The following is a 72,089-nucleotide window of genomic DNA, read 5'->3' as shown; positions in this document are numbered from 1 at the left end:
TGCTTTTTAAATTTCTTTTAAGATTTTATAAGCTTCTGTTCTAGTTCTTCATCTGTTTATCTAGGAATAAGCCCTAATTACAATGGGCATGTCTAAGATTCTAAAGAAATATGGTGGGCATCCAAGAGCAAAGAATCTCATAGCACTGAGAAGTTATATTGACATAGGTTTAGTAAGTCCATGAATGTTTATATCAAGTAAAATATGTTGGTCTTTAAAGTGCCACAAGATTCTTGATTGTTGTTGCTGCAGCAGATTAACAGAACTGCCTTTTGTCAGAAAGTTATTTGATGAATACCTGCCTGTCTATCCGAGTATTCATGCAACCTTCTACATTACAAGGAAACAACAGCGTGCTGTTCCCCATAGAGGTGTTGTGCTGTTTCAAGAAGACATGTCTATTTTTTTTATCATACAGTATTCTGAACACACTGTTCCTCAAAGGATCTCAGGAAAGTGTACAACAGGAAAGTGTACAACTTCACCATTCACGTTCATTTCACCCTCACAACAATCCAGTGGGCACGTTAGGCCAACAGTCACTTTTTCAGCTAAATGGAAAAATGAAGCTGGATTTTTGCCAGTTGTACAATACCACCAAAACCTACAGATGGGGAACATATTTGGTTCATCTCCTGTCCTGCTGCTTCTGTAAATTGTTTTGGAACCATTATGAATGTTTTAAATGTTTGTTCTTGTATTGATTTTAACCTGTTCTTAACCACCCAAAATAGTTCTTAACCACCCAGCGTTTGCACTAATGAAGTGGTATACAAATGTAAGAAATAAAATAAAATAAATAAAACATGTATTGAGATCTGCTGGTGGATGTCTGTATAACCTGCACTAGATTTCCACATGTTCTTTAGTCCCAGTTCTCTAATACGAGGCACAATTAAAGCATTCCCCTGCTGCCATCCCAAATTGAAGTTATAGGAAAACTCAGGTGACAATCAGGAGTGGATTTTTGTGACAGAATTTATAATCTACGTTTTGACACAGATCACAAATTCTTGGACTAAATATATACTTAGAAGCAGAAGATGGTGTAACTCTGAAATCTGTCTGTCCTGCTGTTAGTATTACATCACACTGCCTCTTAAAAAGTAAATAATATATATGTCCCTCATCAGCACATCTTATTTTTTCACGGTTGTGGACAGGTCCCCCAATTCAGTTTGAAAACCAATTCAGGATGTATTGCAGAGGCCATTCATCCAACTTGATCCATGTCAGCTATGATTTTTAAATTTTTACACCGATGACATTTAGAGACATGAGAAAGCGCAAAAGGGGGAGTAAATCTGCCAAATTTAAGACTAGCTTAAAGGGTTTGCATACTAGCTTGCTTTTTAAAGTAAACTCTAATAGTGTGAAGCAACATGTGCGCTATCAAATTCTATTTGTGCCCCAAAACTTCAGTTTGGAAATTTGCTTTGCCCAGTTTTGCTTTAATCCATATGTGTTGTTGTTGTTTAGTCGTTAAGTCGTGTCCGACTCTTCGTGACCCCATGGACCAGAGCACGCCAGGCCCTCCTGTCTTCCACTGCCTCCTGGAGTTTGGTCATTGTATTCATGGCAAATTCATGTATACTTCATACAAATCAGTCTGAATCAGTTCAGAATTTGGGATTTGTCTGAATCTCATGCATATCCCTTAAAGAGAAAAAACTGCTGAAACAAAAACACATTAGACTATAGATTGTTTACAGTTCTAAATGCCTTTTGCTGCCATTACAGATGTTACCAATGGGTTTGGTAGTTATCATTTTCCATGTTACTGTGTGACATGGATATGTAACTATGGGAATAGCTTTGCCTCTTATACTTGGAGCAGCAGAGTAATATGAGATGGGAAGCTGGGACTTTCCATGAGCCTTATGGAAAGATTACTTCTTGTTGCTCAGTCTCTTTTTTTCTGCCTGTTCCTTTCTCCTTTCCTGTCATGTCTTTTTGGCTGGTGGACCTGTGAGCAAGAATTATCTTTTGTATTGGCTCTGTGTGAAATATTCTGAGATTAGTCCTGGCCATAATGTAGGATAAAAACTGTTTTAATAACCTCTGCATCTCAAGAAGCTTGTTAAAGATACGAGAACTCTTTGAGAGAAGAAGCAGGCAATACTAATCACTGGTGAGCAAACATTTATACAAATAATAATCACTGCTGTTAGGTGAGTTGGTGCAGGACATCTGCTATGGTATTTGGGTTCACTCTCTGTGTAGGAGATAACTGTGGATGTAGTAGCAAGTGCCTAGCTTTCTGCACCAAGTTGAAATGATGTTCTAAAGAGGAAAAAAAACACTGATGTTTTAACTCACATCAGGAGGCTTTAAAGAGTCTTAGGGCTTACACAACAATGACCACCGATTGAGTAATTAAGGAACTGAAGCAATACAAATTCCCAGCAAATTAGCCAGAAAAAAATGTGGGTCCTTAATATGATGTTTACAGCTATTATTTTGGCATCAAAGGGACGTGGGTATTTTTGTTTTTCTTCCCAGGTGAATTTTCATACATGGTGCAGGCTCTCTCTTCCAGCATTAATGGCAAAACCTAAGTGAGACAATTAAATTCTTCATATTTCCCCCCATTACTTCCATATGTTGGAAATACTCCCCTCACCGCTCTGGTCTGTTGGGAGAATGAAAATCTCACAGATCCTTGGCACATTCGGAATTTTTGTGTTTCCCACTGTGAGTGTGTGTGTGTGTGTGTGTTACACATACCTGTGAAATTAAGGATTTCCTATTCATCTAGTAAAATTTCTTGTAATGGGCCAAGACCCACTTCATAGTCAGTAATGAGGGATTGAAAGGAGACTTAGACATGACAGGAATGTTGTTAACAATAGTAAAATGTACACATGGGAAAGGGGAACTAAACTCTTTACACTTTCTCATAGTAACTTCCTGGAGTGTTTATTTCCAGGCAATTTTCATTCTTCTTGGCCTTAGTGCCTGAAATGGTGAGTAAAAAGAGAAAAGTGCCTAGAGCAATAGATTCCAGACTGAAGGAACACAATGACCAAGATAAAGTTGGTTGAGAACCTTACTCCTCTGTGCTCCTTTTAGGGTTCAACTATCATCCACTGAGCATCTTACACAGTGGTGCCTCGACTTACGAGCTGAATTGGTTCCGGAACTCCGGTCATAACTCAAAATGGTCGTAAGCTGAAGCACCATTTCCCATAGGAATGCATTGAAATGCAATTAATCTGTTCCGGCTGAAGAAAAAAATCACCAAAAAGACACACAACACTGCAAGAGCCGTTGAAAACGTGATTAATCCATTCTGGCCGAAGGGGGGAAAAAGAAAAGCAAACAAACCGTGCAAGACCCTTTGGAAGTGCAAAAAAAGCAAAGCAGAAAGCAAACAAACCATGCAAGACCCATTGGAAATGCAAAAAAAAAAGCAAAGCAAAAAGCAAACATACCCCGCAAGACCCATCGGAAATGGGGGGGAAATCCCAAAAAGCAAACAAACCCTGCAAAACTCATTGGAAATGGGGGGGGACCCAAAAAGCAAACAAATCCCACAAGACCCATCGGAAATGGGGAAAAAACACTAAAAAACAAACAAACCCTGCAAAACCCATCACTGCATAGAAACATAATCCCACCACCCAACCCAAAACCACGCTGCAAAACCCACCCAGAACAATTTTTAAAAAGCAGAAAGCAGCACCTTACCTTACCAGGCAGTCCTAAGCTTCCTCCGATCCCACTCATTCGTAAGTCGAGGCACCACTGTAAGTGAACAGAGTGTCCTTTTAATGTATCCAAAAGGGTGGAAAAGCCAGTTGGCCAGGAACATCTTCACTGACCTCTCTTTAGAAGAATGTACCCAGGCTTCCCCTTTCTTCCACCTGGCATATGGTATTACTACTTTTCCAGGTGCTTGTGTCATATGTTCCTCAGTAGGTGGGTTGATGACAGTCCTGGACACATATCTTCAGTGTTCCAGGTGCATGCTGTACAACCATTTGTGTGTCCTGATGCAACTGATTCCCGTCTCCACATACCCATGCACCAAGCACAAAGGATATTACATAACGTACACTAGCTTGCTGTGTTATTGCAACAAATAGTTTTACCCGTGGCATGTACACTGCATCTCCTCTTTGAATATGTGTTCATTTGGCTTGCTGCACATGTGTTTTACCTTGTCAATGAGGAACATAAACTTCTCTGGGGTTTCTAGCCCATGAGAGAATGTTGCATTGACAATATTACTGCCATCTAAAGGCCATCATCACTGCCCTTCTTGTCAGAACTTTGATCTCATTTTGACCTGAGTATGTAAAAATATAGTACCACTCTGTTCTGCCTAGGTCAAACATCATCTGAAATCAAATATCTATCTATCTATCTATCTATCTATCTATCTATCTATCTATCTATCTATCTATCTATCTATCTATCTATCTATCTATCTATCTATCTATCTGTCTGTCTGTCTGTCTGTCTGTCTGTCTGTCTGTCTGTCTGTTTATTTATTTATTTATTTATTTATTTATTTATTTATTTATTTATTTATTTATTTATTTATTTATTTATTTATTTATTTATTTCCCGCCTATCTGGTCAATATGACCAGATAGGAAAAAATTTATGAACCTCACCATTTAGAAAAGATGTCAAAGATCTGGAACATGACCAGTGGAGGACAACCAAGAAGGGCAAAAGATCTAAAAACCAAGCCCTAGGAGGAACAGTGGAAGGAGCTAGGTATGTTCAGCCTGGAGAAGAAAAGACTGAGAGGTGGTAAGATAGCCAAGTATTTCAAGAGGCATCATATGGAAGAGAGAGCAAACTTCTTGTCTGTAGCTCCAGACTTTAGGAAGAATTTCTTAACAACAAGAGCTGATGACCAGAAGAATGGGCTGCCTTCATTGGAGGCTTTTTAAACAGAGGTTAGATGGCCACCTGTCAAGGATGCTTTAGAGCTGCATTTCCTGCTTAGTGGGGACACAGTGACCCTCAGGATCCCTTCCAGCTCCACAGTTCTATGATTCTTTGCGAGGCCAGGGCAAACAAGAGTTGGGAAGGAAGCAAGGATGACAAAAATGCAGACATCTTTGTGCTGATCCAATTACCATTGGCACCAGCTGGGAATGAATGAAGATGAGTGCCCAGTTTTTGAAACAGCTATATGAAAGTAAATCAAACTTTATCTTCCAACAGCGCCAGTCCTCTTGACAGTTGTCTTCCTGTCTGAAGTTGAGACGCGTAGGAATTCCATGAGACTTTAGCCAGTACCTTGAGACCCAGCAATCTCTAGGCTAAAATGTTCTGTGTAGGGCATGGGGCATGATTTGAATCAATAATCTTTTGATTGTGGGCTGTTTTAGGAGGTTAAAAAATAGAGCTCCATCAGTTGGATTCACCAAAAGATCCCTTTTTGCACTAAAAGATAAATGGATACATTTTTTAAAAGTAGCGTCCAAAACAGTGCCTGCTTCATGCAAACACAATTGGAGATTTATACAAATACGTCTGTTGCCATTGCGTGTAATTTGGGGGTAAATGAAGATATGTCCTCTCCTTCTTTCTCTTAATCTCACAGCATTTGTTGGCAGTTTTCAGGCACTGCTCAGGGAAGCGATGAGCTGTAAGTGATTGATCATTATGAAATAAAGGTAAGGAAGCTGGGAAGAGGAAACAGGAAAGGGAATATCAGAGGCAGGGTCTTTAACTAGCTGGAGGGCTATAATTTGAGTAGCTGTTAAGAGATCAAAAGGAGAACAGAGTGGGAAAGGGGAAATGAGGTGATAAGGTCCGAAGCATGCAGCATGGAATTGGGATGTATAGTTGGCAAAGGGCAGTGTTTCTCAGAGTTTGGAGGCTGAGATCCCTTTCCTAAATTTACTGTTCTTTCTGGGCTCCAGATGCAATCATCTCTTCCACACACATCTCCTTGGCCTTGGTGTTGCACATGTACAACTTGCTAGTGGGTGCAGTGATTTGTGGCTTACTATAATAACCCGAGAGTGGCATTACAGAAGGGAATAGAACGAGGCCTCTATCATTCATTCTAAAGCTATACATAGGAAGCATCACTAGAAATAAGATACAGCTCTTCCCAGCTCAAGCTGGAGTGAAAGGACTGATGGAACAGTTGTCATCTTTCCCTAAATCTAATATGAATTAAGGATGGTGCTCTCTTCTTAGAGGATAATCATCTCATTGCTTTCATGGCTATGAGAGAATATGTTCAAGCAAGAAGAACTGCATAACTCCAAAACATTTAAAAAGAGAGAGATAGAGAGAGCACAGATTTGCACCAGCTTGACATATGTTACTTTACTTGTATAGATACACATGTATAAATCATTGCTATTAATTTAAAAAGAATAAATAAATTACTATACAGTATATGAAGTGGGGAAGGCTGCAAGTAAGGGGTAGGTGTGCCTGCTCAGTCTGCTGCCTAGGTGCTAAATGTTGATTTATATTTTGGAGGCTCTGATCTCCCTTTTTACAGTGTTTTATCTTTAAAGAGTTGGACAGTGCTTTAAACAGGGGCACTTTCCAGAGTTGTCCTCTGAGAACTTTTCAAGCAGAGAGTCTCCCTCTATAAAGTAGGAAATGAAGCCACCCCATTAAAGAAGGACAGCTTCACCTGGCTCAGCTTCCAGAGGCAGCCTGCCTGCTATTGTGCCCACATATATATCATCAAAAAGTTTTCAGAGATGGTTGTGTTAGTCTGTTTCAGCACAAATAACTAAATCAAAAGCAAAAGAGTTGTGATACCTTGGAGATTAATAGATTTATTTCAGTGTGGGCTTCTTCCCATGTCTGGGGAAATGGGTTGTCATCTCTTCTCTTCTTTAAATCTGTGTCCCCAAAGAAATGTGTACATGGAGCCTTATCTAACTTTACTGCTCCGGACTGGATCTCTTTATATGGCTTTGTGTTGACACACACCGATTTCTTCCAAGAAATGCTCATATCTGGCTCTGTCAGTCACAAAAGAATTTAAAGATTGGAAGGCTTAGCATGAGCTATAAACCTAATCAGACGTCTGAGAAATTCATTACAGGAAAGCATGAGGATGTAACCCTGGGAAGCTCTGGTTCTCACTGAAGAATATGAATGATTCTAGCAAGGCTAATCTGGCATGTCAAAAAAGAAAAAGAAAGAAAGAAAAAAAGAAAAAGAGAGGCAACTTTTATTTCACCAAAAAAGAAGGCATGTGTCACCAGAAGATGAGTTCAATTTGTATAAAATTGCCCATGCTAATTTATATGGATAGTCAACCCTTGACTTCCAAAAGTCCCTACATACAAACTTTTCGATTTACGAACGGCTCAATTTGCAAAAATTGGCATCAACCTGCGAACGGAGCCTCGACCTACAAACGAGGTTGAGGCTCTGTTTGCAAGTCAATGCCATTATTTGCGAACGGAGCTGTTCGTTGCCTTCAGAGCTCTCAAAGGGCTTCCTCCGATGTCCAGGGGAAAGCCCTTTGAGTGCTCCGAAGGCAAAAAGGCAGGGAGAAAGGGTGGGAAATTTGAATTTCCAGCTCTTTCTCCCTGCCTTTTTGCCTTTGGAGCTCTCAAAGGGCTTTCCACCCAACATCGGAGGAAGCCCTTTGAGAGCTCCAAAGGTGCCGATCGCAGCGGCAGGGACCCCCAGGAGGTCTCCCATGGTGGCAGGCAAGCCCTGGGAGATCCCCCTGGGGATCCCCGCTGCAGCGATCGACACCTTCGGAGGTCTCAAAGGGCTTTCCCCCCGACATTGGAGGAAGCTGGAACTGATTAATTCCATTCTCATGCATTTCAATGGAAAATGGTACTTCGATTTACAAACTTTTTGACGTACGAATGTCGTTCCAAAACGGATTAAGTTCGTAAGTTGAGGTACCACTTTAAATAGAATCATAATGCATCTCACAGAAGTGGGGAAGACAGACCAGATACATGTACCATCATGCCTGTTAATTCTATTGTCCAGGTTCAAATAGTAAATGCACAGTTTCAGGGTTCATGATTTCCTCTTTAAATCGGATTTGAAGTGGGCAACACAATCCTTCAAATACAGGATGTTTTCATAAAGGGGCATTCTTCTTTGACAGTCCTTCAGTTAGAGAACCATAAGGGCTGTTTCCAAATTAGTAACTATTAGAACTGATTTATCATATTTAAGCTACAAGGAGCATTGCAATTTATTTTTTCCACCATCATAGATATCACATTTTTCCTGCAATTTCAGTCCACTATGTGCCATTGGACCTCACACAGTTGAAGAAAGATCCAGTTCACATGATAACCCATTTGAAAGGAGTTTTGAGCAATCTTTTAAAAAATATTTAAAGTTCTTAATACTTTAAGAATTAGAATTACATCTAATTAAATATTTTTTTAAAAAAACTATCATGAAGAATTCTACATGTTGGTTGGAAATACTATAATTTAGAGAAAATAACACACCATTAAAATGGGAATAATTTAAAAGGCTAAAAAAAATCTGTGTTACAGAGTTTTAGCACTTACAACACTTCTATTTATTCAATATTTTATTAAGTTTTTTAGCCAATTTTTTATCCTTGATTATCTTTATTATTATTATTATTATTATTATAAAAATAAAATGGCGTTTAGGTTATGTGCTGAGCTATGATGTTGTTATGTGTTGGCAATTGCCTCTGACATGGCGACTATGAATGAGAATTCCAAAATGAACTATAATACATTCACCTATATGCCACTGCTCATGTCAAAACCATGGCCAGAATCTTATTATGAAATACATAGACGTAAGGAAAATTATGCAAGCAATACCTGCAATTTTCTGATCGTCTGTCACTTGTCCAGGCATGTAATGCATGGGTGATGTACAGTATGTCTGAGTGCATGACAAAGTGCTGGAATCGACATGCACATCAGCAGTTTTGGGAAGGGAATTTAGTTAAAGTTGTCTGCAGCTGGTTATTAAAAACGGTGTGAATGTCACTTTGGAGGTCAGTTCAGTACTTCGGTATGGAACAACTTACCTCCTGACATTCGCACAGCTCCCTCGCTGGGTATTTTTAAGAAACAACTGAAAACATGGATGTTCAGGCAGGCCTTCCCCCTTTCCATCTAATACCTAATTATTCTTTTTTCTTTCTGCTATAATATACCCTGTTTCTCGCCATCTTTGGGAAAAAATTTATTCTATCTTTTAATTATGCAAATTATGTTGTGTTATGTGATATGTTATATGTTTTTTAGTGTGTGTTGTAAGCTGCCTAGAGTGGTCACAATTGACTAGATAGGCGGGGTATAAATGAAATAATAAATAAATAAATAAAAATGTACCTCAACTAGAGTCTGGGGCAATTTTATGCCCTATCTGATTCAGTTTGTGACCTGGATACAAATCAATGTGTAATTCTCTAAAGTCAATACATTGGAAAACTAAAATGGCTAATAGCATTTTTTGTTTGTTTACACTCACCTATTTGAAATTTGGCAACTTCATAGACTCTAAATATCTGCTAAATTTCAGACAGGGAGCTTCAGTGTAACATACTGTTATGTATGATCAGGTGGCATCTTACCTATAGCAGCACTGAAAGGATTTTAGTGTGGCAGATTATCTCCATCTAAGAAGCTAAGCCTGGCCCCACCAATGGCCATACTTTGGGACTTTAAAAAAAGCATTTAATTTTGGAGCTATCCACAATAACTTGGTGCGCGGCCTGAAGAGGATGAATTATCAAAGAAAGTTTGCTGTTAGTTTTTGGTTTTTTGTTTTGTTTTATATTTTTAGTGGTCTAATAAAGGTAACCACCTGCTCCTACATTTGTATTGTTTTGGGGACCACACTGACTTATCTTGATTTTTTTTTCAGGATTTTCAAGGTATATGAAATATTTAAGGAGAACTGTGCCATTTTGTTAAACTTTCTAATCTCCAGAAGAATTCTGGGGCAAGGATTTCCCAGACAGAACTCTGACACACGCCTGCATTTCGCTCAGCTGAAAACAGGGCCTATCTTTCCACCTATCTCTGGCCTGCTTTCTGTAAAAGAAGGAAGGAAAGAAAGAAAGAAAGAAAGAAAGAAAGAAAGAAAGAAAGAAAGAAAGAAAGAAAGAAAGAAAGAAAGAAAGAAAGAAAGAAAGAAAGAAAGAAAGAAAGAAATCCCCAATGCTTCCTGGGAGGCCTAGGTCTTTCTAGAAGGTGTAGTTCTTTGGTGGCCTCCCTGGAGTCTAATGGGCAGCAAGACTACACCCCTCACAAAGACATAGCCCTCCCAGAAAGCACTTGGGCAGGGTTTTTTTGTATGGAAGTTAATTACGTAATTGCCCGGCAGTGGGTTTCTGCCACAAAGATATCTTTCCCCACCCATCCAAAAAGAATATTAAAAATTTAGCTAAAATTTAGGTGGAACTTCTTGATTATACAAGCAGTTCAGCAATGGAATGGACTACCTCAATAGGTAGTGATGGGCCCTTCTTTATCAGAAGTTGGGATGACAGTCTGCAGAGGATGCTTTAGTCACTAAAGTTTAGTGGGTATTTCCTGCACCGGAAGGGGCTTGGGTTAGGATATCTTTGGGCTTCCCTCCACCTCTACAATTTTGCACACAGACAAGAAGTCACTAGGAGTTTGCTCCAGTGTTTCTGAGGCTTCCCACTTCATTATTAGTGTCTAAATATTTTCCAAACATGGACCGGCTCTGTCCGGAGGGAGCAAACAGTCTCTCTGGGTACATTCCCTGCATCTCTAGCATTCAGGTTACTGCTCTGGAATGTTATGTAGACAAAGCAGATTATTCTTACCAACAAGGGAAAGAACAAGTCCTTGTTTATTGCTTGCACCCTATGCTTTTCATGTGAATCTCAGACTGCATAGCGCACTAAGCAATTTGCTCCAAATGAAAGAGGCAGGCCTTCAGAACTAGTTGCAGCAGAGAGGAACACAATGAATGCCTGATCAAAATAATAATTATATCTGCAATAGAGATTATTACTCCATTCAATTAATCTATAAAGAAAAGCTAACAGACGTCAGCGATGTTCTCTGTGCTTTTATAAGGGAGGGATGGAAACAAGTAGCCATCCAGGTGTTACTGAGATGCAATTCCAATTATCCTTTGGCACTGGCTCTGTTAATAAAGCTGATGGGAATTGCAGTCCAACAACTGGAGAGCCACACATTCTCCCCCCAATATAAATGCTTATAGACTATAATACATAGCAAAGTTCATTCCAGGTAGGAGACGTTCAACAACAACAGATGAAAACAGGAGCTGCGAACACAAGCTCCTGGATCCATTCCTGATTTGCAAGATGGCAAAGTCATCAACCTACTATGCTTTCATTACTTCTAGAAATATCATTCCTATTCTAAATGTTTTTCTCCTTTTTATTTCATGCAGTCTTGCAACTGGGATGGCAAATACATCTTTGAATAATATATACACATCATCTTTTTTGGAGGATGTGGAGGAGGTTGGTTGATCTTTTCCACCACAACCTTGTTTGGCTACCAAAGTTTTTTACTGGCAATGTCACCAGAAATTCCAAGAATGAAATAAGTGATGCATTGTCACACAAAGCTTTGATTCCTACTACGTATTATGGGATAAGATATTTTTCACTACAGAATTTTTCCAATGAAACTTTTTGCATTTAAAAATACACTGTTCTCTAAAATTAATTGTAATGGAAGAAACACCATACAAGCTATATTGTGCAACTGCTGTATATATATGTCTTAACTACTTTCAGTGGCCAAAAAACTATTCAGATATTTATACATAGTATGTAAAATTAATATGACATACTCCTTAACATTTGTTAAATAACTCAGTATTTTCCAGAAACTCCACATCTGATTATTTCAGTTATTATCTATATATTGTTATCTGTGGATAAGGTGTGCATAGGTATATTAGCTGTTTGCATTATGGAATGAATGGGTTGAGTGACAGGTTGGTGCCCGATATGTGCTAGATAATATTGTTGTCCCAATTGTGAGGGAAGGAAAATGCTTCCATTGAAGAGCATTTTTACTGGTTGTTTTCCCACCTCAAGGAGAAGGGCTCAAGTCTAACCTATGCTCTGTTGTAGCTGCTGAACCAATCATAAGGTGGACAGTGGAAGACACTATGTTCTACCACAGGTCAGCTGCATTTGACAGTTACATTTTTTTAATGGCAGTGAATATGACATACTGTGCTAGAATATTGTCTTTTTAATAGTGTAAGCCCCCTTGGGTCATTTTTATGGAGAAAAGTGAGATTGATTGATTGATTAATTAATTAACTAAGTGAGTAAGTAAGTAAGTAAATAAATAAATAAATAAATAAATAAATAAATAAATAAATAAATAAATAAAATGCCATGTAAAACATGCCAGTTTTGAACATCCGACAATAATAAAATATCAACATCATTAAATCCAATAGCAAAAACAAGAGAAGGAATCAATGGAGCAACTTGAAAGCTTTCTAAGAGGCTGTCCCTGGTTTGTGCCTTGACCTGTTAAGGGTGAAATAGGGTACAGTCTTATAGTTTTATCTGATTTATGCCTGTTGTCACCCTACAGGTCATACATGGTTATTTGTTTTCTGTGTCTTGGTTGTGTGGCATGCTGATTCTGCCTTTTGAGGTAAAAAAAGGCAGGATATGAAGCAAATAGATTGGAATGGCAGGTCGTGGAAGTGAACAGGAAATAACTCCAAAGGAGCATGTTTCTTGATAGGGCATGGCTTCCCAGACTGGGAGACACCCTCTGAGTAGATTCATTTGTCTTTGGTTCAGTGAACAAAGATTGAAAAGTGTGACACAAACACACACACACACAAGTACACACAGAGAGAGAGAGAGAGCCGCCAAATATCACAATTCATGCTGTTTCTCCTGCTTTGCCTTTACTACTATGAAAGAATGGGCAGGCATTTGAGAAAGGTTTGAGGCCTGAAAAAAATATTGTGTTTCATTGGCTATATTTAGGGACGGCCCTGTATCCATTTCTTATCTGAATGTGCAAAGAGGTGTGGATTAAACTCTAAAACTGAGCCAAACCCACAGCAAGTAAAAGTCCTGGGGTCAGCTAAGGCAACACGAGCAGTGAAGATGGGGAGAAAGCAAAAGGGTAATGCAGCCCTGTGGCCAATGCTAATTAGCTTTGATTTGGGTTTTTATTTAAAAGTTACATGTATACATTTAAGAGACAGTGCTTCACACCTAGAATCAAGGTGGAGAAGAAGTAGAAATAATTTGTTCTTGTGCTTTTCCTGTTTCCGGCTTCCTTGGAACACAGGTTTTTCATTGTGAGAGACATAAGTAAGTCTCACAGTACAGGGAAAGATGGTGAATATGATGTGGCCCTGGGTGGGTCATCTACCCTTCTCCTGCAGCCCCAGGGAAGCCATTGACTTCTGGGCCTCAGGAAGGTAAGGGGGGAGGGTGGACAGGTGCCTGCAATCAGAGGGGATGAATTTATTTATTTATTTATTTATTTATTTATTTATTTATTTATTTATTTATTTATTTATTTATTTATTTATTTATTTATTTATTTAATTATTTAATTATTTAATTATTTAATTAATTTGTATACCGCCCATCTGGCTGAGGCCACTCTAGGTGGTTTACAGCATATATATAAACCCACCAAATACAATTGAATATAACAAAGAATATAAATAATAAAACACAAACAAGCAGTAACTCAGAGCACAAAGATACATCAAAATAAAATATTCAGAACAGTTAAAACATTAAAAACATTTAAGACAGTGGACTTTATCAGATAGGCTAATTAGACTTAGCTAAATTCGTAGGTAGGTATGATTTTTCAAACACTTGCCTAAATATTTTTTAAATATTGCCAGCGAATGGGCCAAACAAATTGCAAGGGGGGGAGTTCATTCCACAGCCAAGGAGGAAATGCCAAGAAGGCCAGGTTTCTTGTCTTCGCCCTCCCAGCCTCTCTCAGGGTTAGCACCCTGAGCTTGCTTGCTTGGGTGTTCTTGTAGGACAGGCAGATCTTGTTGAAAGAAGGCATTATGCCAGGTAGTGCGGTCCCAAACTGTTTAAGGCTTTAAAACCATCACCCTGAAGCTGGCATGGGAAAGGACAGGCAATCAGTGTAAGGCGGTCAGAATAGAGATGATATGATGATATTTATTCACTCCACTCAGTAGTCTGACTGGTGTGTTCTGGACCTGGTGAAGTTTCCATGACAACCTCATAGGTAGCCCCACATAGAGAGCGTTTCAGTAGTCTAATCTTGAGATTACCAGTGTGTGGACCAACATGGTGAGGGACCCAGGGATGCAGCTGGGCAATCCGACTCAGACTGAAATAGATGGGCCAGGCCACAGACACTGTCTGAGTGTCCATAGACAGCAATGGGTCCAGCAGGACACGCAAACTTTGAACCTCATCCTTCGCAGATAGAGCAACACCCCCAAAGGAAAGGGAGACACCCAATCCGCAGACAGGTGGGGCACCGATCCAAAGGACCTTTGTCTTGTCTGGGTTCAGCCTCAATCTATTGGCCTCCATCCACTCCAGCAATGCAGCCAAGCAGCGCTCAAAGAACGGGACGGCATCCACTGCAGAAGGGTAGAAGAAGAAACAGAGCTGCGTGTCATCAGCATATTGGTGACACGCCACTCCAAATCTGTGGATGATCTCTCTCAGCCCCATATAGATATTAAACAGCAACAGGGAGATGATTAACCCCAGAGGAAATCCACAATCCAGAGTCCAAGGACTGGAGACCATCTCCCCAAGTTGCACTTTCTGAGGAGGGTCCTCTAGGAAGGACTGGAGCCAGGATAAAGCCAGGCCACTGATCCCCAGTCCAGACCAATGCCACCTCCATGCCATGGCACAGCCTAAACCCAGATTGGAAAGGATCAGGGGCATTGGTGTCATCCAAGGGTGCCTGAAGCTGGTCAGCTACCACCCTCTTTTGCTTAAAAAAGGAACAATGGCGACTGGGCAATAGTTTTTACAATTATCTAGTGCCAAGTTCAGTTTTTTCCAAATGGGTCTGATAAATGTCTCCTTGAGAGTTTGGGAAACCTGACCCTCAAGGAGGGAGGCACTGATGGTAGCAGTGGCCCATTCTATTGTTACAGTCTGGCAACTTTTAGGAGCCAGGCAGGGCAAGGATCTAGGGAGGCTGTGGTGGCCCTGCAGCAATCTAACACCTTGTCAATCTACCACCTCAGATGATGAAACAGGCTGAAACTCAGCCTGATCTACTGCCAAAGCATGGTGGTCTAGGTCCCAGCGGATGCCCTCCACTTTGGTTTTTAAAATGCCGCAAAGTGGGCACAGGTGAGACAACTGGGAGGCCCATCACCTTGACCAGCCCTAGATAAATCATGCACAATGCAGAATAATTCTACCTGATGATTTTGTGCCTCACTTGTCCAGACAGAGTAAAGTGGAATGGCAACTCTGGAGCAACCTCTTTGCCTGTTCCTTGAGAAACAAGGGAAGCACTATTCCCTCCAATCTCAGTTAGCAAAGTCCTTTTATTTCAGAAGCATGAACTGTGAAAGCAGAGTCCAGGTGAGAGGCCTGCAGGTGTCTTATCATATGCAACACTCAGCTGCGGGACAGGCTAGAGCACAGTATTTTTAGCTTTGCACTGGAACTCTGAGGAGGAAACATCCTCCTTTGTGTCTCACATTGGCAAGATGTGCCCCACAGGTCACAATTCATCCCATATCAGTCTACTGAAAAAGGAGCAAGAAAAGAAACCTACCGGATAGGAGGAAATCTAATCCCCAAAGGAGCTGCTGTATAATTTTTTGAGAGAGAGTCCTTCCGGAAACTTGACTAGAATCTATTTCAAAGATAACCTCATACACCTAGCATGGCTCTTAAACTGTTGCACTGAGCAGTGAATAACAGTGTCCCTTTGCCAGAAATAAAAAAGATGTGAGGGTATTTTTAGGCCTACAGCATGCATAATGCCCCAGTAAGCATGGCTACTAGCCATGCTGGCTAGGGGTATTCTGGGGATGCGGAACAAAACAAAAAGAAAACCATTTTTTCTGCTTTGTTTCTAGTACATTCTAGTGTCGGGGCCATCTACTTTGTACCTTATGTAACACCAGAAATACTCCAGGAAATTATGAAGGAGAAAAGAGAATCTTCCTTACACTACATTGGACTAATAAGAACCAGATGATAGTATTTTGGATTTAAAGTGGGAACAGGGGATTCAAATCCCACTCAGTCATAAACTAACTTGGTAACCACACTCCGGTTAACCTTTCCCACACAGAGTGACTGTGTGGAGGGAAGGATGACTAAGCACTCTCTAGGATCATTGCAAGGAAAGACAATATGTCTACCTAACAACTGTCTTCCATGTCTTTGTGTATAGGCCAAGTATTTCCAGAACTCACTAGAACTCAAATCTTCCCACGCTTCAATAACCATCATCATGTGCTCTCAGCTTAATTCTGGTGACCTTTTTCAGGGTTTTCTGAGTAGAAAATATTCAGAGGTAGTTCATTATTCCCTTCTTCTGGGGTGCCCTAGGAACGTGCAGCTTGCCCAATGCCATGCAGGCTGGTTCTAGTCACAGGACTTTCAACCTCTGGCTATGCAGCCAGATACCTAAACCATGGAACTATCCATACAGCCTCCTATGCTTTGCTCCATATTAATCCACCTGCTGCCCTTTATTCCAGTGATGCATGCCACACTTCACAGATGATCCCCTCATAGTTAAATAAGTGATATAGTACACTGCCTACATGCTCATTTTCTTCCTGGTATAGAACTAATATTTGCATATTTCCTTTGTACATGTAATTGAAAAGGAGAGAAAACATACAGTGAAGAAAAAACCCTAAGAGATGGGATTGTGTATTTCTCAAGTTGCTGAGTGACTCAGAATCCATTGCAATGTCAAAGAACTGAGGAGTATTCTCCAGTGCAGAAGTGGTGGAAACGTCTGGGCCCTCCATATGTCCACTTGTAAACATCTACCAGAGGGGCTGCCTCTGACGAATCTCTCTTAAATTTTCCCATTACTCTCTTTTCATTGCCTTCATTGCTTAACTTCATATTCTGCCTTCTGAATACATTTTGCACTGATTTGTATTTTTTTGGTCTTGTGTAGTCTATGATTTAAAACTTTAGCAATTCCTTTTTTCCAGCCATTCAGCCTGGAAAAAGTCATACATCTTCTGGTGACTGCCTGTTTCATAAAGCAAGATTGGATATAGCCAAAAAATCATAGAACTATAGGATTGGAAAAAAAACCAAAAGGTCAGTTGGTTTTCAGTTTCCAAAATCCTAGTCATGGTTACATTCCTGACCTCTGTGATAGTGGGCCTGTCCCCTGAGACATGAATAACACAATTTCATTGTATGAGAGAACCTTAAGGTATTCCACAAAGCCTTCATTCCACTGTGGCTGCATTTTTTGTGTGTGAAGAGAGAGAAAAAGCTTACAGATGGAGTAATTTTACACCAGGAACAATTAAGATCTTGTCTGTGTTGGCCTATGCCTCATCTTACAGCTATGTAAGTGGTTTGGTTGTGGAGAAGGGTCATTCACAGAGACTAGAATATGTTATTTAGATTACTGGTGTTAAAACTGGAATTTGCAGTTGGACTCCATGAAAAGATTCTGAGTGTAAGATGTATCATTTGGCAACAGGAGCCTAAGAAGAGATGGCTGATAAAGCACATGAAATAATGGTGGAATAGTTTCCCTAGAGAAAAGTGAAATCATACAGGTGATAACAAATCTTTTAACACAACACATCCCTCCTACACGAGAATGGGTTGGTGCAATCTTAATTGAACTTACAGAACATTAATTTCACAGGCACATTTTTTTCAGCAAGGGGGGAAATTGTAGGCCTTTTTAGTTGTATCTGTCAGCTTTTCCAAAGTGGGGCTAGAGTTTTAAAAAAATAATCCACTATGACATTTACGGCAGTGTTCCCAACCTTGGGTAATCCATGTGTTCTTGGACTGCAATTCCCAGAAACCCTGGCCAGCACAGCTGGTAGTGAAGGCTTCTGGGAACTGCAGTCTATGAACATTAGGATTACCCAAGTTTGGGAACCACTGATTTAGAGTATTGTTCGATTTTATTTAATTTCCATGGGTTTTTGGAGGCTGGCAAGTTATATTTTTTGCATAATGACCAGTGCACTAATTTTGTCACTCTATCATGTCTAATTTGTAATCTGTTTGTGCAATCTTTGGACATTGACAGATGAGGTGTGACACAGTTCCATTTTTTTCTTCGCAGAGTCGTGGCATTTGCTGCTAGCACTAATCCTTTGAGTCTTTGCTTTTATCACATTAGTCTGGAGTTCCTTTTCTTGTGTAGAAAAAATCAAGCCTTTGGTTTCTTTCTTAAGGGTCCCCAGCTTTAACCATGCCCATGTTGAATTATTATCATGCTTTCCATCAATATTTATCAGGTGTTGCCCATGTAGTGTGTGTTTTTCAGCTGTTTAATTTATTTTCAAATTATTGCTTCTTATATTGAGGCTTTTTTCTGTTGTTGTTTTTTTCAAAATATTCTCCATTTTCACTGCCCTAAGTAATTTTTCTCTGCTTAAACTGATATAATCATTTCTTTTTTCCTCTTCTACTACCCACTATATTTGCAGTAATCCAGAGCCTCCAGTTTTTCATAGTAAATCTGTCAACATCACTTTTTGGACTTAGTGCATGATGCATGTTAATTAGTTTCCATGTTTTTTTATCCAGTTCTTCTAATTCATTTTTAGTCTATTATTCCAGCTGGGTATCTAATTACTGAAACTGCCAATGTGTTTATGGCTTTGATTATATTTCCACCAGCTGAGATAGCTGAGGAGAGAACAAAACGGCACATACCTTGCCTCTGTAAACAGGCTTCCTTCAGCCAGGAGGCTTAGTTTCCTACAGTCAGGAGACTTAGCTTTCTCCAATCACAAGCCTTATGGAACTGACATCAGCTGATCCTGAACAAACCAATTGGAACACACCTCCTTGGAGGTGGAGCCTGTAGGCTCAAGATTCAGCAGAGACAAAATGTCAGATGTTCTGACCTCAGAGGCTGAATCCTCAAAGCTAAGTTTTCTTAATTTGGGGGTTAGAAAATTGGAGGAGAGGCGTCTTATAAATGGGGGCATTATAAATGGAAAAATATGGTACATACATACATATATAACTGCAGTTCTGCCATCACACTTTATATGATTCCTACTTTTTAAAGACAAAAATCAGTAAAAGTCTGGAAAAGGTAATTTTTTGAACACAGCTCCCTGAATTCCCAGCCAATATGCAAAAAAGTAACATTCGTCAATGTACAAACAATAATTTCCAGATTGGAAAATGAATATTTGAACAAAAGAGACCTGGATTAAAATCTTGCCTTAGCTTAATGTTGAAGATATTAGTTTCACAGTGTACTTTGGAGAATAAAATCATACAAACAAATGTATGCTGTCTTGAGCTCCTTATAGGACTGGTTAGAATTAATTAGCCAAATGGTAATATAAACTTTGCAGCACCTTCCATCTTTAGATCAACAAATGTTGTCCAGATACTTAAAGCATGAATTTGTGGGAACTGAATATTAAGCTATCTCTCAGACATCGATGGCTAGATCTGTGGTGTTACAACTACGAATAACATGAAAATGCTTTCAGATGACAAGTAAAGAAAGCATTCTGATAGCAAAACATTTGGCCATGGATTCATCTTCCCTGGCAATTTCTCAAGTTCTAGCAGTGCAGTATTTAAAACAGCAGTGCAGCTGAATTGCAACCCAGGGAGCCATCATCCCCACTACTTTGTCCTCAACCCAGATAGAATACTGGACAGTTAAATCACTGAGTCCTAGGCTATCATCTGCAGACACAGAAGCAATCAAGTAGAAACATGTAATTTATTTTCCTTTTCTTTTTCCCCCTTCATGGGCCCATAAACATACACTGCAAAGGAATGTTGCTGGTATTGTCTGTCTTCTCTTTACTGGTCTAAAATCGTCAGCCTTCAAACATGCCATTATCTGATGTGGGTTCTGATGAAATAAGTTGTAGAACAGATACAGACACTGAGAAAGTCTTTTTGATGTATCATCATCTCCTACATCACAAGCCTTCAGAGAAACGTCTGCTTTTTCAGGTTCTGGCAACAAATTTCAATGAAGGCTAAGAAGAGATGCAACTTCTGGTTTAGAGGAACTATTGGAACTATGTTCAGACTAAGTGGGACTAGACCGAGAAGCTATGGCCTCAAAACAGTGCTTTGTTTCACATGTAGCCTGAGTTCTGGACTGGAGAAACTGAAACCTGCATGGTTATTTCTTTGAAATTTTAATTGGCTTGACGAGGTACTGCCCTTATGTGAGAAATTTCAAAAATGCTTTGTTTGTCAACTTTGGGTGCTCATACAGTAGATGCTCCGTCATCGATCTAGTGATCTAGCTGAACAGGTTGAGGAAGAAAGCACATTTGAGCTCCTTATAGGACTCCATGTTATTATCCCTGCCTTTCACCATGATCTATCTGACATTACTTTATCAACCCTGAATCAGAGGCATAACTAAAATATTGGGATTTTAGCTTAGAACTAAGAGGGCCAAGCCTACAACTCTATTCATGATTTTTTTAAAAAAAAATTATGGGAAACCAATTCATGTCTGACTTATAGTGACCCTAATTGGTTTTTTGAGGCATGTGTGAGGCTCAAGGAGTGGTTTGCAAGTGCCATCCCAGGTGCGTTTCCATGACCAAAGTGGGGATTCAAACCTAGGTTCTTGAGTTCTGATCCAACACTCTGTCCACTGCACCACACTGGCTTTTTATTCATGATTACATGGGAATGAATTTCACTGAACACAATGGGTCTTATTTCTGAGAGAACATGTGTGGGATCTGGCTGAGGGTCAACTTACATCTGCATACTTTGGTTGAAACAGGCTGTGAACCGAAATGTAGATTTTCTCCAGATGCAGTCATTTTAGTTTTTGTATTTTTCTGTTTTTCACCATTTTCTAGTACAACTTGCCAAAGCTTCTAGGAAAAAATTAAATCATGGTATGTGTCTGCCATAAAAATTCCTTCTGAAAGCCCCTTATGATCTCATCAGTTTGTGGTATTTTTCACACCGGGTAATATTATATTGATATTTTGCATACGTTTACTAGCTGAGTCGTTGCTAAACCACTAAAGATGTTTGTTACAGTGTAGAATTTGAACATTCCTTCCATCAGTGAAGTTGTATTTAACCTATGCAACATGACTGCAGTTTCAAGTCTTCCCCTCCCTTTTTTAACTTATCCTAATGACAGCTATTTTAATTGTCAAGAAATGATCATTTAACTAAAGGGAAGGGCAGATAACTGAATTGGAAAGGTGTGGGGAAAATGTTGTGAAAACTAGGGAAAATTTGGGTGAATACCCTTCCTGAGTATTTTTACTTGCCTATTCATTTCATTTGTTCTAATGTTTAGCCTGAGTAAAGCTGATGGTGAGGGAAAACCACTTTGAATGGTTAAGCAGTGTGTCATGGAAGGAGCCCATGAGATCTAAGCTTTGCAATCTGCTTTGGTTTCTGTTCTGACCAGCTGATCCCTTAAATGGTTTGACATCTGGCCACTTTTTAAAATGTGGCAGAAACCAAAAGAGATAGAGAGAAAGAGATTTGCTATTCTCACACTTCAGACTAGTTTGAATTAAACCTTCCCACCATGGATTCCCTCCCCCTTCTCCATCTGTCATCTGCTTATGGTTTCGGCCTATGGAGAGACTATCAGATCTTCCTGTTCTAGCCAAGAAAATAAATGGTGGCATTGCTTCTCCAACACAGAGACCCTTAGGATGCAGCTAAAAGTTTGAACTATTTGTGTGGTTCTTACAAAACTGGTAAATTATTCTATTGCTAATTGCCTACCGTTGAAATGAAATTTTAACCAACAGGGGACTTAGTTGGATTTTCATATATTCAATTTTGAATCCCACTTTAATGCTTGACTTCAAAGTTTGACCTCATTGCTTACAATTCCCACACATACAGGCATATACATATATATCTGTAAATCAGCATAACTGCTGGATATCTCAGTAATTTAGGTGGGGCCACAGAAAGTTAGTTCAATTCCCCATTGTGCATCCCTGACAGGGGTTGAATCCTATGATCTATAGAATCATAGGATTCAAACCCAGCTCTGCAGTTGTAAGATGATGGTGAGCATGATGATTACACTTCATGTAAAAGCTTATGCCATCACAAATCTCTTGTTGTATGATCTTTTTTATTATTATTAAGGCATGTTGGACAACAGCATGGTTGGAATATATCAGAGATCTAATAGTTAATCTAGTTGAGCAGCAATGCACTTGATTAAAACTGCATTCTTTCTACACTTAAACTGTGAATAAGCACTATAGAACTAAATGGGCTTCTTTCTGTGTAGATCACTACTGTAGAACTGCAATTTTAAGTACATTTAAAGGTTCTAAATGTTTCATTCAAATGTATTTTTATGTTTTGACTCTACTGTTTATTTGTATTTTGTTATTTTTATTTTCTACTCTGTTAAACTGTATTTTAATTATGCTGTTTATGCATGTTGTAAACCACCCAGAGTGGCTTTTGGCCGGATGGGTGGTATAAAAGAAAGAGGGGGGTACAGAATTCAGTGAGATTGGCTCACAAGTATGACAACACAAATTGTCCCACATTTTTGAGAAATGCTCATACAGGGCAGATATTTTACATGAGTGTTCTATAATAGCAAGTTATGGGGACAAAGTTGCCTTTCCAGTGACATTTTTAGAGTTCTTTTGTTTAAGATGGCTGATTTAGGAATGTTCTTCATTTTTTAAAAAAAAAATAACAATGTTATTCAGGCTGGGTGCAGGTGAAAGGAAGTTAATACATTAGGAAGATGAAAAAGCATGTTAATGAAGCAAACAATCTCTCTTCCCCCATTAAAATCACTACATTTGTGAAACCTTTTCACAATCTAAAAAAGAAATATAAGCTTAACTGCTGAGATGCAAGCACAGAACCAAAATGTGCTTGCTGACTCTCTTTCTCTCTCTGTAGGTGTGATTATTTAGAGAGAGGCGAGAACGCAGCAACTGTAGCATTAAAGGTCTCTTCTGATCTCAAGCTGCTAACTTTCCCACCATTTGCTTACTTGGCTGTTATGTTAGGAGCTGGGAGAGGCAGGGAGGAGATGAAGGATGTTTCCTGCTATTGTTGTGGCTGTTTTATGCCAGAATTTCACAGATTAATACAGATGGCACCTCAAAAGGGCACAGAAGCATTTGGAAAGAACAACAGCCGGAGGTCATGAAGAATGTAAAGGCAAGGAAAAAAAAATGGGACTCTTAAGTTCCTTACACCAGCACAAGCCTGATGAAGTGGACAATTCTGGTCCACAAAAGCTAGCACCTTGTATTTTTTTTAGTGGTCTATAAAGATATCACCTAGTCTTGTGTTGATAATGTGTTTTTATCTATGTAGATTTATAGGAGAAGTTCCAGAAGAATAAGAAGCAGGCAGGTACCCTTGCAGCAGGCAAAGAAGTTTAAAGCATCTTAAAAATCTTTAATTGTGGCATATGGACTTACATAGTTAAGAGAAAACAACCCATTGTTTTCATATGCAAAAAGTAAATCAAAATGATTTTGGATTTCAGGGTTACATCTGGAATTCTTGAGAAGACATTCTAAACTCATTATGTGAGCACATATTGGAGGAAAGGACAGGTTGCTTTGTAATAGGTGACTAAGGGTTTGACTACATTGACTTAAAATGCAGGAAACACAATGGGACTGGGATAGTCAGATTTATAATTTTTTCACCACTGACCGCGTGGTGTGAAAGCAAATATGAATCACCCCAAATCCTTCCCACCCACCCCAAACATGTGTAGTGTTTTCTCTGTTGCTGAGACTTTTCCTTTTTTTTCTGAGTGGATCCAAATGATTGCTTGAACCAATGTGGAAAAGTATGGTCCTGTGTGGACTTCACTTTCTGACAATTCCCTCTAGGCAGAATAATGCCATTAAAAAAAAAAAAAGCTCAGTGCCAGCATTGTTGCACTAGGGCACCAGGAAAAAATAAAAGAAATAAAGAATCAGAGGAGGAAATTGCCACTTGGCTGTCATTACAGCTGATCATCAAGGTAGGGAGAGGAAGGGGTGGCTGCCTATCAGCCTGCGGATCAGCTGATTGGCAGGCTGGTAGGCAGAATGGGAAAGCCATAGGAAGAAAGGGAAGGCAAGCCTTCCCTCTCTTTGTGTGGGAGATGAATAAAACTGGGGCAACAGTCATCCCTTTGTACTCGTCGGGGTCTCTGGAACCCACAATTATGAAGGGATGAATATTTAACGAATCAGTGATTTCTGAGGAATATCGCAATCCATTTTTTAATTCGTCCCTATGTCTAGTCTATGTCTACCCGAGGGGGAAGGGTCCCTGGAGGAAGGTGGCATAACCGGAGCCTATTCCTCCTGGAGAGACATCCTGAGAAGGAGAATGGGCAGCCACCCATGTTGTGGGACTATATGAGTGGCAAGGAGCACTCCGTTGAGGAGGCCGAACAACAGGGAACGATTCAGGATGTCACCACGTTAAGAGAAGTACCTAATCCGATGGAATTATCTATGTTGTGGACTGGTTCACCTAGGTGAAACAGTTTTGTTGGACCCACGGAACTGACTGTAAACCCATCCCCTTCTTCTGATAGTAAAAGTTCTGTTAATAATGTTATGTTTCCAGTGGTTAATGGTGTCAAAGAAGAGGAACTCCTAGACTTTAAATAAGAACCCAATCACACCAACCCTGTGCTAAATCATAGTTTAGAATGGCATCTGAAGGTGGCCAATATCTTAGAACAGTTAAAACCAATATCTTAGAAGAGTTAAAACAACCCTGGCCTGGAAGGAGCTTCAGTTTCTTTAGCCAAACTCATTTTAAGTTACTGCATGTGAAGTTTTTATTGCATGTGAGACCTTTACCCTTTTCTTTTTATGAAGGCAGTAGCAATCATTGTAATCCTAAACAAACTACTAGTAATAAATAAATAAATAAATAAATAAATAAATAAATAAATAAATAAATAAATAAATAAATAAATAAATAAATAAATAAATAAATAAATTTCACAGCATTTCTTTAGACTGAATTATGAAATTTCATGTATGGTCTGGTGTCATGTTTGGTTTACTAGCTTGCAACAGCATGGTTAAAACTGCCACAATGTAATTAGGAAATCACACCAGCCGAATACTGAGAAAATGGCTGATAGTGCTTCCAGAAGCAAACAAAAGATAGAAATACCCCGTTTTCCTGATCTATTTACAGACCTTGGAAAAGTATAGTCCACAGCCTCCAAATTCCCCCAGCATGGCTAAAGGATTCTGGGAAGTTTCAGTGCCCCCCAAATAACTGTTTGCAGATATGTCACTACACCACTGTTTTAAATTTACCTGTTTCTTCTCTCTCTTCACTAATAATGTAAAAGCACATTTAGAATACATGTTCTGCTGCAGTACCACCATAAGTAAATGGAAGAGGAGCTTTTAAAAAATGTTAGAATAAGGTATTTAAATGATTTTTAGACCTAGCATTTTGAGTTTCAGCCTTTAAATGTGGTTGGGATTATAATCCTTATGATGCATTTTCTGCTCTCTCCCCAATCAGGTTTTTTTTTTAGCTCAAAACAAAGAGCAAATCCAGAAATGTATTTTTTCTATGGTGAAAATTTCTCAACGGTACCCCCCCACCACTGGCCCCAGCCACCAACACCCTGAGAAGCATTCTTCTCTTTCTGTTTGGAGAAAGGAGCCACCCTCTTTTCCAGAGAATGGGGCTTATTGAAGGGCTGGCAGTAAATCCCGAGTCCCTCTGTGGGTGTGTGTTTTTAAGGTGCTGAATACCAGCTTTCTAGAATAAGAGCTTAATGTTCCATATCTAATTAGCAATTTTGCCTGCACCTGCCCCTTCTCTCTTTCTTTCTGCCTCACCCTGTCATCTCTCTGACCATCTGCTGTCTCAAAGTCCATACAGACAGCAGCAGCAGCAGCTCAGCGTCTGGGCCAGCTCAGCACACACTGCTGTCTTAGGGAGAACAGTTACAAGACAGGAAGGAGCTTATTTCAAATTCAGTTGCCAGTGCCCTTAAAAACAGCAGGAGGGGCCTGTGCCAGCTACATTCCACCATGCCCAGAGGTTATTCTTTTCTTTCCCCTCTTTTTAATGCCTAGAGAAGTCATCTGAGCCGTTTCTTGGCATCTTTTGTTAGGCACCAGGCTATTCACAAAATACAAGAGCTTTTGTTAGCCCTTGGGAATGCTCACATGGCAACTTTGCCAATCCCCAGGCATTCCCAGAAGCAAAGAACTTGCCAAACATAAAGCCCAGATCCTTAAAATCATGAGGAAAGTAAGTACAATTGAATGGGATTTGGCTTCGGTTCAGGTAATGTACTCTCCTGTTCCCCAGTTATTGGGCTTTAAGCAAAGAAGTGATACGATCTTTACAGTATAGCTGCCAGCTATTGAAAAAAAGATTTCTGTATTTCATCAGGGACTGTTAATACCAGTATATTTTTTTCAGGAATGTAAAAAAATAAATAATGGTACTTGTTCTGTGAAGAGTCATTCTGAGACCACTGTTTCACACCTTCCTTTTTTCATCCTGCAAAAACACATTTAGAAGTAATTTTGCAGGTTTCCAAAGGAAGCAGACAAACTTGGTAGAGTTTACTGTTCCAATATATCACTATTTACAGGAGCTGGCCACCATCCATTCTTATGCAAATTAGCTGCTGATGCGTAATCTAAAATGACTTTCTGTCTATTAGTCTCTAAATTGCTCTGGCATCTTCCACTTTTTGTTCTGAAAAGGCTGAAATTCCCTAATAATTTAGCCTATTGTCATTACCTGCCAAGAAGTTGCTTACAATGTATAACAACCTTAATAGGCTTTTTGAGGTATGTGACATGTTCAAGGAGTAGTTTACCATTGGCACTCGCCAAACGAGTTTCCATGGCAAAGTGAGGATTTGAACCCTGGTTTCCTGAGTCCTATTATGATACTCTATCCACAATACCACACTGGCCATCATACACTTCAGCCTCAAGAAATGCATTTTATTCCATGGGCAAAGTTTGAGAATACAGTATGACCTGATGCAATTCCATGAACTCCATTCTTCTAGTCCTCTTTAAGAAGTGCCATGAATCCTTTAAAAATGCATACTCTATGCTGGCCTTTGTCTGAATGGTTTTATAGCAAAACAAAAACCAGGGTATAACATAGTTTCCAACATGTGCATGCCAATACCTAAAAGCACGTGCTGACATATTCACAGAGGCTGCAATGGTTGGCTGCAATAATGAACCAAACAGTTTTTCTAAGCATCTAATAAGTGAGGATAATATGCATCTCCAGTTCAAACATCTTAAAGGTGCATGGTTAATATTAGTGAACTCACAATAAAGGGATGTAAAACTAACAAATGCCGTTGTAAGGTCCTGCCAGGATGGCTGCCACTGAATCACTGTGGCAACCTCAACAGCACTATACTGTAACAATGTTGGATGAAGAATAAAACAACTGCCCCAACAGCAAGTCTGCCACTCTTCCAACAATCATAATGTTATCTTCAGACAAGACTTTCATGTACGTAGGCCCAGCATCAGATTCTACTCCTAGAAAGACAGCAGAGCAGATCCTGCCTCACTGCTGACAAATCAAGACACTGGTGCATCACACACTGTTTTGTGCTGCTAAGACTGGTCCTTTCTCCAGTCCTCTCACCTTGCTTCTGGCTTTTTGGTGTGCCAACGTTGCACAAGAATAGCACACATAAAATGTCTTCATCCTGAGCTCATAAATTCTGGCACAAGATGCAAATGGGTGGAGTTGAATGACCAACCTTTAAAGCCTTCTCATAGTAAAAAACCAACCATTTTCCCTTGCTCCAGCACTGCAGGCTCTGAAATTTATCTCCTTATCTATGGAAGTGGGGAAAGATAGCAATTCCCTGAGATTCTAGCTGGTGCTGTGGAACCAGTCAACCCTAAACCAAATGCAGTTGGTTCCAGTCTGGTGTAATCTGATTTAACAAATGTGCACATCTACAGTGCTGTCCATTGCACTAGCTAGTAGCTTCTGCACATGTTTTGAAGACATCCTCATGCCAAGAATGTTATGTGGTCTAAATGTAAGGTGATTAAGACAAAGATCATGGTGGATAAATCCACACTTCCCACAGGCTGCTTTAAAGAAATGAGCCCCCATCCAAATGGCTAACAGTAGCAAAATAGGCTTTCTCCAACTGGAAAGTCCAGAAGCCATGAGAAGCCAAGAGATCAACAAAATGAATAGATGAGTTACATACTGGGCTTTGTATCCAAATGACTTCTTGATACTTCAGATGATAACACTTTCATCACCTCCAGTTAAAACATATCGAGTCCTAGCCTGATAGAAACTGGAAGCTACTCTAACCTGTCCAAAAAACTCTATACTGGCATTTTATCATTGATTAACTGCTGGATTATACAACATTCCTTCTACTTACAGCACAAACTCTAAACACCTCATAAGCTCTCAGTCTCTGAGATACTTTTCCAAGCTGTACTTACAGAGTTTTCCAGAATTCTTTTTCCATGTTGCTAAATGTCCAGTCTAAGTGTGTCTTCCATACTGGGTACCCATTGTTGAACAGCCATAATTGGTTTACTGTTACTTTTCACTGGACATTTACCCAATGTTGTCATCAAATAATTGTCTCTTTGTCCCTCTCCATCCCACCATAGTTTTATTTATGTAGGGCTACATTTAATTCTCATCTTTCCCCCAGTGAGGAACAGTAATCTAATTGGGTAGGGTTATGAACCAATACTGGCTTACTATATCCATATCTGCGCAGATGCTCCTTATGCTGGTTTCCCCCCACATTGTGATGATTATATTATAAGGGCCATACCTCCTATTATGTTAAATGAATGCTTTGATGTTGCATTTTTTTATCCCTCCATCTTAAATAGTAACCACAGATTGGAGGCTGATCAGAACATAAGCCATGGCACAAATTGAAGGGTTCCAGAATATTTCTCTCTGTACCATAGCCCCAATCTCTGGGCAATTTATCTTTGGATGGAAGCTACCATGACTTCCAATGGCATTTCACACCTTCATACAAGTACCAGATTACAGACAAGGAAAGGAAGGATTTTTGCTAGGATCAAGGTACCCAAGTAGAAAATTGTCAAAAATATACACCTGCTCCACACTCCTGAATTTGAATTCACTCCTCTGCAGCTGCAATTTAATAAAAATCCACAATGCATAAAAAAATTAAGGCCAAATTATGCATTAAATATAATGTGAAATTTCAATGTCAGGTTTACAATATAAGGGAACTAGATAACCAACAGAAAGCAAGCCAAATGATATCAGAAGACTAGTATGGAACATTTATCAGGGCTTTAAATTTGTTTGGGGTCATGTCAATCTTACCAAGAGGAAGAATGCCACCCAGAGGGCTCCACCCTCAGCACCACCCATAAAGCTTGCAGAGTTGTAGAGAAAATTCCCTGATTCCAATGTTAGGGCCCTGCACCCAAACGATTTGCCACATAGAGGAGATGGCTTTGATACATTCGTTTTGTGGGCCTCTGGTGAGGCCTAAGTCATGACATATATCTAACATATAACAATCTTTAAAACAGTGAAAAAGAGAGAGAAAAAATAAAATGTCAGAGCTGAAGAGGTCATAAATGCAAAAATACAGAGCTTAGAAAAGTTACTTTTTTTAGACCACAGCTCCAGAATTCTAGTACCTAGTCTGACCAAAGCACAGGAATTTTTAAAATGTTGCGGTAAAGGAAAGGGATTGTTGTGTTTTAAGTATTTTTACCACCCTTTATTCATTTACATGCAAATATAAAAAATCAGCACATCATAAATGAAGGTCTGCTGAGAGCATCATCTATGTATGTATGTGTGCTTGAGAGAGAGAGAGAGAGAGAGAGAGAGAGAGAGAGAGAGGTGAGCCTCTTCCATTCTGAAGGGACTGATGTTGAAGCAGGCCTCCTGTTGGGAAGGAATGGTGCTCTCTCCTTCCCCCTGTTGAGATAATGAGCAAGTGAGGTGGAATATACAGCAGGGAATCCTGGTGTTCAAGGAAAGGCATGGGAGTTAGTCTTTGACCTGAGGTGAGCAAATTGCTGCCTTTTGTCCCCTTGCATTGTATTGGGAACAGAAGAGGAAATAGCTGCATTCCAGACATTAACATGTCAATATAAACAGAGGAGGGGAGGAGGAGGGGAGGAAGGTGTGTGTGTTTGAGAGGGGGGCGGGAGGGACTTTATACAAAGGCATCCTTGTCTCCCTGCACACAGTCCCTCCTCTAGTATTATAGGGAAAGGAGTGTTTCTTTTAAAAATGAAACTGCAAAACAGAAGGAGCATAAACAAAAGCAGCCTTTGATATTAAAATTGCAACACCCGTGCATTGTGCACTGACAATGACTAGGTTTACATGCAACCAACTATGCTGATGTATAAAATACCGTTTTCAGCTGTGACAGAATGTTGTACTCAGTGGTAAATTGTCATGGGAAGGAGTTTATTATGATAAACTCTTGTGTGTGGGGGGGTGCATGCGTGGGCACATGCATGTGTGCATGCACACACACAGGAGAAAAGAATAATAGTAATATACATATATACATTGTTTTTTAGGAACAGCATGACTGTAATCCTGTGCATAGCTATCCATGAGTTAAATGGTACCTCCTTCTGATTGCACAGGATCACCCTGTAAACAAACTGAGATTTAATAAATTTCATGAGGCATGTGAAATTCAACCTTCAGCTTATAATTAGAAATGAAAGCAAGCTTTAAAGGAACTTTTACAATTTATATGGGTAGCAAGAAGTAATGCCATCAAAGAAAATGAAAGAAGTACCCAGCCTCCCCTGTGCTGATTCTCTGCCATCCTATGTTCATCTGTCATAAATAGCAGAAAAACCCAGTATCATACACATCAGAATAAGTAGGATTCCTCCATTAACCTAGCTGTCCTTGCTCTGAAAATACCCTGGAGTTGATTCTCTTCTTGTTGCTACCTCTTCACTACATCACTGGCTTGTGCTGTTCACAAAGCAACGGCAAAACATTTTATGCTGGGAACAAATAATTCTCCCTACCAGAGCATAGGGATTCACAGACTGCCCCCAAAACCTAACTAAGAAAAATAGCAAGTATATAATGCAGCTTTATTTGCACCTATAGTCTTTGCAAGCAAAAGAAAAGTACAGAATTCTTTTAAAAATATAGCCATATATATCACTGAGGAAAACCTGCTCTGTTCAAATATAGCCTGAACAGAGGGAGGGGAAAAACGAGGTTATTTCCATTTTTGGGTGTGGTATAAAAGGAATGAGAGAGCCAATAATTGTATTTAATAAAGAATTACCTCCTAATGACTATACTCTCCCACCCAGAATCAACCAGAGACATAATTCTGTTTAATTTCCTCAAAGCTGTTGGACCATGTGCCTTTAGACTATGCTCTTCTACATCAGAAGCACTTTTCCTGCCAAAACAACGTCTTAGAGAAGTACTCAGGTGTAGCGTTCTCCCTGATGTGCTAATTTTCAATAGGTAAGACAATCTATTCATAAAAAAATATTTCTGTACTTCACTTTGGCAGAACTTGAAGAGTTGTTTTGCAGTGATGCTGGCTCAGCTGTCAAAGCCAAATGGCAGCAAATCTGTGGGATCTCAGAATGTCTAGGATTCCTAACCTACCAGGATGTGCTGAGGATTGACCCTTGCCTCTTTTGAATGTATTGCTTCTGCTCTCTTCCTGAGCCACAGTCCCACTCTATCCTCCACAGATGTTTGCAAAGATAGTCCTGATGTGAGAAAACACTCAGACATCACTTATCCATACTGTGAAGTAGCACAGTCCCAAAATCAGGAATACAATACCACATGATTCTAAAGTGCTGCAAGAACTTCCTAGATTTTTTTTGTCCAACGTCTCATCTTTAATCATATAAATACATTAGTCCCCATCCAAACCCAGTAGCATGACTGTCACTGTATGACCTTTCACAGGAATGGAGGCAGGATCTTGGCTAAAAAGCAAGATTTAAATAAATAAACAAAACTACGTAAATATCCCTTCTGCTAAATGCATGGCAATTCAGCTGTGCTATAGCAGGCATAAATATAAGAAGGAAGGAAGGAAATACTCTAGTACTAGAAGCAAGTTCTATGTTTGTTTTGTTTGTTATTGTGTTCCGTGAACTTGCTTCAGATATATGCCAACCCTAACAGGATTTTTGAGGTAGGTAAAATATCTACAAAAGAAGTTTCCATTGCCGCCACTACCACAGCCCAACCCAAGGCTGAGTGGGAGTTTGGAGCAAGGTCTCTTGAGTCCTAGTCTGACCCACTGTCTGCTACAACAGACTGGCTCTCAGTTTTGTTTTACTCCTTCTATTTTAATTTTTTCCTTCTATAATACTATTCAAACATTCCTGGGAATTGGTCCCACAGAACACAGGGGGTCTTACTGCCAAATACATATGCATTTATTTTAATTGTACTACTGTGAAGAAAAAGTCTAAAAAATACTGGAGAATTAACTGATAGAGAACCATAAATACTACAGTAATGACTGAGAACTGTGACCCTAAATAATCATTTCTACCACCATTCTCTGAAAATAGTCAGCGATATGGTATCTTTCTTACTGTGCAGAGATGCCATCCAAGATAGCACTGGAATGTTGCATCTATGCCCTAAACTGGAAGAAAGGTGGAAAGTCTCTTGCATGAAACAATTTCTTACCAGATAGGAATTGCTAGAAGATAGCATTCAACTGAGGCTGAGTGGCTAGCTTCTCAATAACAATAGCAGTGGCCTTGTCATGGAAAACAGAAGGGGCCATTCAGAAGTAGGGGAACACTTAAAGTGGCAATTCCCTTCATGTGTATCATACTTTCTGGTATGAGTTCTGTAATGCCTAGAATAGATAAGATCTCTCATAATCTTCTACAGATATGTGTATGTAATCCCACTTTTACAGCTTTTAGGTTGCATCAGCATCACGAGGAATAAGGATAATGGTGACGATGACTGTCAATTACTATGTCAGTTAAGGCTGGAGATGTACTCTGTGTCTGACTGTATTCTGTGTTTTCGTGCTTTGGTTGTACCAAAGGAGGTTCATTCAATTTCACTGCACACATGTCGTGCATTTACAAAAAAGGTTGTTGTTATTATTATTTCAGTTGTTGTTGTTGATAATGATGATGATGAAAAAATACTAGGCACAGTCAATAAAAATTATAAAAACATCAACTGGTATTATATAACAGAGGCCCCAGCTGTTGATTATGGTACAGGCAGACTAACACATTCAGCAAAGATTGGAATATAAGACCAAACACTTTTTATTGCAGGAATGGCCATCTTCCAGAGATGTGGGTCTGCACCCACACTCTTCACCTTACCCTCGTCTATCTTTCTTTTATTGACTTCAAACTCCTTCCCCTTACTCTATAATGAAGCCTGTGTATACTAAAGACAAGTACAGAATAGACCTTTGGTTTGGGACATAATTTGGAGTACAGTAGATTTTATTCTGTATCAGTTGTTCTTTCATAATATCACAGGCCTACCAAAGCTAAGCCTACACTTTGAACAGAAACCAGCTGAAATGAAAATGGAGTCTTCAAAGTGCTGCTCAAGTCTTTTGCAGGAGGCAAAGTTTTAAAGAAGGAAGGATTATCATAGTTTGGACTCTCCTGTATTATGCTATACAGTGCTAGGTTTGTGGTTGGTACCGAGTGCCATACTTGAACATTTTACATCTAAATATCAAGGGGATGAAATAATGAGAATCCTAAGGAAGAAGAAAAGAAAAAAAAAGGAGCCTTTTTCTTTGCTTTCTTTTTGAACCATTCTTGAATAGGATAGGAGGTGTGCCTTCTCTGCCAGCTCTAACTTCACTTTGACAATAACACAGTTAGTGAATTTCAGCAGCTTTAATCTTGTACCTGATGCCAGTTTTATTTTCCATGTGGCCTCCTTACCATTCCATACATCCTAACAGTTCACAGGTCCTTTTCTGAACATCTGATATTTTTACAATCAATTAATGAATCAAATTAAATTTATAAACAAATTATATTTATATTTCTAAACCTTCTAGAAACCTGTAGAGTTCTTCAGGTATGTAGAAGCTAGAGCTGTCTAACAGTTTTGGCCAAATCCTGAATTGAATCAGACTGATTTGGACTGGTTAAGATCAGATCTGAAAGGGATTAGATTAATCTGAATTGGGCCCAGATTAGAAACAGGTTAGTCCAAATTGCTTTGAACCAATTTGGCAATTCAGAGACTGAAAGAAAGCCAGACTATGACTGAAATCCAGTAGTAAGTCACAGCTAGTCTGATTAAATCAGTGGGGATCTGATAAGAAGGCTTTTAATTGAAATAATATTAGCTGTGGGTCTGATGGCAATTTTAATTGTATTTTAATTGTATTTTAATTATTTTATCTTTTACTGTGTTGAATTTTAATTATTGTAAGCCGCCCAGAGACCTCTGGGTAGTGTGGGCGGCATATAAATAAATAAATAAATAAATAAATAAATAAATAAATAAATAAATAAATAAATAAATAAATAAATAAATAAATAAATAAATAAAAAGTCAGTTCTTCTGTCTCAAATTGGACTACTCTAGTTGCGGCTTACCACTAGATTTCAGGCAGGATGTCTCTAACATGCTAAAAACAGTATGGTATAAAGAAAATGCCAGAAAGCAATCTCACCTACACTTTCCAGTTAGTACCTGAAGGAGGGACTGTGTGATGTTACTGATCCTGCATATTCAGTTCTTTAATGCAGCTCTTCATTCTTTTATTGTTTAGCTCTTAGAAGCAATCATTTCCTATCTCATGAGAAGAAGAGGACGAAATGGTTGGACAGTGTCATCGAAGCTACCAACATGAATTTGACCAAACTCCAGGAGGCAGTGAAAGACAGGAGGGCCTGGCGTGCTCTTCTCCATGGGGTCAGGAAGAGTCAGACAAGACTTCACGATTAAACAACAACAAAGGAATCATTTCCAAAAAGTGGTTGTGTTTTGGTGATTGGAGATTGATGATTGTCTTAGTTAGTGTGACTCTGTGCCTAGTCACTTACCAGACCTTTTGTTCTGTTAATTTGAATAACCTAACCTAATCCATTTTTTAAAACTTTCTGGCTAATTTGTTTATTTGAGTAGTTATCTACTTATTATATGTGAATCTTAATGTGAGGTAGTGAGATACTCCTTCCCTCCCCTGCTCTATAGTTTGGCTTGGGTGAGAACCTCAGTAGCACCCACTGATACAAGTTTTTGAAATAATGTCGTTGACAGGTTGATGACAGTTTTGCATTTATTGCCGCTTCTGACTCTTCTTCCTTCCTCCTGTCATTACAGGTCTTCCGAACTTACTTTCTTGATCTCTTCTCACTCCACTTCCATCCATCTTCACTTTTTATTCTTTTTGCTTATTTTAGTGAGTCTTTGTGTTGATCTTACTGTTATCCAAGAAGCACTTTTGTTAGGCTGTCACAGTCCCTTGCAACTCATTCCTGCTCCACATTGTAGACCCAATACTTCTGGTTTTGTTTGATGTTGATTTCAATCTGTTTTGCTTCACTTTTCTGGACAAAGCCTTAGTGCACAAGCAGCGCACATAAATCACTGACACAGCCAAAATGCAAAAAATAAAATAAAAGAAAATGCATAACCATTAACAAAGTGTAATTAAATTAACACAAATTTTAAAGGTAGATAGCAAAACATCCTGTGAAACATCTATACGGAACTTGTTGGGAACTGTCTACTCAGAAGAGGCTATAATGCCCCTGAATGTCATCTATTTATATAAAAAAGCAAAATGTTTATGGACATTATACAATATTTTTAAATGTGGTTTGCACAAAAACACCCTGAACTTTCAGATTTTGATTCAAACTCTGATCCACTTTGGAGCCAATCAGGTTCAAATTAGTTCATACTGAATAGGCTTGAAACCAAATCTCTGAATCAGGTTCCAAACTACATCATGGAACAGCCCTAGTAGAAATAGCTCCCTTATTCACCTGGTTTTGTTTCTAAATTCAAGCATTGGAGATCCCTGCTCAGGAGGATGGGATCTACAATGATTGTATGTTATCCTGATTTTTCTTGTCGCCAACAATCACAGAAGATAACTGCATTGGTACTGATATCTGCACTGGTAAGGTCCAGCACATCATTTCCTTTCTTCTGCTAAGACAAATAAGGTGAGTAACAGCAGACTGGCAAGAATCCCACTGAAGATCACAATGACTACTATCACTTAGTAATTGATGACTAATGGTGTTTTAAAAATTAGCTGCCACATAGGTAATGGGACCAAGTGGAACCTGGAAGAGTTAAGCTGATATTATTACTAAAAATGAGTAATAGACTCTCTTCCAAGGAGACAAAAACTCTCTCCATCCCAAAGATTGTGATGAAAGCAGATACACTCATAATGGAGACGGACTGTTCATCATCACACTGATATGTGAAATTTAAATAGTGCTGTCTGTGGAAACACCCTTGGATTTCAGCCCAAATATGTATCTATATATATCATGCACTGGAAGAACTGTTGATTGAAACAAGAGATGTTATTAGAGAATAATGTAAAAAGGCAATTCCTGAAGTAAAAAAGAAAGAAAAACCTAGATGAATAACAGAAAAAAATATTTGAAATTCCTATGGACAGACGAGAAACAAAAGAAATGGTGAAAAAAAACAGAGTCAGAATTCAGAATACACCTTTTCAGCAACTCTCATGTGAAGACAAGGGGAACTACAGAACATAAAGTGTCCCAAAAGCAACGTGTGCTATTTATATACCACCCCATAGTGCTTAAAGCACTCTCTGGGTGGTTTACAATTTAGTTATGCAGGCTATACATTACTCCTCCCCCCCCCAAACAAATTGGGTACTCAGTTTGCTGACCTCGGAAGGACAGAAGGTTGAGTCAAGCTCAAGATGGCTCCCTGAGTCCAGGACTGAATTCAGGTTGTGAGCAGAGTCTTCACTGCAGTACTACAGTTTAACCACTGCACCAAGAGGCTCACGAAACAAGATATCTCTTGTAGAAGATCCAAGAAATCAAAGGGAAAATTAGCCCTAGATTCGGAATGCTAAATAACCACCAGGGAAGTATGCTATATAAAGAGAAGGTTAAAGTAGTATGATATAGTGAAGATGTATATAGAAAATATAAAAGGGATTACTTTGAAGAAGCATCCTATGATGAAGAATCTGCAATTGTAGAAAGTGAAGTGAAAACTGTTTTGAAAGCACTAGGAAGAAATAAATCACCAAGGATTAGATAGGATACCAATAGATTATTTTGGTATCTGGCTGTGGAGCCCAGTTGGAAGTTCTATGCCCCTGTGCCTCCAAAAAGAACTGGCAGGCTGTGTAAGCCTTGGCAAGCTGCACAGTCCTAGGATGCTCCCAGAAGAAGGGAATGTAAACAACTTCTGAGTACTCACTAGTTAGAAAACCCTGGAAAGGGTTGCCAAAAGAATTTGGCAGAATTGACTTGATGGCAAATGATTATCATCTGGTATTTTTGCTTCCCTGATTTTTAAATCTTATTATTAATATGTCAACTATTGTGGCGACTGTGCAAGAGCTTAGGATTCAAAAAGTCTGGGAAGACTTCAAATTTGTTGTTTGATTTTGCTATTTGTATGATGCTGAGAAAATTGATAAGATGTCTATTAACCCTAAGTAATACAGTATAATAAAATAAATTCTTCCAGGTGTGTGAAATCCAATTTTCCTTTATTGTGGTCTCCACATATCAGATAAAAATTGAAGAAAGAAGAGGGTGGGAGAGTGATGTTCTGTTACTACTTCTTAGTTCCCTCTCTCTTCAGGGTCTGTTATAGTAAAACCATGGGCACTGTCCAACTCTTACGCCAAACTAAAAACAAGACAATTTTTTTAAAAACTAGGAATGGGTTGGAGATACATGGGGGGTGGTTTTAGATCCAGGCTGTCATTTTCTGCATAGACCCACTGCACTCAATAGGACATATGTTAGCCATGGAAGCACTCCAAGTATGATTAAGTCTGGACCCAACCTATTATTTGTTTATTGTATCCATGTCAGACATTTCTTCTTTCTAAGGGGATATTACCAGCTGTGGGCCTAAGGGCTTTTCTGAACAATCAAATCATTCTCCTATAAATGTGTTTTTGTTCTCATTTGTTGCACCTAGTCCTCAAGCTATGCTTCTGTTGCCTGCACTTTTGTAACCAAACCCTCAAAGCATACTTTTTAAAACTGCAAAAATACAATGCTTTCTTTTATTAAGTTGTTGATGTTTCTAGACCATATTTCAACTTAGTGCATTCAAGGGCATTGTACAATAACTGGAATATAATACAAGCAACAAAACATGTTTCATAGAAGTTACCAGGAGCAATGCACATGAATGTTGTTGGCACTTATTGGATAATTTCAGGCCACTATCCTATTGCTAGTCCCAACTAGAATAGATCCATTTACTCAAGGGGATTTATATGCACGTAGACTTACCACACAGCCATTGATTCAATGATCAGCTCATAGTTGGGACTTGCAATAGAATACTGGCCCATATGACACATTAACGGTGAGCAGCACAAGTCACCATCAGCTCCCTCTTCTCCAGTGCCTATGAAATTTTATTAATCTTTAATTTTTAAGCAGTGTTATCTTTTTTTTCTGATGATTTACAGTGCCATGGTTGAAAAGCTAATAAATAAAATTATTCACCCTCGTATGCCTATCCTCTTAATTCTTCTAAAGTCCTGTATTCAAACCTAATGCAATTTCTTCTGTCTTTAATTTAATCCTCAGTCACAAATTCAATGCATATTTCCATCACTTTAGTGGCAGATATTTGGTCTGAGAGAAGCAGGAGATAATTTGGTAACTTGCCAGAAGAAGGGAAGCTTGGGGAAAGTGAGGGGAGGAATTCCCAAGCCACCCCCTGGAATGTTCTTGCAAGTCAAAGGATATTGTGCCTTTTTGTTAGTTACAAACAGCCATCACCTGTCAAATGGGGGCAAATGCTGGGGGGAGGAGGAGATAGGAGAGAAGCTTCATTGTGGGGCATGCAGGGAGAAGAGCAGATGGTAAAGGCGAGTTCTTTCTTTTTTAAAGCAGCCTTGTTTGGCATTAAAGACAACAGATCCTCTCACAGCTTTGATTAAATAAGATTTATTTCCAGAGGCAGCTGGCAGGCAGAATGCTTATCCTCTGTCAATAAATATCCCTCCTCTAGCAACAAGCTGCTGGTGCAAGCGTGTACAATACACACACAGTCTTTCCAAGAACAAATTTGCCAAATCCTCTTTCCAGGTGCTTGAGCCTACATGTTATAAGCAACCAAAATTTTCTCCTAACTTCTGCCCCCTTACTCAAATATAACCTATAAAAATGTTCTGCTCATTTCCAGTTATGTACACTCTCATTCTTTCTGAGAAATTTAAAAGAACAAGAGTATGGATACCCCCTTCCCAAGAGTTTCTACAGGCCCTTGCTCAAAAACAAACACTGATCAATACTCTTCGCAGTACTTAATTCTGCAAACTGTTTATATATGCTACTTTGGCGGGGTGGTGGTGGTGGATTATTTTAAAAATATCTTTTTAATGAAAGCTGCTTTAGGCATCCTGTTATGCTACGAAAATTGACATAAAACATCTCCCATACATAATTTAAATGTGCTAGGCTGAAGCTCTCTTTAAATCTAAAGCTTCAGGTGTGGAATACCAGTTCCATTATTCTCAGTATACTGAGACTGACAGTAAATACTCAGCAAGGAGAACCAAGTATTTTAGGAAGACTCAAAGGCATGGCATCATCACAACTCCAGCAAGCCTGCAGGTACTGAAAGTTTAGGGCCTTCTAAATGGTAACGTCCAGACTCTTGTTTGCAAGAGAAGACTTTTTGGGGCTCACTCATTCATCGGGTTACTATATATTGGAAGAAACTTGATACATAACAAGAATGGGATATATAACTATTGATACTACAGTATTAGGGTTAGGACCTGAACAGAAATCTATGTTGATTTATAGCAAATCACCTGCGAAGGCACTGTTCTGGAGAGGGAGGGAACTGCAGAGACAAGCAAAGAGTGGCTACAAAAACCAAGGCTATGAGTTCTGCCACATAGGATTATCTCAGTTGGTTCTTGTGGATTTTTCAGGCTCTTTGGCCGTGTTCTGAAGGTTGTTCTTTCTAACATTTCACCAGTCTCTGTGGCTGGAATATTCAGAGGACTGGAGTCAGAACTCTGTCTGTGCTCTGTCCTCTGAAGATGCTGGCCACAGAGACTGAGGAAACGTTAGGAAGAATAACCTTCAGAGCACGGCCAAAGAGCCTGAAAAACCCACAACAACCATCAGATCCCAGCCGTGAAAGCCTCTGAGAATACATTATCTCAGTTCTTCCCTTATTTAATAAGGGAATCTATACAAAACTGAGGTGGCGGGTTCGCCTGCAAACTCTGTACATTCAGTGACAAGTACTACAGGTATTCCTTCATCTTGACATCAGTCATGCAGACGCCCTTGTTATGCTAGATGTTTAAAAGCCTACTGAGCAGAGCGATCACACCTTCATGGTCTCTAAACTGTTCCCTACTGGCATGTGGGTGACCACCTAGAAAGGTAGATTACACATTTTCAAGGAGAGTACATTACCAGTTGTGTTAACAAACCCCTGCGGAGCTGCACATCTCCACGCGACTATTACGCCCGAACCAGTAGTGTGTTTAGATAATTTTGGACTCTAATGTAACAGTGTTATTAGGATGGCAGACTGTACATGGAACTGAGTATTATTTATGTCAAAAGTAAAAATGTGCACTTGACATCCATTATCATAATTATTTTTGTAGCAAACAATGATGCAGCCATTGTTGTCCACTCTGCTGAAGACCTCCAACAACTCATCAATCGTTTTAGCAAGGCCTGTCAAGACTTTGGACTAACAATCAGCCTGAAGAAAACACAAGTCATGGGCCAGGGTGTGGACTCACCTACCTCCATTACCATCTCCATGCAAGAATTGGAGGCTGTTCATGACTTTGTGTACCTTGGCTCAATGATCTCTGACACTCTCTCCCTAAATGTCTAGCTGGATAAACACATTGGCAAAGCAGCCACCATGTTCTCAAGATTCACAAAGAGTATGGCTCAATAAGAAGCTGACGGCATACACCAAGATCCAGGCCTATAGAGCCTGTGTCCTGAGCACACTCCTGTACTGCAGTGAGTCCTGGACGCTTTGTGCACGGCAGGAGAGGAAGCTGAACAAGTTCCATATGTGCTGCCTCCGACGCATTTTTGCTATCACCTGGCAGGACAAAATTCCAAATAGAGTAGTCCTAGAACGAGCTGAAACGAGAACTGAAACAGCGACGTCTACCTTAGCTTGGTCATGTTGTGAGAATGGTTGATGGTCGGATTCCAAAAGATCTCCTGTATGGAGAATTAGTGCAGGGAAATCACCTCAGAGGGAGGCCACTGCTGCAATACAAGGACATCTGAAGGCCTTAGGCATTGAACCTCAACAGATGGGAAACCCTGACATCTGAGCGTTCAGCCTGGAGGCAGGCGGTGCAGCATGGCCTCTCCCAATTTGAAGAGACCCTTATCCAGCAGGCCAAGGCAAAAACGCAGTCACAAAAGCAGCAAAATCAAGGAGCTGGGCAGGGAACAGATTGTATTTGTCTTCAGTGTGGGAGGGATTGTCACTCTCAAATTGGCGTTCTCAGCCACCCTAGATGCTGTTCCAAGTCCTCCATACAGAGCACGTTACCATAGTCTCTCGATACTGAAGGATGCCTAGTCTAGTCTAGCACTTGACCCAATTAGGTCTCTGTGTGAATCAAGGCAGAAAGATTGTTACCCAACCTGCCGTTTGCCCAATCCTTGACCATGCCCGTGCTGCTAGTTCATGTCTGCATCTTTCTGAAAAATTCCATTCCCACCAATGTGGAAACACAAGCAGCTACGGCTTGGGATGGAGTTGGGGGCTACACAATGCTGGCCATCAGAATCATTTCTAGAATAATAATTAGCCCACCTTTAACCTAGAGAACACAAGGGCAGAAAATTGAGACAGCTGTTATGAATACAAGTAGAATCACCACACTAACAAGAAGTTAGAAAGCAGAGAGTGAGAAAGACAGAGAGTGAGAAAGACTTTAATGTCCTAAATGGAAGTTCTGCAAACACACCTGTACATTCAGTTCTGGTACTTTAACTGTGTGTTTTAAAAGAAGAGGAAAAAGCAACAGGACCAAAGTCCTGCACTTCATGTTGAAGCTTAAAAAAATATGCAAAGAGCAGCTACTACAGCCATAGTTTCTCCCCAGCTCCTCAGTAACTGAAAGGTACAGGCAATGACTTGGGCTACCTTTGTGTGTGTGTGTGTGTGTGTGTGTGTGTGTGTGTGTGTGTGTGTGTGTGTGTGTGTGTGAGAGAGAGAGAGAGAGAGAGAGAGAGAGAGTGAGTGTGAGTGTGAGTGTGTGTGTGTGTGAGAGAGAGTTGTCCCTTGTTATCTTTCATTTTGGCTTAACATCCTCCTTATAAAACACTGATACTGTAGCTTTGATTCCCCATTGAGTGATTTTAATCACATAGTATCTTTTACACTTTTTTAACCTCAAAAATGCTGTCCCCCCCATGAGTATTCAGCTTTTTACTCCACCCTTCGGTGACATAAGAAATGGCTTAGATTTGGTTAATGGTGTGACATTCCACAGATCCCTAGAGTCTAGCCCAAAAGGTAGTTCACAAGCCCCAAAGCTTGGAGAGGGCGATTTTTGCACAGGAGCGCAAGATACAGGAGAGGTAAGTGCAGCTGCATCTTTAACAGTAGACAAGGAAATCCTGGCAAATATAACTCATCAAGCTAAACCTAATAAATATTATTCTTCTACTATTAATTAACTCGCAGGACCCCTGTCCACTTTTGCATCCCCCCCTTGGGGCCCCAAGAACTTTGAACTGCGCCTTTCCAACTGGGGGCACCTCAGGGTCTGATGAGGTGGGTGACTCAGTCTCAGATTTCAAGGTGAGGCATCCCTATTCAGATTGCAAACTGCCTCTGAAGCAGACTCGTCTTCTTTTAAGATATGCAACAAGGAGGGCCAAATTTCAGCTCCCACATACGCCCTCAATACAGGGCAAGGGCTTCCTGAACTTCCCAGGTCTCTTCCTCTTATTTCTCCTCATTTTTTTAACAAATCGTGGGCTTCTTCAAAATAGATGGGGGGGGGGGACGACGACGTCTGAAAACTTTTTTTTCCCTTCTGTTCCGAAATACCCGATAACGGGCCAAAATCGCCCAACTGAATTCGTAGCCCACGCACGGACCCCACGAACCAGGAGTGGCGACGCTGCAGGGCGCCCCCTGCCGGGCTCTGGCGTTTCCCAAGCGCGCCTGCAGAAGGAGCGGCGGCGGCAAGGTTATTTGCAGTTAGCTGCTTTGATCCCCGAGGCCGGCGGAGCTGAAAACGCTCGCATTCCTGACATAGCTGCCGCCTCTTGCGCAGGCTAGCCTCCCCGGCTCTCATTACAGCTGGAGGAGGGAGGCAGGCGCTGTGCTGCGTTGCCTGCCTTCCAGCAGTAGGCAGGCGCGGGGCGAGGAGGAGGCGGCGGCTGCCGACACGCACCCACCCACCCACCCCATTCAGGCCGTGGCCGAAGTGAGAGGAGCGCACACGTTGCTGGACTGTGGTAGGCTTGAACACTCGCGCGCGTGTGTGTGCGCGTACGCGCGCTTGCTTGCTTGACGATCGGGGAGTTTCTCGGTGCTCTCAGCTCCTGGAGCGGGGAAGGAGGGGGGGGGAAAGAGATATCAAGCCGTCCCAGCAGAATTGCGAGGCCATTTCGCGGAGATTTAGGAGCTCTTGTTATGATCCGGTAAGTCTCGCGGCCCCAGTGGAAAGGCGAGGCGGCGGCTGAGTGACATCTGTCGTCCTCGGGAAGAAGCTGGGGGGGGGATCCTTCCTTTGTTGGCGCTGGACCCTCGCTCCTAATATTCTCCGAGTGATTGCACCCCCACCCCCCAGTTTATTGCCACTTCTGCCTTCGCGCGCTCTCTCTGAGGTCGGTTTGGTTTTGACAAAAGTTGCGAAAGTCCCCCCCCCCCCCACTTCCCAAGGCCTAAATTCCTCTCGGGCGTCTGCGATTCCCACTGAGCCCCTTGCTATCATCCGCCCCCTGCCCCGCAGCCCCTGCATATACAAATCGCCCCTTGCCCAAGGTAGCGCGCGGGAGGCTACGGTGTTTTGCAAACCCGCGAGGGAAAGTGTTTGGAGATGTTTGGGGTTCTTGCCGGAGGGGAGGCGGGGGTGCGACGGGGAATCCTGGGGTGTCGGCAGCTGCCGGGCCTTTGGGATCGGGGGGGGGGGGAGCGCGCGTTGCGGTTGGGGTTGCTGCCCGTGAGCAGCCCCGCGATCTCTTTCCTCTGTTAAGTCCTTGGCTTTTGTCTTGCCTGCCGCCGCTGCTTGTCGGAGCCGTGAGCTCGCGGGTTCTCACTTAGCAGGAATGTTAATTGCAATCCAAACCCCGATGATGTCAGCGCAGAAGTATTCGGAAAACAAAGAGCGGGCAGCCGCGGCCGAGCGAGCGAGCGAGGCAGGCAGGCGAGGGAACTCGACCCAGGCAGCGCAGATGGCAATTTGCTGAGTGCGCTTCGGGCGATCGCTCGCTCGCTGGCTCGCTCTCCCATTTCTGCATGGACGTAGGTTTTTGCGGGGAGGTGTGCCGGGTTTCTAAGCCTCCCTTCTTCAGTCCCGAGGACAGAGCGAGAAAACTTCTCGCAGGCCATTAAGCGAGCGAGCAAACGGACGGGCGCACAAAAGGCGGCGCGCGGCGCTTAAAGGAGAGACCGCGATCCCGGGGAAAATGTGAGTTCTCCTCGGCTGGAGGGCAGCCCAAGGGTAAAAAGAGAAGGCATGCATAGTTTCCAAGGAGTTCGCCCCGGTCGAGCGCGGTGGGACGCGCATTCCTTGTGGAAAGGTGCGAGGGTTGCCTCCTCGTTGCCTCGCGTTGGGGACAAACTTTCAAGGAGCGCGAAGACTCGCTTTATTTTGGCGTTTGCTGCAGAAATAATTCAGATAACGGGCGTCAGATTTTGTCTGCAAAGAAGTGGGACAGAAATAATGGCGACAATTAAGAACGGAATAATAAATAACGTCTCATTGTCACGAACGGTTGGTTGTCTAGGTTAAGTTAATGAAAGGTTGCTCTTTCACCCACTTTGGATGAGGAGATAGAGCTTATAAAAATGATGAAGGCAGTTGAAACTTTGGAGCATTTTGGGCAATTCACTGTGCTATAGAAATGTCAAAGAAGCAGTTGGTACCTTTAAAAGTCATCAGAATCTGTCAAAAGCTAGGTTTGATTTATAATTTAGCCCTCCCCAGTCTTTCTGATTTGGGCCAGGGTCCACATATGTGTCATGCTTTGTAAGCCTGTTTATTTTACATTGCAGGAATTTGATTCTGAAGCATCCTAGATGGTGGTTATAAAATGGGTTAAATGCTGGCATTTACCATCTTTTCCTTGTGCTTGATGGGCATGCTTTATGACTAGCATTGCATGTGAAGTGGATGGAGCATGCATGGCCCCAGTGGAACCTGCTTTGTACTTCTTGTGCTCTCATTTTTTAAGACAGTACGTATGTTTTTTTTTTCATACCTGTGCCTGTGTGGAGTTTCTTTCCCTGGCCAGAGAGTCTTCCTGTCTCAATCTGGAATCTGGAGGCAAGCCTCCCAAGGGCACGTGATGGGTTTCCAGCCGCTCTGGAATGTCCCTTTGTAGAAATCAGTTATCGGCTGCTTTGCAGCACTAACAGAGTTTTCTTTGTGAATTTCTTCATTTAAAGGAAATTAAAGTTCGACCAGAATGTACTCAGAGACATGTTTTGTAACTGGTCAAAAGTAACTTTTCTGTTTTTAAATAACATATCCCAGTGAGAGATTACGAAGCTCCTGTGGATGGAGGTAGGCTCTTCTGCAGCTTGCTTTTAGAAAGCGGTTCTGACCTGGAGTTTGGCCTTTGTCTTGGCTAGCAGGACTGCCTGTTAGGATGATCTCCCCCAGAGAACACATTTTCTTCATGAAATAAGCAGATATTATTTGTTCTCAAGTAGAGCTTGGAAAAGGTGGAGTGTTGTTTTTTGGGGACTGCAACTCCCAGAGCCTTCTAGGCAGTATGACCAATGTCTGTGAAAGTTGTGGGAGATTCTGGGAATTGCAGTCTACAGAAGTAATATTTCCAACTACAGACTTCCAGTTTGTATTTCAGAGCTGTATTTCAGACAACTGAAAGGTTTTTTATTCTCAGTACCACATGTGTTGGGCTGGAATCTGGGATTTTTCCTTTGGGTTTTCTGTTGGCTATTCCAGGCTGACATTTACCGTATTGGCATTACCTGTTTATCTGTGACCTGCTTCACAAGATTGTTGTGAATAAGAGCCAGGTTGTAAAACTGTACATTAGTTCTCACACTTCCTGAAGCTAAAAAAGCTTCTATTTTTATTGTTAGCCGTCCAGAGTAGACATGGGTCTAGATGGACGGGGTATAAACTTAATAAATAAATAAGTAAAATAAAAAGAATGCAATTTTATGGACACTTCCTCAAAAGTAAAGCTGATTGCTTCTGAATAAAGATGCATAGGATTTTAACAGGAACAATCCAGGAAGAAATCATAGTGCAATCACATACATTTGTTCCAACTGTTCATGGGTAGTTTAGATATATATGAGTGAGCAAGTTCAAAAAGAAAACAAGCAAGTTAAAATGTTAGCCACTTTTGCATCTCACCTTCCCCCCAAGAAATTTAAATATGAAAATAATGCAGCTATGGAATAATACAGTTATGTTCTCACAACAACCCAGTTAAGTAGACTAGATGGCGACTGAGGGAGAAGTGACTTGAATGAGGTTTCTAAATGAGAGTGTTTCGATACCTTCTAGTTACTGAGCTGTGCTATCTGCTGACTCTTTTTCTTTTCTCTTTCAGATTCATTAGGCTAGACATTGGCTACTAAATATTGGGGACGGTTGTTTCTTGGTGTGCCTTTGGAAAGCGCTGCAGTGGACAGCCAAGAGCTGAGGATGAGGACAGCTGAGGATTCCTCTGGGACTGTCCTTCACCGCCTCATCCAAGAGCAGCTGAGATATGGCAACCTCACAGAGAATCGCACACTCCTGGCAATCCAGCAGCAGGCCCTACGTGGTGGTGGTGGTGGAGGAAGTGGTGGGAGCCCACGGTCCTCGCTTGAAAGTCTCACCCAGGAAGAGAATCAGATGGTTCAGCAGTCCACAAGGCAGGAGCCCCAGGGCCAGGAATATCACAGCGATCACCTGTATTTGGAGAATAACATCTATCGGCTCTACCAGCCTCAGCAGAAGGGAGAGGAGCTCCCCACCTATGAGGAAGCTAAAGCTCATTCCCAGTATTATGCCTCACAACGAGGGCAACAGGCTGGAGTAGCCTTGTCTGGGGTACACACTGAAGGAGGGCAACGTAGCAGGGTTTATGCCTCAGATGTCAGCAGCAAACACCAGGATGAGTCCCTGAAAGAGCTGAAACATGGACATGTGCGGTCACTTAGTGAGCGGCTCCTGCAGATGTCACTTGAGAGGAATGGAGCCAAATCTCAGAACCACATGAGCTCCTCTCACAGCTACCCTCAGCTTTCTAAGAACCATCAGTTCTCTGTCTCCAGAGGAAAGTCATCTGAGACACCAGAGGCCTGTGGCCCTCCTCCAGAGTATCCCTATCTCATCCCTTCACAGGAGGCATCAGGTGGTTACCTTCCTGACCCCAGGCATCAGTATAGAGAAAGTCCAGGATTTCAGCATCCTGACATCAGGTAACCCATCATATTGGTCTAGTGTACCAGCCTTCACATCACCACCACATGTAGTGCATTACAAGGCCCATCCTTTCTGCTAGTTTACAGTTGTACTTGTGAGCCCAGTGCATTTGCGGACTAGGATGGGGAATTGTGACATGGTGCTCTTGTATTTCTCTTACAAGCCCTCATGAGTTTCAGTTGCGATTAAAGATAAGATTTCATATGAGGTCTCCAAACAGATGCGTACAGCTTAGCTCAACTCAAACTCATTTACTTATGGAAGTCCATTCTTAGCTGGGATCCCCAGAGTGCTTGAGGATTGCTAGCTTAATCCAGCCTTTGAGCTATCATTTGCTTCACACACTCAGAGCTGTAACTAGTGTGGAGGTGATCAGGGGCGCCAGAATTTAAAGAACACAGATGTTGCTGCTGGAAAGATGTGAGTCTTCCTGTCCTGAGTGTGTATACTGCTTCTGGCTTCTTCTCTCCAAACGCGTGGGAACACAACACAGATGGGCTTAGAATGGGCCAATATGTGATCACTGAGTGCTCAGATCTAGCCATCTTTTTTCACTCATGTCAATCTCACAAAGTTAACCAATGGGACGGTCCAAGCTGCCATAATTGCTGGTTAGGGCTCTGCATACACTTGTTCTTTTCTTCTGATTAGATGGACAGCTTCTTCCTTTTTTTCCTAAAGGAAGGGAAACAGTTCTGGAATAGAATAAATGTCCAACTTCAGAATGGACCGTATTCAGCTCTTGTGTTGTGCCTTAGTTTGAGAAGAGCTAAATAGGTCCAAGATTCATTGTTTCTGCCAATAAGAATAGTTATCTTTCTTCATAGGAATTATTTTCCCCTTTTATATGATGTAATTTGCTTTCTTTTAGAAAGGCATCTTATTGAGGTTCACATTGGGATTTATTTTTATTTTTTTGCACAACAACAAAATCCAGTAACAAGGAGGAGTCAGCATGTTGGCTAACAGTGATCTCTTTCAGCCCAAGAGGAAGTAAAATCTGCCCCATTATACATAGCCATTCTCAAAGGAATGAAGCATCCTGTGGGAAGTGGCAGAGTTGCCTCATTTACAAAGAGTCTCATCTGTGGGCACAAGTAGTAAAGAGACATAGAGTCCACATTGGTTTGTTTCAGGAGAGAATGGGTTCAGGATTTGTCCCCCTCCCAGAGCCAACTTCTATGCAGAAAGCAGGGAAGGAGTCTTACTCCTTGAGTTTGGGAAGATGATGCCAGTGATGTTATATGTGCAGTAGATGGACAGAAGGGCAGGAAGGAGAGCTATTGGGTGATGCTCAGTAGAATCTGCATGCGATTATATAAAAACTGGAGTTTCTTCCCTCTCTTCTGTGAAAGAAAGTTAAACATCAAGACAACAGAAGCGTAGCCAGAGGTAGGCCTCAGTGCATTCCTAAGGTAATGAGTTGTGCCAGTAGTAGTGAATGAGTATCTTGGACAATGCACAGGATGTGTTTAAGTCATTGTACAAAGGCTTTTCATATTAGCATAAGAATCATTGAGTTCTACAGATGTCTAAGGATAAGAGTAGCAAGTAATTTCACAATTGCCTGCCACTCTGTGTGACTTACAGCCAAGCCATGGCTTTAAAGAAGGAGGAGGGGAACTGGGCCATAGCTTGTTCACTCTGAGGCAGAGTGTAATGAATGCTGACAGGAAGAGATAATGTTGGAGACAGGAAATAGACTCTTTCCTGGGGAACAAAAGGAGGGGGGGCTATATGCTGAAAGGAAGGTGCATTGATTCTTGCTTTCTTGAAGTTCTCAAGAATGTCTGAGTAAGTCTCCACCAAGCAAGCTTCAGTTAGATGAGGCCACGTCTTTTCAGGAAGCGTCTTTCCCATTCAGGCACCAGGGTGGCAGGCATGTTGTATTTTAAAAAATTCAAGTTGCCAGTGCAGACAAAAGATATGAATAGCTTACATTTTTTTAAAAAAATGCATATCATGAGTACTATTACTTTGGTTTCAGACCAAATTTTGACTAGAACAATAATGACCAACTTCACTCATACAACTTTGTCACCCTCTTGGTTAACCTTGTATTTTATGAGACTGGTCTGTGTGGGAAGAGGGCAGAAGAATGGAGAGGAGAGTGGCTGAAGATGATATACATGTCGGTGGTGGGTGTGTTTACGCCCTTCTAGCAGCAAATACCAACAATGGAATTTGCAAATTTCCAGCAGCAAATATTTGCACTGTTTAAATTTTGGTGCTCTGGATCAAGGCCTTAGTTGTACCATCCTAGTAACAGCTTCAACCTTAAATATTGTTTCAGAGGACTTAAACATTGTTATCTAAAGACATCCTTCTTGCACAGTTTCCATTCGTTTTCTTGATACCTTTGTTGCGTTCATCATGCCAAATTGAGCAGTCCCGTGCTCAGTTACCTCAGCATAAGACAAGGGAGAATATGTGGGACTTAATTCTGAGCTTGCTGTTTAGTTTCAACATGGAGAAAGTTGTGGGAAGAGTAAATTGTAAAGACGTAACATTACAGGTTGGCTCTGAAAAGTCACCTCTTTTGATCCAGGCATTGTTCTTCACCATTCTGATTGGCCCTGACGTTTCTTGAGAGAAGACCCCTGTAAGGGGTGATTTTTGGTTGGTCGGGTAGCACTGATTGATGCTGTGGAGGTTGTACATTATGAAGTGGTATTACATTTACTCAAACAATGCATTGGGAGTTATTTTGTATTATTTGTGCATGTTCAGAATTTTAATACCAAACTCAGCATGGTTTATACAACTTTAAGGGGAAAAACTGAGTGATGATGAATATACTAGAGACTTAAAACAAGATGCACAAATAACAAGGAAAAGGCAATGTGGTCCCAAGATTATACAAATATAAGAATGGGCAATACCTTTTATTGGGCCACTAAAAAATAAAAGAAATTGCAAACTTTTATGGAGAAAATTCCACCTCTTCAGGCTTGGCACAACCTCTTCATAGATGGTACAGAAAAATTGTAGACAAGAGTCCAAAAATGGATGGTACAGGCTGCTAATTACCCTGTAATTGTGCATGTATGCATACTCAAGAGAGAGAGAGAGAGAGAGAGAGAGAGAGAGAGAGAGAGAGTGAGTTTGATTGAAACCTAAAGATTCTTCTTTGCTGTCAGGGAGAGGAAAAACAGGACAAAGGCAAAGCAGCCTCTAGCACAAGTTATATTGTATAGATTCCTCTCCCCCACCCCAAGACTGAAGATTTAGAAGTATCTGTAGTATTGAACCTTAAAGTAAATAATAATAATAGTAGTAAGACTTAATGATTTGGTTTATATATTTGTGCCACACACATGAGCTGAAGTTATGTATTTGCACAGTATGGGGGGGGGCGGAGGACCCAAAAACACAAAGAGAAGTAAAAGCAAAGTGTCCTGTTTGTATACTGCCCTGTGGTGCTTAAAGCTTTCTCTGGGCAGGTTGCAATTCAATTGTGCAGGGTACACATTCCCACCCTCTCCCCTAGCGAGCTGCGTATTCAGCTACCAACCTCAGAAGGATGACTGCTCCCTCCCTCAGCAAGCTGGGTACTCAGTTTACTGACCTCGGAAAGATGGAAGGTTATGTCAACTTCAAGCCAGCTCCCTGAGCCTGGGATCAAATTCAGGTCATGAGCAGAGTGTTCACTGCAGTACTGCAGTTTAACTGCTGCACCACAAGGCTCCCAAAAGTGTTGAGGTCTTCCAGGTACAAGATGCTTATTGTTTACTCTCTCTTTTCTTTTCTCCAGGGTGATGCAGGCTCAGATGTCCCAAGCATTCCTGCCACAGCAGGCTACCCTATGCCATAGCCCTTTGGGATCCCTGACAGGCATGGAGGCTGTTATGTCAGCCCAGGCTGCTTCTGCCAGTAACCACTTGTCCCAAATAGAAGCTGTGTTGATGGAGAATGAGAAGTTGGCGAGAGAGAATGAGAAGTTTCACAGGGAAAATGAGATGCTCCGGCGGGAACTGGAAAGCTGCAGTGAGAAAGCCAGCCGAATCCAGAAGGTAAAGGAGCAGACTGCTGTGTGCCTCTTTTTGAGCAGCATGCCTGACAGAAGCACACGTGATATGTGCAGATCCATATGTAGGTTGCTGTTGCTCAGGCAAATGGGTTTTCTGCCCATCTAATTGTTTATCTAGAGTTTAACTCTATCTTTAATGTAAACAAAGGATAGTCTAAAGCTACTGGCTGACTACCTCTTTTCTTATAGCAGTGCAACTTTGAAGAGTGCTTTTATGAGGATTTAGCAAAGTTCCTTTTTAAACCACAAATCTCCAGCTTCCGGATTTTTGCCATAGTTGTTTTCTTTGCTGACATTGAAGAACTTGGGTTACCTGTGCTTTGCTTAAAATTGGATTTTTCCCCCATTTTGTATTCTTGAAGGCTTTCACGGCCGGGATCTGATGGTTGTTGTAGGTTTTTCAGGTTCTTTGGCCATGTTCTGAAGGTTGTTCTGGCAAAACATCAGGAAGAACAACCTTCAGAACATGGCCAAAGAACCCAAAAAAAACACAACAACCATTTTTCCATTTTATTGACTCTTTCCTAGCCTTTTCCCTGATTCAACATGGAAATAGAGAGAACTCAACTTGCTGTGATTTAAGAAAAAAGGCAAGACAAAAGAGAGAGAACGCAAAGGATCTTTTTAATGGGGTGTGATTGCAGGGAACCCATCCAGCGCTTGTTTATCAACAGTGAATTCAACTTTTGCTAAAATGGTGTCTTCAGAGTAGTGATGGCTCTGTGTCTGAGCAACGCTAGTTAACTGGAACACTCTGAAGGGGAAAGTGTGTTCCCTTAGCTGTCCTTCAAAAGCTATATTGCTGAAGTTTAGCTTTGAAAGGCATTATTGGGTGTTTACAACCAAGGGTGGGAAACGTATGAATGACTACCTGAGAGACAAGGAAGTGTTTGGCAGATGTGGCTTCTTCTGTCCTTTTGGTGGAAAATGCCATATGTGCTGCATAGTCATGGGTGCAGGAAGCTCTCTGTAAGTCAGGTATTGGTACATGCTACCTTAGAAAGAGAAAGCCATCTTATATAAAGCGTAGATTGTATTTTCATCTAATCTACTCTGGCTGGCAGTGGTTCTCTTGGCACTTCAACAGCGGTCTTTGCCACTGGTTGCCACCTTTCAGCTGTTCAACAGTCTTAACTTTCTTTGTTTTCATGCATTGTTGGGAAGCTCATTTGGGCTGCTTTTAGGTTGCCACCTCCCATTTTGATTTCTCTTGGATTGTCTGTTTCAATGGGAGATTATCTGTTTCAATGGGAGATTGTCTGTTTCAATAGAGGAAAATGGAAAATCAAAATGGAAGAATGGTTGAGTGTCATTTTGCTCCATGCCAAATGCCTCTATGTGGCTTCAGGTTATAGATCCCAGTTAGGATAGCAGTCATCTGTCGCCTATCGATGCTGTTAAGAAACAGCCATTTTGATTGGGAACAGTCCTGATGGTCCCTGTGAGAGACTAGGGCTCTGCAGAATACTTCACAGGTCCAGTCTTGTCTTCAGCAAAGTTTCCTGAAATTCCCAGTCTCTTGCCTCTTTGTTCCCCAGAAACAGCTGTCATAAAAACACTTTGCCTTTAATATGTTTTTTAATTGTCCCTCTCTTCATTAAACAGCTGTGCAGTGCAGGCACACGTTGCACACCAGGTCTTAAGCCAAAGCAGTTGTTGAATGGATAGAAAAGAGGCCATTCAGTACCTCCGTTAACAGTTGTGCCCTCTTGCTATCAGGCCCTCCCTCTTGGGGTCTGGGCTAGGCGAGCCACAGAAAGTCTTTTGTGTGGAGGCACACAAGGAGAAGCCTGTCATAGCCTGGCTGCAGCCAAGGGCAAGCCAACTCCACTCTGAACCAGGGAGTTATTTGGGGAGGGGGCACGTGCCAGGGTGGCTGCAGAGGTGGGGCTGTAGAGAGAATGTGCCAGGCCTGCAAAGGAAAAGGGTAAAAAATGGAACATGGAATTGAAAGGCCAGACTCTGCCAGCTAGGACTCCATAGGCAAGGGAGAGAAGGACAGCTGTAGAATATTTCCTATGAAAGAGGGAGAATAATTTACTTTTAAAAACATGTTTGTTTTTAAAACACACACACACACGGGGCTGCAGCCAGGCTGAGTCTTCAGTAGTTGTTATCATGAATTTGGCTGCATATTCTTGACTTAAGCCAAGGCTTGTGCTCTCAGCACTATGTTGGGTAGTTCAGCGAACCAACAGAAAATGGTATTCTGAACTATGAGCTGTGCAAAACTGCTCAGTGGCTTGCTTAAGTTGTATCCTGAAATAATAGAGTCCAGCAGTGCTGTCATAGCTTTTGCAGGAAGTTTTATTTGATTGGTAACTTAGCTGCATTTCTAAAAGACGTGTGCTCGCTTACCTATGTATATGAGTGTGCATATATGTGCATGGGTATGCACACAGACACGTACAAGTATATAGATGTCTTCCTTGGTTTGTAACTGTATCAACAAACATACATATACTGCCCACAAACATTAATCTGCTTTGAAATTAATTAAACAGCCATGTGTTCTTGCAGTCCACCCTAGTGTTACCAAATAAGACCTCTCTTATGTAGTTTATCCATTCATACATTACTCAGCGTTCAGCTTTTCTAGCACATTATTTCATGAGTCAGAGTGGATTGTTGCATGAAAATCCATGTCGGAACCTTGAGATTTAAATATTAAGAGATATATACCAGTCTTTTATTTTCCTACTCAGTTGGTGAAATACATGTTTTGAGAATGTTCAGGGATTTTCTTGTATGAATTATTTTGCAAATGAAGATTTTTGGTTCTCTCAGTTGGAAACAGAGATTCAGCGAATTTCAGAGGATTATGAAAACCTTATGAAAGCTTCCTCAAAGCGAGAGACATTGGAGAAGGCCATGAGGAACAAGAAGGATGGGGAGATCAGGCGGATGCAGGACTTCAACCGTGATCTGAAAGGTAAGAGGCAGCCCGGGGCTGCGCTTTCAGCCCCATTATCTGGGTGGATAGTAAATCAGGAGATACTAATTATAAGAAAGTTGTATGCTGGAAAGCTTCCAGTACCACTCACCTGTAAAAGAATCCATGTCTCTACATATAATCCTGTATCTGGAGTGGAGAACCTTTGGTACTCCAGAAGTTCTGGATGAGAACTCCAACAATACCTTACTATTTGCTGTGCTGGGTGCACCTGATGAGAGGTCTACTCTGAAAAGTTTCCAGAGCCAAAGGTTCTACCAAACCATAACTCGGAAATTGAACTGGTTTGAAGTGAACTGGTTTGTTTTGTAGTATCCTGAAAAATTAGATTTAAGGACTTTGGCATTAGGGAAATCAAGACAGAAAAAAAATGAGAATTAGACAGACATTTGGCAGCAGATTTTCTTAAGGCTTGGAACCCAAAGAAACATTTCTGTTTGTGATCCAAAGGTATAAGAAACAGGTTTCTCCCCTTGGTCCCTATCCCTTAATGAATTGCATGGACAGCAGCCACATATCTCTGACACTGCTGCATAACTCTTGGCTTGCCAAATACTGTTGGACTGCCACTCCCCTCATCCCTGAACATTGACTTGGTTGGCTAAGGCTTAGGGGAGTTTTACAGTCCAGCAGCAACATCTAAAGGGTCATGGGTTGTCCCCTCCTGGCCTATAGTTTTGGCAGCGCATCTTCTCTGGAGGCTTTTGAACAGATGTTGGGTGGCCATCCCTTAGGGGTGCTTTAGCTGTTGCTCCCCTTCTTTGGCATTAAATGACCCATGGAGTCCCTTTGAGCCCTGAAATTCTCTTAACACTGGCAATCCCTGAACGTTGACATGAATTACAAGATCAGCTATGTTTTTTTCTTTCAATTTCTCCCAGAGCGATTGGAATCTGCGAACAAGCAGTTGACCAGCCGGGCACAAGAAAACCAAGATGGCAACCAAGGGACTATGGCAAAACTTGTTGCTCAGAGTAAGTCTTTATTTAAAAAAAAGCTTTCTGCTCTTGCACTTAACAGTTCCAATCCAATTGAGCTGTTCTCTCTACCTCAGGCTGTTCCTAAAACTCTTGCTGCTGGTGGCTTGGAAAAGACAGAAAGCTTAAGGTCCCTTTAAGGTTGAGGAGTAGGCGGATCCTCCCTTGGAAGCTTTTTGCCATTCCCCAGAGAGCGCTAAGCTGTTCTTGGCACTTAAACTAGAGCCATTAATCACTACAGCCATCAGTGTGACCTGGATTCTTTGCATTCCAGTGGCTGCTCCGGCTGCTCCAGCATACAGGCTCTACTCCCTCTGCTGAGAGTCCAAAGTCCAAGTTGTCATGCCTGCCTCTCTCAATCTTTCTCTCTCCCCTTTTCTCCTCCCCCGCCCCCTCCATCTTTCTGGATTTTTGAGGAAGGAGGGATGGTAGCCAAGCAATGGGAATTTACCTGGAGGAGACGTGGGAGGTAATTTAATTTTTCAATCTACAATGCTATGAACTACTCCTTCCTGAAGATTGCTTCTTCTCCCCACACCCTTCCTCGCTTTCTTACTGGCCTTGCAGATACATCTGTATAACAAGACTACACACAAAGTCTCCAGAATAATACAAACTGTATTTCAGGAGGTGCACGGCATTGTATTCAGTAGAGACACACAGATTTTTGTTTTTGTTTTTGCTTTTATGGACTAAACCTGCTGGAACGTGCTGTCGGGAGAATGCTAGGAGTGGCAGCCAAAAAACACAAATCTGCGCCCCTCTAGTATTTAGGATTTCTTAGTTAAGTATGGCTTGTGTAACTATTTTAGTTATTCGGTCATTTCGTGGAAATTTCAAAGGAGTTGGGGCAATGTCTTTTGTTTGGATCCTTGCAACTTTCTTGTGTAACCTGTAGCACCATACAAGCTTCCGTCCCTTGGTGTCTGGAAGGCGAAGGAAAAAGCTCATTTTCTTGTAGTCCCATTGTACATGAGATTTAGAAGTTTGTGGGACAGATCATGGGTGGTATCTGTACAACCATGAGGAAAACTGTAAGAGCATAGCCCATCTTTTCTGTCCTTCTGGATCCGGTAGGACAAATGGGAGGTGCCTGTGTAACCCCTCCAGTGTCTGTAGTGTAAAACTGGTGACAGTAAGATAGGGATGGGCAACCCACGGCCTTTCAGATGTTATTGGAGCACTACTGCCATGTTTCTTAAATAGCTTGACTATTGTTTGGGGATTATATGGGAGTTGTAGTCCAACAAAACCTGGAGGGCCATGTATTCTCCAACCTTGCTTTGAAGAAGCTCAGAATATTATAGGATGTTCCTGCAAATTCCTTCATTCTTCTATTTCCTGTGCTAAACAGAGTAGTGCCTGCATTAATGGGGTGGTATATAAATCAAAGAAACAGAAAAATATATGGACTTCCTCTCATAGAAGTAACTTGGCACCAGTGTGTTTTCTGTTAGTTATGTGTCTCAGTTTACTAGGTCAGGTATGACCCCACTGTACAATAATTAAACAAGTCAATAGTCAGGAACTTCTCAGAATGGAAACAACACCCATTTCTCTTCCAGCAACTTGGAGAGTAGCTATTTTACTTAAAATGTTTCTTTGTGAAGGAATATTTTTGACTACAGTGTCAATCTCTGCAATAGGGAAGAGGTTCAAGCCTACAATTTGTGTTAGTGACAGCCCCTCCTTGTGTTGTCTCCAGATTATGAGTATCAGCAAGAAAGGGAGAAGTTACAGCGGGAAGTTGCACGGCTACATGGTGCCAATGAAGATCAACGTCGGCGAGCAGAGCTGCTGGAACAGGCTCTGAGCAGTGCCCAGACACGGGCTGCCAAAATGGAGGATGAGCTGCGGAAAAAGCGAGCATATGTGGAGAAAGTGGAGAGATTGCAGCAAGCACTAGTGCAGCTCCAGGCAGCTTGTGAGAAGCGTGAACAGCTGGAAATGCGTCTCCGCACTCGCCTGGAGCAGGAGCTGAAGATGCTACGGGCTCAGCAGGTGAGTGGAATGCCAAGGAGGTGGGCCAGCAGCACAGTATACTTCTGGACACGAGTAGGAGGTTATGAATCTGGGTCAGCCACCATCTGATGAATTATGCTCTCCTCAGTAGAGGGCGAGCAGTTCCACTTTGTATTAACTTGAAGAGAAAACCACACACGCCCTAGTAGTGGTGGGCTTCCCTTAGGCACTTAGCTGACATCCTGGCCTTGATAGGCCTTGGATCCAATCTGTCTTCTTACATTCTTCTGGGAAGCCTTGTAGAATGGTGATGCCTTTGGTCTGATAATTTCAAGAATGTTTCTGGAATATCAGTTAGATAATAGTTTTTAGAGATGTAGTTCCTCTCCAGTTGTATTTTTATACATCCATCCAGATTGTCCCATGAGTTATTGGTTCTGAAGGCAGACATGCAAGGTTATTGTTAAATTCCAGGCAATCACATTTGGAACATTCTAATTAACAAATTAACAGCCAGCTGTACAGATTGATACCCCGGAGGGTAGTGTGTGGTTAAGATTTTGATAGTTTGAAAAAAGGAGTTTCTTGTTTAAAGAACTGGGCCAGGAAAGGTAGCACAAAGGCATGGTATTTCAAGATAGGTTTCACTGTCAACAGAAGTTAAATTACTTTCCTCATTTGGAAGCAAAGAAGGAAATACAACATAAATCTTAGAAGCTTAGTCACTTAAATCTTACATTTAAAGGGAGGGAAGGTTATATTTGAAAAGTGAGTGGCTACCATTTCTACAACTGCCAGAATTACAGCTAATTGGTAAGCAGAGATGAGGTCAGCATCTAATATTGAATGGTGGGGTAGGCTGAAGGCCCTCAACATTGAATGATAAATGTGATTCACATGTCAGGTGAGAAAATCCTGCTGCAAAGTATACGTGTAACAAGTGTGTATTCCTTTCAGTGTCAAAAAAGCCCAAATTCTTGAACAGTTGAGTCAAGAATCTGTATTGTCCCCAGGTTTAGACTCATTACAACATATGTATGACTAGACTGTTTCCAGCAGTGGCATGAAATGTGGTGTCACGTGGTTTGGTGTTCTCTTTCTTTGCCAATCCAGAGACAGATGGGAGCGCCTTGTGGAGGACCCCCTGAATTGAATGCACACATCCTCTCTGAACAGCTGAGAGAAAAAGAAGAGAAGATCCTAGCCTTGGAGGCTGATATGACCAAGTGGGAACAAAAGTATCTAGAAGAGTGCACCATGAGGCAGTTTGCAATGGATGCTGCAGCCACAGCTGCCGCGCAACGGGACACCACCATCATTAACCACTCCCCACGCCACTCCCCCAATAACAGCTTTGATGAGGACCTTTTGCTGGCAAACCACAAGCATCAGGAGATGGAGAACAGGTTAGTTTTACTATGGGTTCACTGCTTATTCTATGGCATGATCTCAGGGAACGAGAAAAATGGTCTTTGAAGGAGAACATGGCTTGCAGATTGAGTTCCGTGCCGGTTGAATGTCAAAATGGGGTGAAAGAATAGGGAGTGTTCTTTGTGGGTAGTGACTAGCCCAGAGCAGTTGTGTCAAATCAAGGCTCTTCATCTGCTAGATAGAAGTGAGGCAAATCTGCTTTTGGAGGCTTGTAATACAACAGTGAGAATCACATGGCCCTCCAGATGCTGTTGGACTTTGGGCTTGGAAATGTGCCTCTCTTCTGCCACAGCCAGTATAATGCCCCCAGCCAGCATGAGGGATTCTGGGAGTAGTTCAGAATAGTAGGTTTTCCAAGCCGTACTATGAGCTGTTCTATGGCTCGTGATCCTTCACTGTTGGCTGTGCTGAAGGGGGTTTCATTTGAGTGACCTCCTGCAGGCGCCTGAAGAGCGCTTCCTACAATGGCCAAGGAAGCCCTTGGGTTCACACGTGTTTTCCCTCCTATGGCATTGTTTCTTTTCATTCCCAGGTTGAAAGAACTTCATGCTCAAATACTTGAGAAAGATGCTGTCATCAAAGTCCTGAAGCAGCGCTCTCGTAAAGATCCAGCTAAGGCTCACCAGGGCTCCTTGCGGCCTGCCAAGTCTGTGCCATCCATTTTCACAGCGTCAGGAGCCCAGTATTGGCCAGGCACCTCTGCTAGTGACCGTGTTTCCCAAGGGAGTCCAGGTAATAAAAGCTATACTTGTTATTAGGAGACAGGAAGGGAGGGCTTCTTTAGCTTTAGTGTATCTGTAAGGGCCCTTTTTCCTGCTCCTCCCAGGAAGCATTAGATGGTGGTCATCTTTTGTATGTTATCTGCATTCTTTGTCATTCACTTAGAATTCTGCTGTTAGGAAGAATTAACACCCAAAGGTGTTAATTTTTCTGGTCCACCCTAATTTCCAGGATCAGGAAAACAAAGTACAGCAGTTTGGAATATCCACAGCTTGCTGTTGCATCAAGTCAGCTTTGCTGCAAAGCCATGGTTTCTAAAACTACTTCAAGTCGTGGTTTGGTCGCAATTATTATTTGCTGCCTGGTCTTTCCAAGAGTGTTTCATTCCAGATGTCATGTTCCTGATCCTCCAAATCGGAGTGCAGAGGATCAAGAATGTGGTGTCTGGATCGAGCCTTGCAGGGGAACGGTCAGAATTTAGAAGCATGAGAGGATGTTCCCTTCAGTCGGCTTCTTTTCCTTGATTGTTCATTAAACCTCCACATGTTACCACCTGTAACATTTCATGGTGCACAGGCTAGTGGTAGTTCAGGCAATAAACCTTGACCCCAACATATTTCCTGTGGATGCTCAAGTTCAAGTGAAAATGCAGATGACATTATCATCCAGTTGTAGATATTTTCCCTCCTTTAATTGTAGGCTTGTGCCTAGACATCTCTTCAAACTCTGTGAGCCTATTCTAACTTTTCTAAGTTTGTTGGTCTAAAAAGAGCTCCTTTTATTTCTTCCTGCAGCACCTAAAGCCTCAGCAGAAAGCCTCATCCCATCAACTTGTGTCTCCTTCCATAGCAAACATGGCAGCAAAGATGGAAGTACACAAACGGAAGGCTTGCCCGAAAGCATCCAGGATGATGACACTGAGTGCCACCAACTTGAAAGCAGTAGTGTTACAGCCAGTTCCCTAGGTAAGACCCAGCCGTAGACTTGCAAGTGGCTTCAGGACTACCACAGTGCCTGCATGACCTTCTCTTCTGAAGTCTGCTATTAGCTGCGCTCACAAGTACACCCAGTGAACTGCCTTCCCCTGCCAGGGATGCCTGACAAGGTTCACATAACTCAGAGGTGAACATTGAGCTGTTTGCTGCAGGCTAAATGCCAGGATCAAGATTCCTGCCATAGTGACTAATCATGAGTTTTGTGCAATGCAGTGTAGGCTTATCCTAGAAGAGCAGGTGGGGCTGAAGGAGGTTGCAGGGAGGAGGGAGTACAGAGTAGGGAAGAGGGCAGGGAAGGAGAGAAAAATGAAACGGTGGCTTATGAAGAAACTCCAGTGGAACTCTCTAAATCATTCTACTGGCCTCTTTCTCCGTAGTACAGCCTATTCCTCTCAACATCCTGCTGTTCAAATACTTTGGAGAGGAGTTTCACAGTTCCAATGAATGGTCCATGTCAGGATTATGAAATCTGGATATCTGCGCACGCACACACACACACACACACACACACACACGCGCACACACACACACACACACACACACACACACACACACACACACACACACACACACACATTTCCCTCCCTGTTTTGGGCTGGGGGGGCGTCTCTGTGAAGGCTGAAAACCAGAAATCTAAAAGCTTTGGAGGCCAGTAGAGGTGGCAGAAGGTTACATATATGCTTAGAATGTTTGTGGGTCCTGGGTGTGATTGGGCTCCCCCAGCATGTGTCCTAAGGCAGTGGTTCCCAGCCTTAGGTCCCCAGATGTTCTTGGACTACAATTCACAGCACAGCTAGTGGTGAAGACTTCTGAGAGTTCTTGTCCAAGAACATTTGTGGACTGAAAGGTTGGGAACTACTGGCCTGAGGCATCAATCAGTTGGTGTGTTCCACGTGTTTTATTTGTGTTAGCGCAAGAGGGTTAGTTGCTTGGTGGCCATGTCAGTCTGCACTCTGGCTCTAAGGCTGCATTTATTCTAGTTGCTAACATTTAGTGTGAATTTTTCCATTACCCTGCTGCCAAATGTGCTAAATTCTTCTTTGAAAGGTTTTCTGATAACAGGACATGCATGTGTGTGTGTTTTGATTTACAGAGACTTTGCCAGCTGCTAAAGCCCTGGACCTGTCAGATATGGTGGAGATTCTCATCTGAGAAGGACAGTGACTTTTCTGTGCACATTATGTGCCCAAGCCTAGCTACTACTACTCTGCTTTAGCAGATTGCTGTCTTATCAGTGGACAGTAATGGACTGATGGAGCAAAGACTGAGGCCACTTTGACAGCCTGCCCAAAGTGGGACAAAGGACTTTGCAAGAGAAGCTGGAGGACAACGTTAAGTAGATCATTGCCTTTGGAGAGCTGTGAAACTACAACAACAGAACCAACATCTCTGGGTTGTGAGCACCCTTTGTTTGCCATACAGATTCCTTCCTCCTTTTTCCTCCAGTGGACTGTGCAACAGCTGGAGGGCTGTGTAATGAGGCTGGGGCTGGCACACAGCGGTAGCTGCTCCACCTTTCTTTTGCCACTGGCTTTCCCAAGAGATGGATATGCAAATTGGGAAAGGCAGGTTGAATCTTATGCTGCCAGGGAGTGGCACTACAGATGGCAGTATGGTGAGTGGCGCTGAAAAAGAGGCAGACGACGGCCTGTTTTGCGGGGCTCCTGGCAGGTTCCTGGACCTGAAGTGTAAGCTATCCTATTCAAAGAGGGTTTGCCTGGTGCTGCTGTGGGTAGATTGAAATTCCCGCACCGTCTCCTTCCCCCAAATCCACTTTTCACCTCCCAAGAGGAGGGGCTGCTGCAGATAATTGGGGAGTAAGTTCTCTTACCATTTTCTGGGCAAGAACACAAGGCCTGCCATAGGTACTGGGGAAGAAGGAGGTGGTAGACAAATGAATGCCACTTCCATTTTTGTTTTTGTAAATAATCTCTTAAGTACAAGCCCAGTAGCAATCAACATTACGGCCACGATCCCGCTATTTTGCTTCTTTTTGCCCCCGTTCTGTTTATTTGCAGTGGATCTGCCTGATCTCTCTGTTTTGCTCCATATTACTTAAAACTGTTCTCTCCCCAACCCCCTTAGTCTTGTTTTTAGATTTCTCTCTAGTGTTTGCTTTTTCTTTTCCTCCGTTTAATATCCTGTTTGTCCAGAGTTAAATATCCGCCTTCAGAGTCCTTCAAATTCCATTTCCTTTGAAGCAATTTCCCATGATGCTTCAGACTGGAATTTCCCTGCACTTTGTTTAAACAGCAGTGCAGGAATGAGAGCCAAGTGTTTCATTTCTGTTCATGCCTGTTGCTGTTTCCAAGTTGTTCTCTTCTAAACTGGATGCATCCCCATGTGGTGTAGATCAGCACAGCTGCATTTGGGATGAATGGCCCTGATTCCCTGGCTGGTGTAAGAGCACTGGGGTCATTGCATCAGCAGGGAAAACCAGCTGGTCCCAAGTAAAATCTGGACTGGAGTCCTTACAGAGAGAAATGATCATGGTTTGCATTAGAAAGAACTCAAAAAGTGAATCGGAAACGACTCTGAGAGCATGGGTGAAGTATGATGCGGTATGTGTGCGGGGGTTTGTGTTGAGCTGGTATGTTTGTGAAGTGGGCCAAGTAGCCAGCATGTAGGAGTATTTTTTCCCCATAAAGAAGTAAAGGGCATTTGAGAGAGTGATGTGAGTGCATATGGAGGTGAAGAACAATTTTATAAACCAAGTGTGTTTTTTAGAACTACTACTGGATATTAAGTACAGATATTTCCCTGCCTTTCTTTGGAAAGGAATCACTCCAGCATCTGCAGTAAAATCTTTTTAACACTCACCTGCCTACTGACAGCTGGCTTCTGACAGTAGCTGAATTTGATACGAATGCATTACTCACTCCGTCGAACTTGGGTGCTTTCTTGAGTCTGCCTTAATACACTTCCATCTTTGCCTTTATCTCTGTTAAACATGTGCATTTGCTGGACAACTGCATTTTTAAAAAGCAGGAAAAAAAATCCCCCTCCGTAAGTATGTAAAAAGTGTTCAGTTATTGTGCGTTGTTTACAAAGTGAAAAACAAAGCAAAAAAAAGTTACGAGAAAGAGAAACACAGCTTAATATATTGCATATTAATATTTGGTATTCCTTTTTAAGTATTTTTGTGCTGTGAACTTTTTTCTGCCAAAGACAGTGAGGGGTGTTTTTTTTTTTTTTTTTTTGATTCATTTTAAGTTATCTTAAGTATTTAAATGTAAACCTGACTTTTATTATGCCACCCTATACCGAGATTGCTGTAGCATTCCACTTGGTATAACAATATTTTAATAAAAAAAGTTGTCTAATAAGCCTGAGGCTGTGTTCTTCTGTTGCGTTATCTGTGCTACTAACTGGGAGATGGAAGGATGATGAAACCTACACATAGGGAGCAAGTACAGTATCTATACCTTTTCTCATGTATGTGTCCTCATAGTCCAGCCATGCTGTAGGACAATAGCTCCCAACCTTGGGTCCCCAGATGTTCTTGGACCAGAACTCCCCAAAATCCTGGCCAGCACAGCTAGTGGTGAAGGCTTCTGGGAGTTTTAGTCCAAGAACAGCTAGGACCTCAAAGTTGGGAACCCTGCTTTAGGAGCTTAGACTGTTGTGCTGTTGTCCTCTGGGCCTAAACCACAGCCTCTTGTTGGCAAGACCTAAGGAGGACTGTTAATAATAGCACCTTTTGGTAGTAATTTATTCATAGAGTCACCATAAGTCAGAAGCAGCTTGACAGTACATAACGACCTATTTCAAAGACCCAAAGAGTTGTCTATTATTATAGTGCGTACCTCTGTATTTTTCCATTTCTCAAAAATAACTTAAAAATATTTAAGGGGGTGGAGTTGGAAACTATCTGAGTTTTAGAAACTCCTATGGTGCAAACATAATTCCTTCTGCCCACCTTACTGTCTCCTTAACACCCATTACAGAGGATGAGGCAACTACAAAAGATATAGCACTAGCCAGCATTTGAACAATGTGATATCTCTTCTTTAGTTTTTAGCAAGATCACCCACCACCTAATTATAAATGTAACTGAAATATTACACTTTAAAAGGAGTGAAGTTATCCTTTGTCAAATCACAACGATTACGCAATATGTTTTGGGGGATACGAATTAATTGTAAGTTACCAGTCACCTCCAAAGTCTGGTCTGAACATGAGGAACCTGTGGTTTCAAATTGACAATTAGTTGCCACTCTGGATAGCGATGCAAAGGAAGAGCAACTTTCCAGGTTGGCAAAGGCCCAAAAGGCCACTTTGGCTGGGAGTTTCTGTGATTTTTAGTTCATGAAATACATTTTGCAAGCTCTGTTCCTGGTTATCTCCATTTCAGTAGCGCCATTTTGCATGGAGTAGTCATTTTGTAATGCTGTTATGGCTGCTGCTAAGAAACAGCTGGGTGTCTGAAACCCTTGCAGAAAGTAATACAAGATCTTTACCATTAGATCCAGATCTACCTTTTTCTGGCCACCTAGGTGTAGCAGTTGCCCAGAGTACTGGGTCCGTCTTATACTTCAGGCTCTCTGTATCTAGTAAGAATTAATTTAGGAAAAAGTCATGTGAGAAGCAACCATGAGTGTACTCTGAACTCTAGAATATGGCCAGCAGCCAATACACAGTCACGGGAGGGGGGGTTGCTGAACAGCTGGCGTGCTGCAACCATTGTCTGTTTCACCGAGCCTTCAGCTTGGTTTGGTCTGCCTGCTGTTTCCACCTCAGATTCAAAGTAAACTAGGGCACAAGCTGCCTTTCTTCTTTGTTTAGTTTCTGACTGAATCCAAAGAGTGAAAACAATGCATATAATCAAGGAACAATTCACCTGCACCTGCCAGCTTTTGATAAGGACAAGAAAGATTCTACCAAGTTGTTAAGAGATAGAAACCATGGTGGCCTCGGCCACACATGCTCTTTGCAACAGAAGGGAAGGCCCTCCCTCCAGAATGTCCTGTGAAGGTCCATTAACATTCCCTGCTTTGGTCACAGTGGTTTTTATCCTGTAAAGGCACTGACCTTGGTGGTTAATGTGTAACTATTAACAATGCATTTAGCTCCAGTATGTGCAGTGATTAACCTGAGGAATTTGAGTAGGAAGCCAACAAGGTTATTACAGAGAGGAAAGCAATGCTTAAACAACCTTTCAGTCCTTTCCTTGTCTGAAATAAACAGCAGTTGGCAGGACAGGATTATTTATTGCAATAAAAATAACAAGCTATTTTAGGACCCAAGCATTGAGGTATTTGGCATTTTCCAGATAAACACTGATTTTTAAAAATGTTTTTTTAAGCCCTAAGATTCACTTCAGGTCCCCCTAAAAATGAGCAGCAGTCAAATAAAGCATTAATTGGTGGGATGCTGCAGACTGCAAATGTGTCCAGCTGAAAATATCTCACAGAGGGGCAGATGTTTAGGGATAGGGCCAAGCTCTCCTTTGTGCACATCTTTTGCTCTTCATATGGAAGGGTAGACTTAATACAGGACTGAAGCAAATCCAGGTTCAAACAACTGAATTTGGCACTGTCACATAACACCAGACTCGCATATGGATTGGCCTGACACAATGTTATCAGAAAATGTGTTCATGTTTTAACCAGTGGTCTTCTAATTGCTGCCCTCCAGATGTATCGGACTATTCCTGAACCGCATTGCGAGGTCAGAGCAGAGAGAGAGCCGTCCCCTCGCGAACAGCACACAGAACAGAAGTAATAACAGCAGGAAAGGAGACAGAAGTAGAACAGGGAAAAGATCAAGCAAGTGATGTACGCGAGGAGGAAGAGAAGGAAAGAAGCCGCGCAGAAGAACAAGAGACAGAGGGAGAGAGGGAAAGGCACGAGGAAAGGCGAGAGAAAGGGCGCGTGGAAGAACGAGAGAGGGGGAGAGGAATAGGGAAGCGCGAGGAAAGCAAACTGTTGAGGCAGTTAGAGGAGAGAGAAGGGGGCAGAAAGGGGTATCGCGGAGATGACTGAGAGAGGGAAATGTGTTCTTAACAACGGAGGAAGGAAACACATCTACACATACAGAAAAGGTCTCAGTATTTGAAGAAACAGCAGATGATCTAGTTAAAGAAGGCGCGTTTGCTTATAAGGTGCCCAGAAAGAGATTAGCCGGGAGCATCAGAGAGGGAAGAGATGAATGGTCTGGTGAAGAGAAAATCCGTCCGATAATACCAGGTCCTAGTCCATTAGAATGGACAGTTTTAGTCTTTCCAAAGGGTCCAGGTCTAGAGCAACAAGTTTATCCAGCAGATCCAATCTACATGAGGGAGAAACAGCCAGAGGGGCAATGGGCTCGCCACCCTTGCTGCGGGACTTTATGCCATGGACGCAAGCAACAACTGAGAGAGCCAATCACCAAAGAGAAATAGATCAGAATTTGTTATTAAAGGACATTAACCAAGAAAAGTCATTGTTATGGATGTGGGACAATTCCCCACCGCAGTTATCTGTTTGCTGTTCTAACGAGTTTAACAAACGATAGGTTCTGTTAATAAAAGTTCTTTTATTCAAAATAATGACTCATCTTTTACAGTTCAAGAAAGGGAACAGACAGGGAAAGAACAAACCTTCTTATACGCATAAACAATCTTGGCTGGAGATGAAGGAAATTCTCAATGTAAAGTACTTTGAGAGGGACTATGGTAAAAGAAAGTGTATCCCAGTGGTTCCCAGTCTTGGGTCCCCAGATGTCCATGGACTAAAGATCAGAGAAGCTTTCACCACTAGCCATGCTGGCCTGGATTTCTGGGAGTTGTAGTCCAAGAACATCTGGGGACCCAAGGCTGGGAATCACTGGTCCAGTCCATTATTATATTCATGACTGATGATGGCTTTCTAAAATGTTCAGTCATTTCTAGCAAAGGGATAGGCCATGTTATTGCTGCAGCTGCGGCTGTTGCACTGCTGCTAAAGGCCACACTCCCTTCATCCAGCACAAGATTAAGACATGTTGAGGCCCTATGTCAGGTTTAATAGGCATAACATATCACATGTGTATCCTGAAAAATCTGAAATCCAGTTATTTTTGTTTGTTTCTGTTTAAAAGCCACATATAATGTAAATTGAGATTATGCTTAAAATCTAGTTATGCTGCAGAATCTGTCAGTGGAGTGTGCAGAGAACGGCAGTGGTGGATACTGGACAGGGTTACAGCCCACAATGAGAGTGCCATTTCTGTTTCTCTTTCTGCCATTCCATTTTTTCCCCTCCTTACCTCATATTTCCTGCTACTCAGGCCGCTAGGGAGGGGATAGTTTTCTTTTGTTAGAGCTTTATTTCCATCCATAGGATCTTGAAGTTAGATTGAGATTTGCATACAATCCTAAAACTATAAGTTTAACAGTGCAGGGGATGCCAGAAATTACATATGGAACTCATTACATCTGAAATAAGTGTTCTGCTACCTGCACTGTACCCCTTCCTTGTTTGCTTCCAATTGTACACACATAGCAACAAGTCACAACAATAGTATCAGGCAGTGGGTCTTTCCTGTCTCATGAGGCATTGGCATAATTCCAAAGAGGAGATACCTCTGTACTACCATTGTTATGCATATGTGCATATTTGTATATTTCTACCTATATTTGAAGATTTGTACCTCACAAATTGACATAACTGAAGTAGCTTACAATATATTTAAAATACAATAAAATAGACAAGAGTTACTAGGCAGGAGCAAATCTATATAAATGTTCCTCTTCACCACCACCCTCAGACAAACTTAGTGTGATGCAGTGGATAGAGTATTGCTCTAGGACTCAGGATAACTGGATTCAAACTCCCACTTGGTCATGGAAACTCTTTGGGGATAGGGGAAAGGGTAAACCAGTCCTTGAACATTTTACAAACCTGGAAAATCCTATTAGGGTTGCCATAAATAGGAAGCAAGGATGGGTACTAGCAATCCCAGGTTCTTGCTCCTGTTGACAGATGAAAGAGGCGTTGCTGGAGAAGCAGATGCTCCTGGGTAGCAGTAGCAGCCCTCCAGCTGTTCTCCTTGAGCCCTTTGGCCTTTCTTCTTTCGGAAAGCACAGAACAGTGTGCACCAAACAACCTGCTGTGATGCCCTCAGTGTGGTGGTTGGAGCATAACATGTTGCCAGTACAACTGAAATGAGATTTTTTAAAATACTTTAAACCTAATTAGAAACTGTAGTGCTTTGCCCTTCACCTCAGACAGAAAAATGGCTTAGGTCACATCAGAGCTAATCCTAGGAGAAGTGAGGACATTTATTTCTCATTAATTTTGACAAGGAGATCAACAGTGTTGTTAAAACTCTGTTCTTGTATTTGGCTGAGCTGGTCTACTTTCTTCTATCAGTATGATTAAACATGTGAATGATGAAACAAACCTGGGCTGGTACTTGCTACCATTCCCTACCATTCCTTCCTCACCTGTTTCTGAAAGAGATAGGATAGCTAATTAACTAGTGGCTCAAAATATTTTAATCAGATGTAGCAAGCAGCCTCTCTTTCCTTAGAATTCCTCCTCCCCCGCTCCCATGTTTCTAGAAACAGAGATGTTATTTGCACTTTGGATTGTGTGTGAAAAGCCCCAGAGAAGCAAGAACATCCTGGGAAGTGGTGCTCTCAAACTGTGCTCTGTAATCTCCATTTTGTTGTCTCCATCCATATTTCAAAATACCAGAGGCCAGGTGAATGATTTATTGGACCTGAGACTAAAACTGATAAAAGTTACCTCCCCCTCCCACAAGCTTCTTGGAGATTTGCTTGAGAAAATGTGCATAGCCTTTACTTTAGAAAGCCACCAAGACTGTGGTTCTTAAAACAGAAGTTTCTGATATATGTATATTTACTGTGTAGGACAGAAAAATGGTCTATTGAATTCCTTAGCAACTTCTGAATAATGCTTGGGAAGTTGGAAGATCTGTGTCTTACTATTTTATTATCCCATGCATATTCCACAAAAATGTGGCTGGGTAGTCCTTTTGCAGGTACATCTCCCTGTCTTTTAACAAGGAGGGGATGTTGTGGCACAGTAGTTGAGCTGCTGTACTGCAGCCAAAACTGTGCTCACAACTGAGGGTTCGATCCCAGGTAGCCGGCTCAAGGTTGGCTCAGCTTTCTATCCTTCTGAGGTTGGTAAAATGAGTACCCAGCTTGCTGGGGGGGGGGGGCAATGTGTAGCCTGCATAATTAACTTGTAAACCACCCAGAGAGTGCTTGAAGTGCTATGAGGTGGTATACAAGCAACAAGCTTTGCTTTATTTTTTGCTTTTTGTTGGCAGGAATCTCATGGAGCAATATGCAGCATATATGGAAACATGTGGAAGTGTGTGCAATCCATATCTGTGATGTAACTAAGCACCTGTTCTAAGCACATTTATACCAGGGATGAGACTAATGAGTACAACACAGAAGTCACCCCACTACAGTATAAGGTGAACACCTTAACTGAGAGATGCTGGGGGTGAGGTGGCATGATGGAAAGTAGTGACAATTTACTGAAGGACAAAGCTGCCCTATGTTCTCTCATCTAGTTCATTGTCTTCAGATGCTATGGAGGAAGCTGTACTGACACCCATCTTGAAAAAAGATTCAGTTGCCAGCCTGTCTGACTTTCATAGAACAATTGATTTGGAAGGGGCCTATAAGGTCATTGAGTCCAACCTCTGCTCAATGCAGGAATCCAAATCAAAGCAGATCTAGCAAATGGTTGTCCAATTTTATCTTGAATCCCTCCATTTTTGTAGCACTCACCACCTCCTAAGGTAATTGGTTCCATTGTCCATATAAAGAATGAGGGCTGGGATCTTGCCCATTGTGTTGTTCAATAATATGTCTTGGATCAGCTCTAAAGAGCAGTAATACCCTGAATTATAAATATTGCATGGTGAGAAAATCAAGGCCAGGCATCAAGTACATATCTTTTTTATACTTAATGTCTATAATCCAATATAATATCCTTTGTTTCCTTTATTGCATATCATATAAATATAATACATATTTGCTCTTATGTCTTGAGTAAATAACTAGGGAGGCCTTGGTATAGCAGGCTGGTTCCAGAGGTGAAATATATCTCCCTCCAAACAGTTTACCAGTCCAGCTTTAGAAGCTTTTCTGAACAAGGTGGAGATTTCCTAGTTTTATGCATCAGGATTTACATTCATGCCTTTCTCAGTGACTTATCTCTTTGAATACCAGCTCTTATCAACCTCATCTCAGTCGTGGCTGGTTGGGAGCTTAGGTTGGAATGTAAGGTTGGTGCCCTCCAACAAACCCTCAAAAGTTAAAAGCAGGAGCAGGATTGCTAGCCAGATCTGCTATGATCTGGCAGAAAAAGACTGAGCTGGAAGGGAGGGGAGTGGCTCTCTTCTAAACCTGCCAACCGAGATGTGTTGCAAGCAACTACCTGTGATGCCAAGAGGAAAAACCTGCGAGAATCATAACCAGCTCTTGCAGCTATGACTTATTGTTATATAACAGTCCTAACTCACAGAAGCCTTGGCAATCTTTATTATAGTATTGATATGTGCAACAATCCTGTGAAGTAGGTTACAAAGGGTGGGGCTACCCTTCTTCTTTCTTTTACTTCCCTTCCCTTCCCTTCTCCACACCTTGCAGAGTTCTCATGCCTTTTACCACTGCATGACAAACAAGAATTCAGTAGGTGAAGCTGAGGGAATGATGATGACACTACTTCCTTCACCTAGGGAAGGTTGGGCGGGAGTGCTGAAGAAGAAGAAGAAGAAGAAGAAGAAGAAGAAGAAGAAGAAGAAGAAGAAGAAGAAGAAGAAGAAGAAGAAGAAGAAGAAGAAGAAGAAGACAACTTCTTTTTATTTCAAATGTTTTAAATCTAATTTTTCTTCAAAAAGTACAAAGCCATTGGCATCAAATAAAAACAATAAAAACAATTTTCAAAGAGAAGAGGGTTTTTTTCCCCTAGTGTACAAAGTCATTGTAACAATGAGGCCAAGAAAGCTTTTCCTGGAGGGAAGTCACACAATTCCATTCCTAAACCCTGCTGTTCCCAGTTTTCAGATGAGAGACGGAGGCCGAGAGAA

The 72,089-nt window shown here is 41.5% G+C and overlaps 1 protein-coding gene across 3 annotated transcripts; it reads left to right on the top strand.

The window, feature by feature from the left end:
* Positions 1-43,688: 43,688 nt before the first annotated feature.
* AMOTL2 (angiomotin like 2) lies at positions 43,689-64,378 on the top strand. 3 transcript variants are annotated; one of them, XM_020786396.3, is made up of 10 exons: positions 43,689-43,827; positions 47,125-47,980; positions 51,739-51,997; positions 54,802-54,946; positions 55,849-55,941; positions 57,650-57,945; positions 59,020-59,312; positions 59,870-60,069; positions 60,852-61,022; positions 62,146-64,378. In XM_020786396.3, exons 2-10 carry the CDS (start codon positions 47,220-47,222, stop codon positions 62,202-62,204), a joined length of 2,277 nt encoding a protein of 758 aa, XP_020642055.3. In that variant the 5' UTR covers positions 43,689-43,827; positions 47,125-47,219; the 3' UTR covers positions 62,205-64,378. The 3 variants fall into 3 exon arrangements, with proteins under 3 accessions (XP_020642055.3, XP_020642056.3, XP_020642057.3); XM_020786397.3 differs by having other exon boundaries at positions 43,786-44,013; XM_020786398.3 differs by lacking the exon at positions 43,689-43,827 and adding an exon at positions 44,728-45,002.
* Positions 64,379-72,089: the final 7,711 nt, after the last annotated feature.

The sequence above is a fragment of the Pogona vitticeps genome, chromosome 3 (genome assembly GCF_051106095.1).
Source record: "Pogona vitticeps strain Pit_001003342236 chromosome 3, PviZW2.1, whole genome shotgun sequence".
NCBI lineage: Eukaryota > Metazoa > Chordata > Lepidosauria > Squamata > Agamidae > Pogona > Pogona vitticeps.
The sequence above is the reverse complement of the archived record's forward strand: the minus strand, read 5'-3'. Positions and strand labels throughout refer to the sequence as shown.

Excerpts from the sequence above, each read along its gene's own strand:
- AMOTL2 (XM_020786396.3), top strand. The coding sequence starts at position 47,220 with ATGAGGACAGCTGAGGATTCCTCTGGGACTGTCCTTCACCGCCTCATC. Across the intron at positions 51,998-54,801 it reads AAGCCAGCCGAATCCAGAAG|TTGGAAACAGAGATTCAGCG; the intron begins GTAAAGGAGCAG and ends TGGTTCTCTCAG. Across the intron at positions 54,947-55,848 it reads CTTCAACCGTGATCTGAAAG|AGCGATTGGAATCTGCGAAC; the intron begins GTAAGAGGCAGC and ends AATTTCTCCCAG.